The sequence below is a fragment of the Pelobates fuscus genome, chromosome 4 (assembly GCF_036172605.1).
Source record: "Pelobates fuscus isolate aPelFus1 chromosome 4, aPelFus1.pri, whole genome shotgun sequence".
In the NCBI taxonomy this organism is placed as follows: domain Eukaryota; kingdom Metazoa; phylum Chordata; class Amphibia; order Anura; family Pelobatidae; genus Pelobates; species Pelobates fuscus.
The window spans coordinates 49,661,635-49,733,723 of record NC_086320.1 but is presented as its reverse complement, the minus strand read 5'-3'; the positions used below and the strand labels follow the sequence as shown (position 1 = coordinate 49,733,723).

At 40.7% G+C, this 72,089-nt stretch overlaps 2 protein-coding genes across 2 annotated transcripts in view; both read right to left on the bottom strand.

Moving 5' to 3' along the window:
- CTHRC1 (collagen triple helix repeat containing 1) overlaps window positions 1–2,083 on the bottom strand; it is a 21,057-nt gene extending 18,974 nt beyond the window's left edge. The window contains exon 1 of the mRNA XM_063451150.1: window positions 1,825–2,083. Coding sequence (XP_063307220.1) covers window positions 1,825–1,950 — 126 coding nt within the window. The 5' untranslated portion in view covers window positions 1,951–2,083. The remainder of the gene's footprint in view (window positions 1–1,824) is intronic.
- A 31,196-nt stretch (window positions 2,084–33,279) lies between these two features.
- FZD6 (frizzled class receptor 6) lies at window positions 33,280–69,100 on the bottom strand. Its single transcript, XM_063451149.1, has 7 exons — window positions 68,912–69,100; window positions 59,234–59,605; window positions 42,299–42,495; window positions 40,245–41,259; window positions 39,487–39,635; window positions 35,957–36,382; window positions 33,280–34,018 (listed from the first exon to the last, which is right to left on the bottom strand). Exons 2-7 carry the CDS (start codon window positions 59,453–59,455, stop codon window positions 33,877–33,879), a joined length of 2,151 nt encoding a protein of 716 aa, XP_063307219.1. The 5' UTR covers window positions 59,456–59,605; window positions 68,912–69,100; the 3' UTR covers window positions 33,280–33,876.
- Between the last annotated feature and the right edge of the window lie 2,989 nt (window positions 69,101–72,089).

Here is a 72,089-nt window from a genome sequence, read left to right as displayed (position 1 = left end):
GTGTGTGCATGTGAGTATGTGTGTCTGTGTGGGTATGTGAGTGTGTGTGTGTTTGTCAATGAGTCTGTCAGTATTTGTGTGTCTGTCAGTGTGCGTGTGAGTGTCTGTCAATGAATGAGTGTGTCAGATAAGTGAGTCTGGCTGTCAGATACGTCTGTGTTTGTGATTGAGTGTGTGTGACTGTCAGTGTTTATACACCCCTGACTGTAGCGTGGCCAAGCGGAGTGTACCGTGGTACAGGAACTTCTGTTTCCTGTTCCTGGCAGGACTGACAGGAAAAGCTCACTGTACCGGGATTCGCTCCGCTCAGCCACGCTACAAGAAAGGTAGGAGGCACACCAGGAAGGGGAGGGGACCACTATGGGGGTGGGTGGCGCACCAAGGGACAGGGAGAGGAGGGGAGAGATACCCTTAGGCACAGGAAAAGGAGGGAGGGGGAGAGGAACACTAAACGACAGGGAACAGAGGGGGGAGGGGAGAGGAACACTAAGGGACAGGGAAAGGAGGAGAGAGGGGATAGGAACAGTAAGGGTCAGAGAAGGGAGGGGACCATTAAGGGACGGGGAGAGGGGCTGGATGTGAAAAACACACAGCGAGGCTTGAGAAGGAAAGAGACACACACAAAGGAGCTGGGAAGAGTAAAAGACACAAAGGGTCTGGGAGAAAAGGAGTCACACATAGGGTCTGGGAGGAGTAAGACACACAAAATGTGGGAGGATGTAAGAGTCATACAAAGAGGAGAGATAGGAGACACAGATATTTAAAGACGGGATAAGAAACACAAAAGGGAGGTTAAGAGGCACAGGTGAAGATGTTTTTTGGCAGGTCTGGTCACGTGATTCGCACCAGTGGCCCACCCTTTTACCCCGCCCATTGACTTCCTGCTTCACTGGACACTGCTGTTAGGGGTTATGGATTTACTTGAAAGATGAAAGCATAAATTAGAGAGAGAGATTAGTATAGAGTATGTGTTTTCGTATAGCTGCATCCTTTGAGTTTCCCTCCAGCACCATCTCCATCAGATACATGACGCTTGGGAGGTGTGACTGATTTAGTGTTTTTGGTTGATAAAATTCCGTAATTAGGCCCATCATAATTGTCAGCACCAGGCCCAGTGTGCTCTTAATCCGGCCCTGCCTAGAAGAAGCAGGAACAAATATCAGTCGCCGCCTAGAAATTAGATAACAGCACCGCACATATCTGCGGATCTAGTAGTGAATGAAATAGCTGTCTTCTTTGCTTTGCCATATAACTGTATTTGGTCACGAAAAGCAATGAGACATGGTGAACCTTTTATGCAAGAGATGGACAGACTACACAAAAATAAAAAGTTATATCAATAATACACAAAAATAAAATTCCAGGATCCTTTTTTTTTTTTTTTTAAATGCAGTATCCATAAGAGAAGAAAATAGGCATACATTGGGTTTTTGCTTCGTGCCAAAGACCTGTTTTACATTTTTACTCTTCCGATTAGACTCAAACGGTTAATGGGAGCAATCGTGTTATAACATATCAAAAAGAATATTGCAATTTTTGTGCAGGACACAGAATTATTGTTTCAAAAAAACTGTTTCTAGACAACAATTAGTGGTGAAAGCCACATCTGGTATTCATTTACGAAGAAAAAAAATATGCCTGCTTCTACACTGTGAATTTTAAATGAAAATCACGCCGTTTAAATGCACTTTCTAAACTTGGGATTTGCTATACATGCTATTCCACCAGATATATTTTGCTGCGGAATTTGATAAAGTTGTTTTATAATGCATTTAATAAAAAAATACTAATACACAAATGAAATATATTCTCGAATAAACTCACTTTATCTATGATGTCCAAGTCTTTTTGTCGAAGAGATCTTTGCTTCACTTTTTGGTTCTCGGGCTGAGAGTCTGAAGGTAACAGCAAACATCCAGCCAGAAGGAGAGTGGTCCAAATCGAAAACATCTTAGCAAAGAGGAGAATGGGCAATTGACTGATCTAATTCGAGAAGCAGACTACTGCCTTGCTCCCTGGAACTGTGCTACAGAGTTACTGGCTGGAGAGAACTGTAATACAGTGTCTGTTTCTAGTGAAGGGCTGTGTGTTATTACATCCTATGGCTGGCCAGCCTCAGGGGGATAGCGGAATTTCCAACCCCTTAAATCTTAACTCTTCACCGCAATAAACATGTGCTGAGCTGACATCACAACTGGTGAAGGGGTAATAAACCTTTAATTGTAATAGGCAGTTTTCAATCACTGGGTGAATGACATTCCAAATACAATATATCAAGATGAATGAAGGATGGCTGTTAAAATAACGATAGAGAAAATGTATTTCATTTTTAAGAGACTGTATCTTCTGCAGGACTGGACAAGAGGCACACACAGAGCTGAGAATTCACATACAGCATCAAAACATACTGACGGAAGGCAGACGCATACATCTGGGTTCTTCACAAAAGTGAGAATACAAATTTAAGATTTAAGTTCTAAATAGTTGGACTGGAACAATTATGACTGTCAGCTATGCTCGCAAGTCTGTTATTTTGGCATTAAATTTGAAATTCAAAAATTTGCAGTTTAGGACTTAACCATGTGTTTCATGAATGACAGAAATAGGGAACAAATTTAGATTTACTGAATGTTTCTTTTTGACAGTTCACTCACAGTCACGCTAGCATATAATATAGTATATGTACAGTATAGTAAATTTATTACCCATCACTTTTAATTACTCGTTTCACAATCAGTTTGTCAGTTTGTCATTTACATGTTAGGTAATTCAAAATTAATTCAAATTTTACGCCAACATAGCCAAACTGAAAGCACTGCTAATTTGAAAACTGTTTTCAGTTAAAGGGACTCTATAGTCACCATATAAAAGCAAGAAAGACAGGTCCCCCAGCCTTCCTTCTTGCTTTTATATGAACTTTCATTTATTAAAAATAATTTTTGGAGCGTTTTTATATTAAAAACTTACCTCCGTTCCAGCGCCGAGCTCCCAGCCAGGCCGCGCCCCCTTTTTCGTCAAAATGACGAAATCGCGGGGCCCAATAGGACGCTTCTCTGAGAGAAGCGTCAGGGCGATGTGGTGCGCATGCGCGGCTTCGCGCTGCACCAATCGCGTTCTTCATAGAGCGGCATTGACAGCCGCCCTATGAAGAACCTGAGCGCTTTACCGCGCATGTGCGCGGAATGCGCGTTCGCGAGCTGAGCTGTCTGACTGACAGCTCAGCTCGCTTTCTAAAATTATCAATAAGGGGGGACCTACTGTCCCCCCCCGGCCCCCACCCCTGAGCGGTGGGTGGGGGCCCTAAAATTCACAATAGGGGGGGACCTACTGTCCCCCCCCCCCCGGCCCCCATCCCTGAGCGGCGGGTGGGGGCCCTAAAATTCACAATAGGGGGGGGACCTACTGTCCCCCCCCGGCCCCCACCCCTGTGCGGCGGGTGGGGGCCCTAAAATTCACAATAAGGGGGGGGACCTACTGCCCCCCCCCGGCCCCCACCCCTGAGCGGTGGGTGGGGGCCCTAAAATTATCAATAGGGGGGGACCTATTGTCCCCCCCCGGCCCCCACCCCTGAGCGGTGGGTGGGGGCCCTAAAATTCACAATAGGGGGGGACCTACTGTCCCCCCCCGGCCCCCACCCCTGTGCGGCGGGTGGGGGCCCTAAAATTCACAATAAGGGGGGGGACCTACTGCCCCCCCCCGGCCCCCACCCCTGAGCGGTGGGTGGGGGCCCTAAAATTCACAATAGGGGGGGGACCTACTGTCCCCCCCCGGCCCCCACCCCTGTGAGGCGGGTGGGGGCCCTAAAATTCACAATAGGGGGGGACCTACTGTCCCCCCCCGGCCCCCACCCCTGTGCGGCGGGTGGGGGCCCTAAAATTCACAATAAGGGGGGGGACCTACTGCCCCCCCCCGGCCCCCACCCCTGAGCGGTGGGTGGGGGCCCTAAAATTCACAATAGGGGGGGGACCTACTGTCCCCCCCCGGCCCCCACCCCTGTGAGGCGGGTGGGGGCCCTAAAATTCACAATAAGGGGGGGGACCTACTGCCCCCCCCCGGCCCCCACCCCTGAGCGGTGGGTGGGGGCCCTAAAATTATCAATAGGGGGGGACCTATTGTCCCCCCCCGGCCCCCACCCCTGAGCGGTGGGTGGGGGCCCTAAATACAAAGGGGGTGGGGACCCTAGTTAACCTCCCCCCCCCCAAAAAAAAAAAAAAACTTATCTCCCTACCTACCCCCCTCACCCTAAAAATAATGAGGGGGGACCCTTTAACTAAAAACCTGTAAAGAGAAAAAAATAAGATAAAAACAACTTACCATTCGATGTTTTCTTTCTTCTAAAATCTTCTTTCTTCAGCCCCAAAAAAGGCCAAATAAAAATCCATAATAACTGACGCAATAAAAAAAAAAAAAAACCCGAGCGCAAAAAAAAATAATCCATCTTCACCCATGGAGGGCTCCGCGCAGACTGAGCTCCGCAGGGCGGGGGAAGGCTTATAAAGCCTTGCCCCGCCCTGCAATTAGGCTAAGAACACTCTGATTGGTGGGTTTAAGCCAATCAGAGTGCTCTTTGTCATTTTACAAGCGTGGGAAAATTCCTAAGAACTTTCCCACGCTTGTAAAATGACACAGAGCACTGTGATTGGATGGATTTCAAGCCATCCAATCACAGTGCTCTTTGTCATTTTACAAGCGTGGGAAAGTTCTTTGGAATTTTCCCACGCTTGTAAAATGACACAGAGCACTGTGATTGGATGGATTTCAAGCCATCCAATCACAGTGCTCTTTGTCATTTTACAAGCGTGGGAAAGTTCTTTGGAATTTTCCCACGCTTGTAAAATGACACAGAGCACTGTGATTGGATGGATTTCAAGCCATCCAATCACAGTGCTCTTTGTCATTTTACAAGCGTGGGAAAGTTCTTTGGAATTTTCCCACGCTTGTAAAATGACACAGAGCACTGTGATTGGATGGATTTCAAGCCATCCAATCACATTGCTCTGTGTCATTTTACAAGCGTGGGAAAATTCCAAAGAACTTTCCCACGCTTGTAAAATGACAAAGAGCACTCTGATTGGCTTAAACCCACCAATCAGAGTGTTCTTAGCCTAATTGCAGGGCGGGGCAAGGCTTTATAAGCCTTCCCCCGCCCTGCGGAGCTCAGTCTGCGCGGAGCCCTCCATGGGTGAAGATGGATTATTATTTTTTGCGCTCGGGTTTTTTTTTTTTTTTTTTTATTGCGTCGGTTATTATGGATTTTTATTTGGCCTTTTTTGGGGCTGAAGAAAGAAGATTTTAGAAGAAAGAAAACATCGAATGGTAAGTTGTTTTTATCTTATTTTTTTTTTCTTTACAGGTTTTTAGTTAAAGGGTCCCCCCTTATTATTTTTAGGGTGAGGGGGGTAGGTAGGGAGATAAGTTTTTTTTTGGGGGGGGGGGGGGGAGAGGGTTAACTAAGGTCCCCACCCCCTTTGTATTTAGGGCCCCCACCCACCGCTCAGGGGTGGGGGCCGGGGGGGGACAGTAGGTCCCCCCCTATTGTGAATTTTAGGGCCCCCACCCACCGCTCAGGGGTGGGGGCCGGGGGGGGGGACAGTAGGTCCCCCCCTATTGTGAATTTTAGGGCCCCCACCCACCGCTCAGGGGTGGGGGCCGGGGGGGGACAATAGGTCCCCCCCCTATTGATAATTTTAGGGCCCCCACCCACCGCTCAGGGGTGGGGGCCGGGGGGGGCAGTATGTCCCCCCCTTATTTTTTATTTTAAGGCCCCCACTGGCCGCACAGGGGTGGGGGCCGGGGGGGGGGACAATAGGTCCCCCCTTATTGATAATTTTAGGGCCCCCACCCGCCGCACAGGGGTGGGGGCCGGGGGGGGCAGTATGTCCCCCCCTTATTTTTTATTTTAAGGCCCCCACCCACCGCACAGGGGTGGGGGCCGGGGGGGGGACAATAGGTCCCCCTTATTGATAATTTTAGGGCCCCCACCCGCCGCACAGGGGTGGGGGCCGGGGGGGCAGTATGTGCCCCCCTTATTTTTAGGGCCCCCACCCACCGCTCAGGGGTGGGGGCCGGGGGGGGGGAGGAGAGTAGGTCCCCCCCCCCCCTTCAACCACTATTGTGGCCAGACAGCATCCCTGTGGGTTCGGGCTTCAGCTGTCAGCTGAAGCCACGCCCACAGCAGTGCTGACAGGCTGTCAGCACACAAAGCGCGTTCACAGTGCTTTGTGTGCTGATAGCCCGTCTGATGCATTCACCCAGAATGCATCGGACGAGAGGCCTTTTTAGGGCCTCTGAACTCGGAAGTCCCTCTGGTGGCCGTCTGATTGACTGCAACAAGAGGTGTTCCAAGCTTCCAATGTAAACACTGCATTTTCTCAGAAAATACAGTGCTTACAAGAAAAAGGCTCCGGGTAGCTGTAGCACTCACCTAAACAACCTCATTAAGCTGAAGTTGTTCAGGTGACTATAGTGTCCCTTTAAGCTATATTGGCCTAAAATTCTAAATTCACTTTGAATTCCCAACAATTGAAGGGACACTATAGTCACCAGAACAAGTACAGCTAATTGTAGTTGTTCTAATGAGTATAGTATGTCCATGCAGGATTTTTAATGCAAATGCTGTCTTTTCTGAGAAAAGGCAGTGTTTACATTACTGCCTAGGGACACCTCCAGTGGCCACTCCTATGGGAAAGCATTGTGATTGGCAGAGATCAGCAATTCTCATGATGTCAGCCAAGGAGGCGGATCAGGGTCGGGTCAGCACCAGCTGGCCCACGCATTGCTGGAAATAAGGTACATTTCTCATTATTTAAGGAAGGTAAGGGAGGATCAGGGACCCTACATATTTTTTTAACACTATAAGATTAGGAGTACACATTTGTGCTCCTGACCCTATCGTGTTCCTTTAACAATTTTATTTTAGGGTTTCAGAATATTACATTTATTATTAAATTATAAGCATTTAGTTTGTCTGTGGAAGATCCTGGATACTTTGTTTTCATGCAAACCTAAATTTGTTTAAATTAACTATGCTTTCTATATTAATAAATATGTTTGAATTTCTATTTATAAAGATCAAAAATTCCCACCCACTGACGATAAAAAAGAAAAAATGTTTCTGTCCTCATGTTTAGAGCATCCGATAGCTAGAGGGGAGGTGAAAGTGTTTGTTCATTAAACCCAGGCAAATTCTTGGGTCAGTATTGGAAATAGGGGCACAGGTAGGTTTGTATAGTTTTAATACATGTTGGCATTCATTATCCAAACAATACCTGCTTCAAATAATCTCAAATAGCAAATTTCTGTTGTAGAGTTGCATACCTAATTATATACCCCAAGCCATCCAATATACACTCACTTATGTTATCGACCAAACTGGTCTAGATTTCAAACTGGATAACTAATGTATTCTGTGACCAATAAGCATTCTGCTTCTGAAATATTAAACAATACAATGCAGTATTTCAGGGGAAGATTGACAGATTTTGTAGAACTACAACCCTTGTGATGCTTTACGGGTCTTTAAATGGCAAAGCATCATGGAACATGTAGTTTTAAAATATCGGGGGATCAACATTTTGTGTACCCGTGCTCTAGATTGTAAACATGTGTGCACAATGTGCTCTCTCTATTTCATGATCTTAACCTATCAACAACAGCATTCAAGAATGGCTGTTGTTTTAATACCATTATGAAAGTGTAATAAAAGATAGCGGTGCTTAGATTATTATACCTACTACTTAACTGATATGGCTCAAAAAGCTTACAAAACTAAAAATGAACTAAATGTTTTATATTCTGTATAGGAAGTGAAATGCAGGCAGCTTGTGGCAGCTAGTATTATAATAAAATGTTTTCCCTGCGCATGGATGACCAGTATCACATTTTAGAAATGTTCTTGCTTTGATCTCCTTTGAACATTTGCAATATATTTGAAAACGTATTACCTTTCCTGTACTCCGGAGTTCTCAATATCCTGCCTGTGCTGTGCGACAGCTGTTTGTGTCTCTGGGTTTGCAGAATTTAGGCAAATTAAGGAAATTCATGGCATCACGGCAAGCCTGCCTTTCATCAGGGAGAATGGAGGCACACGCTGCCAAGTCACAAAATAATTATAATAATGTGGTCTGGGAATTGTGGGGCCAGGAATGGGTACAGTTGGCTGCAAAATGATGAACATAGTTTAAAATATATTTTATTATGTTTCTTCATTCATTGACCCTCAATCTTCTCATTGTCTGGCACTCATATGGACGCCAAACAATTATAGCTGTTCTAGCAATAATGTAATTTAAGAAATAGTTAAATATATATATATATATATTTATAGTTGCAATCACAATTGTTCAACCCACATAAAAAATGACAGGTTCAAACAAAAGCAATTAAAATAGCTCAACACAAGAATGCTTCAAGTAGTTTCCTTTAAATCAACTGTTTTTTCTAGTCTCAAAAGTATTAAACCCCTTTATTATTATTATTATTATTATTATTATTATTGGTATTTATATAATGCCAACTAATTCCACAGCGCTTTACAATATTATGTGGGGGGGGGGGGGGAGGAGGGATTTACAATACATGAGACAATTACACAGTGACACAGGAACAATAGGTAGATGAGGACCCTGTTCAAACGAGCTTACAGTCTAGATGAGGTGGAGTACAAATACACAACAGGGCAGCAAGGGTGACAGCCACCAAACGAAGTGGAAAAGTAGCAGAGCTGGAGGTGAGAGTGGAGTGTCACTCTTTAGGAGAGCAAGAGACAGTATAGATAAGTAACTCTGGGAGTCCATAAGCATTTCTGAACAGATGTGTTTTGAGGGACTTCTTAAACAATTGAAGACTAGAGGAGAGTCAGGTATAGACAGGCTGTTCCCAGGGCCAGATTAAGAGCCCAGTGGGCCTGGTGCTGACAATTATGATGGGCCTATTTACAGAATCTTATCGACCAAAAACTCTAAAACAATCATACCTCCCAAGCATCATATATCTGATAGAGATGGTATTGGAGGGAAACTCAAAGGATGCAGCTATACGAAAACACATTCTATGCTAATCTCTCTCTAATTTATGCTTTCATCTTTCAAGTAAATCCATACCCCCTAACAGCAGTGTCCAGTGAAGCAGGAAGTCAATGGGCGGGGTAAAAGGGTGTGCCACTGGCATGCGAATCACATGGCCAGAACTGCCAAAAGGGGCGAAGATGCTCAAAAAGGGGACATGTCTGTCCAAAGAATTGGAAGGACAGCCTGGCATGAATGCATGTCCGGCTGCCCACCAATCATGCAGGCTGTCCAACTAAGGGCATACAATGCAGGCAGCAACCTGAGCTCTGAGCTTTACATAAATGCGTCTAATGATGTGTTCGCTCCACGCTTTCTAAGGACTGTCCCCTAGCACTCACATGTCCACTTGTCTCCTTACCTTCTTACTAGCAGGCAGAAGCTCCTGGTATAAAGTCTGGGACAGAGAAAAGGTGTATGTAGTGAGTGTAGAAGAAAGGGGACATGCCACAATGTTAGAGAGACAAAAGTCTGCATTATCTAAACTAATTTTATTGTCAGCCTGTCCACACAAGTCTTGTTCCCATGCATTTATCTTAAGCTTCCAAACTTAAAGGGACACTATAGTCACCAGAACAACTACAGCATTTGTATTTGTTCTGGTAAGTAGAATCCTTCCCTTCAGGCTTTTTGCAGTAAACACTGTCTTTTCAGAGAACATAACTCCCATGGCCACTCCTTAGATGGCTGCTAGAGGTGCTTCCTGGGAAAGTACTGCCTAGTGTGCAGCACTGCCATTCAGTGTCTCCACCCTCTGCATGCAGACACTGAACTTTCCTCATAAAGATGCATTGAATCAATGTTTCTTTATGAGGAGATGTTGCCTAGTTGACAATCTCAGTCAATCCTATATTTAGGGAGGCAAAACAGGGCCAGGGGGGCTAGAGGTTGGTTTAAACATAATACATAATTGTTTTCCTGACCCTATAGTGTTCCTTTAAGCAAGAGTATGTGAAGAGTAGTTAGGGTTGCCACCTTTCTTGGAAAAAAATACCAGCCTTAATCATTTGTATAATTAATTAGTTATGTGTGACATCACATGATGTAAATCACAAGGAGTGACACAAGAGAAAATTCTGTAAAATCACCAACAAACTACTTACAGTTTGTTTCTGCTGTATAGATGGATTGCTCCCAGTGTCTCCCTGTCTCCCAGTGTCTCAGTCTCGCAAGTCACACAGTCTCTCAGCGTCCCTATGTATCACAGCGTCAGTGTCCTTACGTCGCCCAGTCCCCCAGTCTCCCAGTGTTCCCATGTCTCAGTGTGTCCCCATGTCACTAGGATACTAGGGGACACAGTAAGACATGGGTACACTGAGAGACCCAGGTTCACTGAGACACTTGGGGACACTGGGAGACATGGGGCACTGAGACACTTGGGGACACTGGGAGACATGGGGACACTGAGTCATTAGGGACACTGAGACATGGGGACACAGACACTGGGAGACACAGTAAGACATGGGTACACTGAGAGACCCGGGGACACTGAGACACTTGGGGACACTGGGAGCCATGGTGACACTGAGACACTAGGGACACAGGCTGGGGGACATGGGAACATGGGGACACAGCACTGTGTCCCTAGTTTCTCCATTTCCCAATGTCTCAGTGTCTCCCAATGTCCCCATGTCTCACAGTGTCCCCTAGTGTCTCAGTGTCCCCATGTTTTCCAGTGTCCCCAAGTGTCTGTGTCCCCACATGTCATCCAGTGTCCCCATGTGTCCCCTAGTGCCTCAGTATCCCCATGTCTCCCTGCTGCCTTTCCCCCCATCCCTCACTTACCTGAGCTGTAGATCTGCTGTCTGGATTCTCTGTGCTGAGGCAGTGGGGCGGCAGGGGAGCGATATGCTGTAACTTCCTATTACTGCCTCTCTTCACACACAGTGACCCCTAGTGGCCGGTGTTGGTATTGCAGAATAATCTCTGTTTATATTGAGAAAAATACCTGCATTTGTATTGCCGGTATTACTGCAATACTGGCACGGCCAGGCAGCCTCAAATACCGGCTGTGCCAGTAAAATACCAGTCAGGGGGCAAACCTAAGAGTAGTGTGTAAAAAAAAAAAATAAATAAATAAATAAAAATCTTTTTTTTTTTTTTTTTTTTTAAATGGGCCTATTCCATGGGCCTGGGCCTGGAGCTGCAGCTCCATCAGCCCCTATGTTAATCCGGCCCTGGCTGTTCCAAAAGAAGGGAGCTGCCCGTGAGAATTCCTGCAAGCGCGAGTTAGCAGTAAGGGTGCGAGTAGTGGACAGGAGAAGATCACCGGCAGAGCAGAGAGACCGATAAGGGGCATATCTGTAGTGGAACGGATCCGCACCAACCACTTTTATTCCCTTCCTTGGCTGTCCGTACACCCCCTGTTACAGTTCGTGTGATTACACTTTGTCCATTCAGGACACTTCATGCGAATGAAATCCGTTCACCTTCCGAACGAGGACCACGACCTGTACCCCATTAGAACGTTGTCACCCACCACTTAAGTGTGAAACCGCAAAGGAAACAATTAATGAGCACTTCCCCCTGTGTGGCCGCCGTTCGTATAACCAAACATGTGGCAGAGAGGATGGCGGCCAGCTTGTGTCCCAAATGAGGGCAGCAGTACTTGGTCGTCGAGTGCCTGGAACCCTTTTTGGCAAAGGCACTCACACAAACACCAGTAAACTTTTTACCGCTTCCCTTTCCTGTTCCCAAACAGAGGCCGGCCAGGGCCTGGAACTATTTTGGGCTACCACCTCGTATCTGGCTGGTCAAATCTTCCACACGATGCCGTTCCCATTCTACCAAACCGATCTGAGTGATTCTTGGATATGTTGGTCACTCAGATCGGGGCTATAAGGGAATGTACTTTTTGTGGGGTTCCTATGTATGGTTAGGGGACATTTGGGGTACAGGATATTTGGGGGATTTTTTGTATCTGAGATAGAATTAAATTGGAGGAGTTTACTTGCATTTTCTGCCTGTGAGACCCCTTGCATGGGAGATGGCATAAAAGCCGTGTATGTGTGAATAAAATTCAGTTATACCCCCAGAGCTGAGTGTTGTCCAGTTGCTGGGGATGAGGTGGGAGATTCTTGGATTACATTGCTGTGCGTGATTGTTCCATTGGGTTGTTCCTGACTGTAATTTGGTGTAACCAGTGGAGGAAAGTCCCTGCTAGGTCTGCTAAGGTCTGCCTGGCGGCAGCATTCATTGCCGATTGTGGCAGGGCTGTTTGGCTTTTGGGGAGACCAACTAGGAGAGAATTACAGTAATCCATGCGAGAGATTACCAGAGCATGAACAAGCTCCTTAGCAGCATCTTGCGTGAGAAAGGGGCGGATGCGGGCGATATTTTTAAGGTGGAATCGTCAGGTTTTAGCAACATACTGGATATGTGGGGCAAAGGTGAGGCCAGGATCAAAGATAACACCAAGACAACGAGCTTGCAACGATGAACTGATGCAAGCACCATCAACTTGCAGGGAGAGCAAAGGAGAATGATCAGCATTATGAGGAGAAAAATTAGGAAACTCAGTTTTAGAGAGATTGAGTTTCAGATAGCGGTACGGACATCCAATCAGAAATAGAAAGGCAAGCAGTGACACGTTGCAGGACCGCTGGGGAGAGATCAGGGGAGGAGAGATATATCTGGGTGTCGTCGGCATACAAATGTTAGTCAATGAGTTTGCCAAGAGAGGCAGTATGAAGAGAGAACAGAAGGGAACCAAGAACAGAGGAGGTGTCATTGCAAAAGGAGACACTGAACGAACGTTGGGAGAGATATGAGGAGAACCACAAGAGGACAGTGCCACAGAGGCTGAGGGATTGAAGAGTTTGGAGGAGTTGGGTATGATCAACGGTGTCAAATGATGAATGAGAGTTTTGAATGGAGATCAGCTGAGAGCTGCTGTAGGTCAACAGAATTCAGGTCCCTTCTGAGTTGAGGGCGGTTAGGGTGAGGCTGTTGGGTGAGGGGTCTTTCAAGAACAAATGATAAGAGGTTGTGATCTAAGCTTAGAGCTTAGAGATAGAGATAGTGCATGCATTAGAAAAGATAAGATCTAGGGTATTGCCAGCTACATGTGTGGGAGTATTTACCCACTGTGATAGAGGAGGAGGTAATAGAAAGGAGTTCGGAAGCTACTGAGGTCAGGGTTAATAGGAATGTTGAAATCTCCAAGAATTAGAGAAATGATACTACTTGAAAGGAAGCCAAGCAGAAAAATAGTCAACAAACAGACTAGGGAAACCAGGGGTGCGATAGAACCTCTCTTACTCCAGAGAGTATAGCAGGAACAGCTCTTATAAGAGCTAGTGATTATACCCAGGGGAGTATTGTGATATAGCAATCCCCAGGGTGAATGTAGTTCTCCAATCCCCCAAACATGAGCCTAGGCTTCATGAAAGGTAAAACGAATCTCAGTTTAATGGTAGCCACAACAGGCCTTTTATGACAGTCCCCATGCAAGGGTCACTCTCCCCTGGACCTGAGAGTAAACCACAGTAGAAATAAATACACAATCACATTGGCTCTCAGGTCCAGGACACTACCATACAAAATCAGATAATCACTCCTCTGTACCTGGGAGATAATTGGATCAGGAACTGTATTAATCTAATCCAATTATCTCCAAGCACAGAAAAAACATAAATTTTTACAAACCCCCCCAAAATACCTTAAAACACACAAACCCCCTACAAAAGTTACATCCCCTGATAGCGCTGATCTGGGTGACCAACATATCCAAAAATCACCAAATAACAAGGACTGAAATAAGAGTTAGAAAGGGTGGGGAGAGTGAAGACAGTAGTAGTCCCAGTTGTAACAGGAGCACTTAGAGCTCCCGAGTTGGGGGAGTGAAGTTCTAGGAACAGCTAAGATACTACCCAGGGCCCTTAGACTCCCAGGCCTCTGGTAGTGGACCTGAGAATGTAGAATAAATATACATATACATTTTATATATGTTTGTTTATCAGATGTGCTTTGTAAACACAGAAGAACATATTCAAGAATCTGGATATTATTGAGAATTGACTTGTGAAGTGGATTATCCTGCTAAAAAGGCCACTGCCATCAGGGAATATCATTGTCATGAAGTGATGTACATGGTCTGCAACAATCTACTAGGTGGTATGTGTCAAAGTAACATCCACATGAATGCAAGGACCCAAGGTTTCCCAGCAGAATATTGCCCAGTGCATAACACTCCCCCCCCAGGCCTTCCTTCTTCCCATAGGGCATTCTGCTGCCATCTCTTCCCCAAGTAAACACATGGCCATCCACCTGATCTAAAAGAAAATATTATTCATCAGACCAGACAACCTTCTTGCATTGCTCCATGGTCCAGTTCTGATGTCCACGTCCCCACTGAAATCCTTTTTGGTGGTGGACAGGGGTTATCATGGGCATTCTGACCGACCTACAGCTACGCAGCCCCACACGCAGCAAACTGCGATGCACTCTGTGATATGCTTTTCTATCATGGCCAGCATTAAGTTTTTTTTTTTGCAATTTGAGCTAAATTTGAGTGTGATTGGAGCAGACAGGCTAGCCTTTGCTCCCCAAATGCATCAATGAACCTTGGGCACCCATTGCCTTGGCACTGGTTTACAAAAAATTGCTTCCTTTTGATAAGTACTAGCTACTGCATACTGGGAACACCCTACAAGAATTAACATTTGGAGATGCTCTGACCCAGTTGTCTAGCCATCACTATTTGGCCCTTGTCAAAATTACTCAGTTCTTTTTGCTTGCCTTTTGCAACACCTGAAATTCCAGAACTGACTGGTCACTTGCTGCCTAATATATCTCACACTTTGACTGCTAACATTATAACGATATAATCAGTGTTATTCACTTCACCTGTCAGTGGATTTAATGGTGTGCCTGATCAGCGTACTTTGTATGCAATATAGTTAACACTTGTAGGGCTGTACGCATGGTCCATAGTGATGTTCCAAACGGTTCGCTGGTGAATAGTTCCTGGCGAACATAGTGTGTTCGCGTACGCCACGGACGGCGAACATATGCGATGTTCAGTCCGCCCCCTATTCGTCATCATTGAGTAAACTTTGACCCTGTACCTCACAGTCAGCAGACACATTCCAGCCAATCAGCAGCAGACCCTCCCTCCCAGACCCTCCCACCTCCTAAACAGCATACAATTTAGATTAATTCTGAAGCTGCATTCATTTTTTTTTTGTATTATTCTTCTTATTATTTTTTGTGTTTGTGTTTACTATACATTATCCTCCATAGCCAGTAACCTGTGTTTATTATACATTATCCCCCCATAGCCAGTAACCTGTGTTTATTATACATTATATATTATACATTATCATAGCCAGTAACCTGTGTTTATTATACATTATACCCCCATAGCCAGTAACCTGTGTTTATTATACATTATCCCTCCCATAGCCAGTAACCTGTGTTTATTATGCATTATCCCCCCATAGCCAGTAACCTGTGTTTATTATACATAATCCTCCCCATAGCCAGTAACCTGTGTTTATTATACATTGTGACGAGAGCAATCTCGCCACATTGCATTGGAGAAGCCTGGTTGCCCGCCTGCTGCCTTTGGACTATGGACCAGACTTTAAAAGACTTTATTTTCCCTGCAGAAAGGCTTATTTGTGCCTTTCTGCTGGGGTGTTCGGTAGATTTTATCTACCGAACAAACTGCCGAAGGAGCGACCACCTGGGAGCTGGAGTGTGCCGCCAATATACCTCCCTGAAGCTGCAGTTAACCGCAGCTTAATTGATGAATACAGGGTCTTTGTTCGTTTACCGAACATGTGGCGGCGGCCATTTTAAAAGTCCCGTACAGCCAGCGGTGTTCGGCACTTAAACTATGGAACTAAAAACGGACACTTATTTGCACGAACACCGCTGAGCCGTCCGCCGCCTGGTTCCTGTTCACACAGTTTAACGAATACATGTCTATTCGGTATGTTATTTTATGTGAATGTGTTAACCCAGATAGCTATGCCATGGAGCCAATTCGTGTAGTTAAAGACTTTGGCTCCATGGCAATTGAACTGTGTGAATAGGATCTGAGCGCTATTCGGTAGTTTTGTGCGCTCAGATCCCAGCTATATGGGGATATGTGAAATGTCTGTGTTTTATGTAGACAAAGTGACTTTATGTATTTTAAAGTGTTTTAATGTCTTTGTGTCCCCACGTGTATAATGGAGTCTTGCCTCTGTCCTGGGAGATAATTGAATTACTTCTCAATTATCTCCAGGATAGAGGGAGGGAATTAGGATGCATTGTGGGGATGTTTTACTGCTGTGTGTCGGTAATTGGTGTATGTCTGTCCCTTGTCACAGTCTTCCATCTGGTCCCCTAGGGGAGTGTCCACCAGGTGGGAGACTTGCATAAATACTGGGCGGGTAGCCCATAATAAATCAGACCACTGCTTGACCCACAACACGGAGCTCTGTCTCATCTTTGGGGGGATTAACTGTATGCTGTTAGAGACTGATTGCCAGGAGTGTAAGCTGCTTGGGAGCTTTTCCTGTTCGTCTGCTAGCAGCTATTCGTGAGGTTCCGGTTCGGGAGTTTGGAGTGCTACCTTATTCCCTTGTATGCAGTTCGGGAGTTTGGTGCATTCACTTGTATTCAATTCGGGAGTTTGGTGTTATACAGTAGCTGCCTTTATATCTGAAAGGGGAAGATCGCCTAAACGGATTTTAACCCCTTGTCTTCTGAAACGGTCCGTTACATACACTATCCCCCCATAGCCAGTAACCTGTGTTTATTATACATTATACTCCCATAGCCAGTAACCTGTGTTTATTATACATTATCCTCTCATAGCCAGTAACCTGTGTTTATTATCCATTATCCCTCCCATAGCCAGTAACCTGTGTTTATTATACATTATCCTCCCATAGCCAGTAACCTGTGCTTATTATACATTATCCCCCCATAGCCAGTAACCTGTGTTTATTATACATTATCCTCCCATAGCCAGTAACCTGTGCTTATTATACATTATCCCCCCCCATAGCCAGTAACCTGTGTTTATTATACATTATCCTCCCATAGCCAGTAGCCTGTGTTTATTATACATTATCCTCCCATAGCCAGTAACCTGTGTTTATTATACATTATCCTCCCCATAGCCAGTAACCTGTGTTTATTATACATTATCCCCCATAGTCATTTATCGTTGGACCTAGGCAGCATGATGTCTTAGGCCGGCCCAGAGAGTGAGTGAGTGAGTGAATAATATAATATATATGTTCAGAAACATATTAGTAATATATGTAAATCGGGTTCATGCAAAGAGGGTGAAAAGGTATTAAAGAAAAACACACTTATTGCATCAAATTTACAAAGCCAAACTTTTAAAAGCTTTCCTCATTTCTTTCTCGGGATGAGGAATATATCGGTTGTAGACTGAGGATTTCCATCTGCCCAATCTTTTAATAATATGCACTGGAGTGTCAGTGTTGAAGGGGACCGAAGCTGCCCCTATTCTAAATGAAATATTATTCATATTATTATGAGATTTATTACAGCAGAGCTCTCTCATACAAAATGCAAACTGTAGCTGTCCTCCGAGCTCCGGCCAATCAGAACGTTGCCATGGATTACTACAGGAAAGCTCTGACACTATAAGTGCCTGAGCACACAAGACAGTTACGACTGAGGCGCCGACCAGATTCCCAGCATACTGGATCACCAGAGTTCAGCATGCCCACCTCCCTGCAAGGTAATAAAGGGAAGGACAAGACAGTTGTGCAATAAACTTCTTTAGATACTGTGCCGCAAGACTTAGTCCCAGCAGTAATTTTCAGAATAATTAATACTTAAAGAGAAGTTATTGTCTAAAACAATTTTAGGAAAAAAACGTGATTATTCACACTTTTGCCCATCGTTTCATTGGACAAAGTAACAGCTTTGGGATGATAACACACCTTTGGGTGTTTCAGCTTGTTTCATACGAATTATTACTAATTACACTACAACTGGCTCGGCGACTTACAATTTAGCCTAAAATCTCTCCCTTTAGCTAGGATTATACAAACACACCTTGTGAAAAGGACAGTCATTTTTATTTTACCATATTTTTTTATTACAATGCACAGATCATGATTTAAAATCAAGTTAGTTAAATATTCACGTTTAACTTCAAACGGAAATATGCATCGTTCAAAAACTGAAGAAGAAAGAATGTAGCAGAGCCAGTAATACAGGGTAAGGTCAGGTATACACTAACAACTTAAAAGGGACACAAAGTATGATAAATCTAAAGCAGATCTGTGAGTATATCAATGACAATATGATGAAAGCAACAAATTCTTGAAGTCTAAAAATAGACATGGTTGATTAGTAAAAGTAGTTAACAACTTCACCATCAATATCATTATTTGAAATATGTGCTAGCGCTAGCTCCCTGGGTATAGAATGCTACTCAGGCATATTTTAAAAAATGTACATATTTTTCATTTATTTGTTCTTTTACATGAATATTTAGATGATGAGGAATATTGTACCTGTGTATAGTATTTCTTGTCTTGCAATATTGCAGATGTGAGTGGAAATATTAGCATAGAAATTGATATATCATCATGGATATACCATTTCGTCACATACAGCAGGTGGGACAGAAATAAAAGAAATAACCCCAATCAGATGCAGTGACTACTTTTGGGAAATCATAAAAATTACACCAGAATACCATATGTCCATCCAGATGCATACCTTCTTTGTATCTCAATATGTGTCCCCCCTATCCCCTTATGTTTGGGAAATTATATGCACATAGTCATAATCATATACACACTGGTATACATAGACATTCATATGCACACATACTTACATTAATAATCACACACATGGACAAATACACAGACTCATAAACACACACACACACCTAACACACACACACACACACCTAACACACACACAGCTAACACACACACACACACACACTCACTCTCTCTCTCCTATTTCTATTTCTTCTTTGGGGTGAGGTTTTCCACAGTGAGATCCATCCAGCCTACTTGTTCTTACATTGACATTGAAAGCTGGAGTGTATGCTCATCCATGGAGTTCAATCTGGAGCAACTGGGATCAGTCTCTTGCACTGATTTCCCAGCTCCTTGCTGCTCCCAGGGCTGGGTGGTCACATCCCGTCTCCAGCATGAGGAAGCTGGGAGATCAGTGCAGAGCGATTCCAGCAGCCCCTTTGGCACCTGCTCTACATGCAGATTTAAGACAGAGACAGAGCAGGCCACAGTCACACAGCACCTCCCAACAGCAATGCACCTGGTGGATTAAAGTCAGAAGTGATATATTGAATAATGTTGACAGATCCAATTGGTGAAGAGGGCCCTCAAATAAACAGAAGGGTCAGGAACATGCCATGTCCCCCACAAATTTGGGGATATGAAATCGTCACTGGAGGTGGAGGCCTGCATTTGGTACGTGTCCATGGCATAAAAGCTGGTGATGTGTGGTGGCTGGTATAGGGACATGTGTACTGCTTTCAATGACATATTCAAATCCGTTTGAAATCAGGACTGTCGCACTAGATTCTGGCCATTTAAAGGAAAACACCAAGCACCATAAAAACTATAGCATCTTAACCCCTTAAGGACACATGACATGTCTGACACGTCATGATTCCCTTTTATTCCAGAAGTTTGGTCCTTAAGGGGTTTAAGCAGGATATTCTGTTAGCTATCCTGAACTAAGCCCTACATTACTTTTGATCACTCTCAGCCAATGAGCTAAGGCCTAACTGCAGGTGGGCTAGCCCATTATAAAACAGTTTGACTCCTTACAGTGGGGAGAAATCAGGGCACTCCTGGCACCATAACCACTAAAGCGTGGTGTAGTGGCTATGGTGCTTGGAGTGTTTCTTTAAGAGGTATATGAGTGAGTCGGCATATTTTCTCACAAAATGACTGCAAAGAGCATAGAACACCATTAAGGAACAATGACGAGTCATGCCACGCGGTCTGTACAAAAGCATGACAAAAGGTATCTCCGCAAAGTGGCAGCAAAGACCTAACCTGTGTCACAGAAAATGGTATGTCACTGGAATAACTCAAAGAGCAGCTATTCAAGATCTGTGTACGCTGCACAGACTGAACTATTTCTTCCTTTATACGAATAAACAATAAATCACCTTAACATAAAAGGGCTCTTACCTTTCCAGAGATTGTGTCTTAAATTCCAAAGAAGAATTCACAAACACTTTTTCATGGGGCATTACCTAACAATAAACGTCTGCCCTTGAAACTATTTCTTGAACTAAAGAAAAAAAGGGAGGACATTGTTCACTGACGACATCCTCTGTACTTTTTAGAACTAATTTCGGTGAGGCATACATTAGATTTCTTTAAAGGACCACTCTAGTGCCAGGAAAGCATACTCGTTTTCCTGGCACTAGAGTGCCCTGAGGGTGCCCCCACCCTCAGGGACCCCCTCCCGCCCGGATCTGGAAAGGGGAAAGGGGTTAAATCTTACCTTTTTCCAGCGCTGGGCGGAGAGCTCTCCTCCTGCTCTCCTCCTCCGATCCTCCTCTTCTCCTCCCCGTCGGCTGAATGCGCACGCGCGGCAAGAGCTGCGCGCGCATTCAGCCGGTCACATAGGAAAGCATTCATAATGCTTTCCTATGGACGCTTGCGTGCTCTCACTGTGATTTTCACAGTGAGAATCACGCAAGCGCCTCTAGTGGCTGTCAGTGAGACAGCCACTAGAGGAAAAAGGGGAAGGCTTAACTAATTGATAAACATAGCAGTTTCTCTGAAACTGCTATGTTTATAAAACAATTAGTTAACCCTAGCTGGACCTGGCACCCAGACCACTTCATTAAGCTGAAGTGGTCTGGGTGCCTAGAGTGGTCCTTTAAGCTCTGAAATCAATCTGCGCTAAAGAATATTTTTATTTCAAATATAATTATACATCACTTTCCTGTAAAGAGACATTGTGCTTAATTTTCTAAAGCTAGAATTAGTATGAAATGTTGATAGAATTGGATATATAGTATATCATATAATGCTAGTTTTTTTAATGATGTGGCACAATTGGCAATAACAAAATACAAAACAAGACATTATCTCATTACAAACGTGTAAGGGAAAAATAACTACATACACACAAATATATTTCAGCATTATTTTGTTTTGTTGATTTTCCCAGCATAAGCGACAAAAACAACAACAGCAAAAAGCATGCACAATAGGTGCAGTACTGTGTTTGCTTGTATGGTTTCCATAAACTTAGTTTCCTGGTCCCTATCTCTGCTCTCCCCAACCGGTGTTGTCACTCAAGCTCAAATGATCTAATTTCCAAAATTCACCAATCTCCCATAACATGCATTGTTGTTCTCCCCATCCCTTAAAGATCCTGGTTCCTACCATGTATCCCCCCTCCCCCTCCCCCTCCCCCCCTTGTACCTCCCACTCTCCCTTTTATTTTCCTAATCAGGACAGATGGGAAGCAAGCATTGAGGTTCTTTAGCACTATGTGTAGTTTAGTTTTAAATTTAAAAGGACACTATAGTCACCAGAACAACTACAGCTTAGTTGTTCTGGTGAGCATAATAGCTCCCTTCAGGCTTTTTTCATACAAACACTGTCTTTTCAGAGAAAAGGCAGTGTTTACATTGCCCCTAGGGACACCTCCAAGTTGGCCACTCCTTGGATGGCCACTGGAGGGGCTTCCTGGCTCAGTGCTGCACAGTAACCAGCCCTGCCATTCAGCGTCCCCACGCTCTGCATGGAGACACTGAATTTCCCTCATAGAGATACACTGATTCAGGAGGTCCTGACTGGCCAAAACGGCATTTGGCCCCGCCCCTGTGCTGATTTTAGCCAATCCAATGTTTTTCCCTATGGCCATTTTGATGACATCACAAAGGGTGTGGAGCTAGGGCTGGCGGACTTGCGCGACGCTGGAAATAATTTGAATATTAAACTTTTATAGAGAGCATAAGGGGGGGAAGCCACCTATATGGTGGGTTTAGCACTATAGGGTCAGGAATACATGTTTGTGTTCCTGACCCTATAGTGATCCTTTAATTGCAGACTAGTAACAATAAAACACAAACACTAATCATATGACTAAGGCTCAAAATTTCAAATGTAATGCTAGTAAACAGGTCTAAACTTTACTCTCCATTGTAAGACTGGAATATCCATGGCACACTCACCAGGGGTCAATTTCTACTCGCCAGGGATACATTTTTACTCATCAGTGTCTAACGGCAACTGGAAATTTTGAGCCTTGTTATGAGAGCAGTATTTTGTTTTGAAGTAATTACATTGAAATTTGAAAACTAATAAATGTTACAGTAACATCTAGCAATCCAGACGCAGAGTTAGGTTGACTAATGCTTTCAGAGGTGGGAGGTGGGACATTGGTGGGACCTGCGTTAGGCTGATAATAGTGTATGTAAAAAAACTAAAACAAAATAGTAAAACAGATAAAACTTTGAAATTTGATAAAAAAAGAAGTACAAGTATTTTTTTGATGTCTATGTCCCTTTAAGACATGTATTGCAATGGAAAGATGTGCTAATTCACACAGCAGTGAAAAAAGTTAAGCAGCTACTAAATACTTTACCCAGATGCACCGTATAGCTGCGTTAACACAGATCTGTTACTAGGAAGGCATATGGAAACAGTATATTAATATGGAAAAAGGCTGAGCTTTAGATCACTTGCCAGCTGTATACAGTGCGCCTGCCTCACCCAGTAGCAAAAGGTTATCAAATTATATATATAAATAACAGGGCTTGAAATATGACTAATGGAAATACGATTATCATGATAGGAAGGCTGGTACATACTCTTTGTTTCATTTGTTATGTTTCCACAGTTTGACTTTTTGCTCTTAATTTCTCTATTAAATCTTTAAATCCTTCTATCCCCAGACTGGAGTTGACCCACTTCGTAATTAAACATATATGTAAAAGCAATAATTTATAAATAAAAAGTTCCTGCATTTGCTCATCAAACCAAGAAGTGAATCAGCTAACCATTTAGACAGGTACATTCCTTGCACTCTTCCTTAACCCCTTAAGGACACATGACATGTGTGACATGTCATGATTCCCTTTTATTCCAGAAGTTTGGTCCTTAAGGGGTTAAAGGCAGGGCCAGATTAAGAGCCCAGTGGGCCTGGTGCTGACAATTATGATGGGCCTATTTACAGAATCTTATCGACCAAAAACACTAAAACAATCATACCTCCCAAGCATCATATATCTGATGGAGATGGCGTTGGAGGGAAACTCAAAGGATGCAGCTATACGAAAACACATTCTATGCTAATCTCTCTCTAATTTATGCTTTCATCTTTCAAGTAAATCCATACCCCCTAACAGCAGTGTCCAGTGAAGCAGGAAGTCAATGGGCGGGGTAAAAGGGTGTGCCACTGGCATGCGAATCACATGGCCAGAACTGCCAAAAGGGGCGAAGATGCTCAAAAAGGGGACATGTCTGTCCAAAGAATTGGAAGGACAGCCTGGCATGAATGCATGTCCGGCTGCCCACCAATCATGCAGGCTGTCCAACTAAGGGCATACAATGCAGGCAGCAACCTGAGCTCTGAGCTTTACATAAATGCGTCTAATGATGTGTTCGCTCCACGCTTTCTAAGGACTGTCCCCTAGCACTCACATGTCCACTTGTCTCCTTACCTTCTTACTAGCAGGCAGAAGCTCCTGGTATAAAGTCTGGGACAGAGAAAAGGTGTATGTAGTGAGTGTAGAAGAAAGGGGACATGCCACAATGTTAGAGAGACAAAAGTCTGCATTATCTAAACTAATTTTATTGTCAGCCTGTCCACACAAGTCTTGTTCCCATGCATCTATCTTAAGCTTCCAAACTTAAAGGGACACTATAGTCACCAGAACAACTACAGCATTTGTATTTGTTCTGGTAAGTAGAATCCTTCCCTTCAGGCTTTTTGCAGTAAACACTGTCTTTTCAGAGAACATAACTCCCATGGCCACTCCTTAGATGGCTGCTAGAGGTGCTTCCTGGGAAAGTACTGCCTAGTGTGCAGCACTGCCATTCAGTGTCTCCACCCTCTGCATGCAGACACTGAACTTTCCTCATAAAGATGCATTGAATCAATGTTTCTTTATGATGAGATGTTGCCTAGTTGACAGTCTCAGTCAATCCTATGGGGAAGCATTGTCATTTGCTCAGACCACCACTTCTGATGATGTCAGCAGACAGTGTCAGTTCAGAGGCAGAGCCTGCAGCTGCAGACTTGAATACAAGTAAGATTTTACTATATTTAGGGAGGCAAATGAGGGCCAGGGGGGCTAGAGGTTGGTTTAACCCCTTAAGGACCAAACTTCTGGAATAAAAGGGAATCATGACATGTCACACATGTCATGTGTCCTTAAGGGGTTAAACATAATACATAATTGTGTTCCTGACCCTATAGTGTTCCTTTAACCCCTTAAGGACCAATCTTCTGGAATAAAATGGAATCATGACGTGTCAGACATGTCATGTGTCCTTAAGGGGTTAAGCAAGAGTATGTGAAGAGTAGTTAGGGTTGCCACCTTTCTTGGAAAAAAATACCAGCCTTAATCATTTGTATAATTAATTAGTTATGTGTGACATCACATGATGTAAATCACAAGGAGTGACACAAGAGAAAATTCTGTAAAATCACCAACAAACTACTTACAGTTTGATTCTGCTGTATAGATGGATTGCTCCCAGTGTCTCCCTGTCTCCCAGTGTCTCAGTCTCGCAAGTCACACAGTCTCTCAGCGTCCCTATGTATCACAGCGTCAGTGTCCTTACGTCGCCCAGTCCCCCAGTCTCCCAGTGTTCCCATGTCTCAGTGTGTCCCCATGTCACTAGGATACTAGGGGACACATTAAGACATTGGTACACTGAGAGACCCAGGTTCACTGAGACACTTGGGGACACTGGGAGACATGGGGCACTGAGACACTTGGGGACACTGGGAGACATAGGGACACTGAGTCACTAGGGACACTGAGACATGGGGACACAGACACTGGGAGACACAGTAAGACATGGGTACACTGAGAGACCCGGGGACACTGAGACACTCGGGGACACTGGGAGCCATGGTGACACTGAGACACTAGGGACACAGGCTGGGGGACATGGGAACATGGGGGCACAGCACTGTGTCCCTAGTTTCTCCATTTCCCAATGTCTCAGTGTCTCCCAATGTCCCCATGTCTCACAGTGTCCCCTAGTGTCTCAGTGTCCCCATGTTTTCCAGTGTCCCCAAGTGTCTGTGTCCCCACATGTCATCCAGTGTCCCCATGTGTCCCCTAGTGCCTCAGTATCCCCATGTCTCCCTGCTGCCTTTCCCCCCATCCCTCACTTACCTGAGCTGTAGATCTGCTGTCTGGATTCTCTGTGCTGAGGCAGTGGGGCGGCAGGGGAGCGATATGCTGTAACTTCCTATTACTGCCTCTCTTCACACACAGTGACCCCTAGTGGCCGGTGCTGGTATTGCAGAATAATCTCTGTTTATATTGAGAAAAATACCTGCATTTGTATTGCCGGTATTACTGCAATACTGGCACGGCCAGGCAGCCTCAAATACCGGCTGTGCCAGTAAAATACCAGTCAGGTGGCAAACCTAAGAGTAGTGTGTAAAAAAAAAAAAAAAAAAAAAAAAAAAAATCTTTTTTTTTTTTTAAATGGGCCTATTCCATGGGCCTGGGCCTGGAGCTGCAGCTCCATCAGCCCCTATGTTAATCCGGCCCTGCTTAAAGGGGACCGGACACCCTCCAAAACAGTATGTAGCAACAAAGAGAGAGTGTGTTTGAACCCACAAAGAATTAACTTATCGTTATAATATAACAGCTTCCTCTCGGGATGTTCCAGACCTTATCCCATAGAAATAGAGTGTGTATATATGGATAACAGAGGAGTATAGCTGATAATCTACAGAAAGAAAAACAGTACAATAGGGTAATACTGTAAATAAACAATAAAACTGCGCCAATATGAATTGAACTCACAAGATGTAGATAGTAAGATCGCCTCAGGGTGCCTCCCCTCAGATGTTTGGAGGGTATATACAGAACTCCCTCTCAGATGTTTGGTGGTGTCGCCACAATATGGAAGTCCGGACTCAGGAAATGGTAAAAATAATCTCCTTTATTTGTATAAGTATAAAAAAAACAAATCTGGTCCTACGCGTTTCGTCTTACATAAGACTTCCTCAGGGACCCAGTAATAAAAAACTAATTTGTAAATATAAAATATGCTAACAAAATAGCAGCATAACTCTTCTCTCCCCAGTCCTTCCTTATATATGGCTGTCATCTCTTCCCATTGGTTGTCCAGGGGGCGTCTTCCACACTGTCCAGCTGTTTCAGAGGATTCCCCAGTTGATTTTCACTGGTGCTGTACCTGTATGACGTCACTTCTGCTATGTCACTTCCGTATTTCACTTCCGTGTGACGCATGCGTTCCAAATGGAGGCATAGAGAATGAATATTAATAAGAATCCAAAGATATATTACTTATATGGTCTATTTTGATATATTTTGATTATCATATTTTGTGATACTAAGGAGTATTACCACATAATTGTATAAAAAAAATTTAGAACATGCAAACACATAAAAAAAAAACATACCGTATATACTCGAGTATAAGCCGACCCGAATATAAGCCGAGGCCCCTAATTTTACCCCAAAAAACTGGGAAAACTTATTGACTCGAGTATAAGACTAGGGTGGAAAATGCAGCAGCTACTGGTAAATTTCTAAATAAAATTAGATCCTAAAAAAATTATATTAATTTAATATTTATTTACAGTGTGTGTATATAATGAATGCAGTGTGTGTGTGTATGAATGCTGTGTGTGTATGCAGTGTGTGTATGAATGCAGTGTGTATATAATGAATGGAGTGCAGTGCGTGTATATGAGTGCAGTGTGTGTATATGAGTGCAGTGTGTGTATGAGTGCAGTGTGTGTATAATGAATGCAGTGCAGTTTGTGTATGAGTGCAGTGTGTATGCAGTGTGTATATAATGAATGCAGTGCAGTGTGTGTATATGAGTGCAGTGTGTGAGTGCAGTGTGTATATAATGAATGCAGTGTGTATGTATGAGTGCAGTGTGTATGTATGAATGCAGTGTGTGTATATAATGAATGGAGTGCAGTGTGTGTATATGAGTGCAGTGTGTATGCAGTGTGTATATAATGAATGCAGTGCAGTGTGTGTATGAATGCAGTGTGTATATAATGAATGGAGTGCAGTGTGTGTATATGAGTGCAGTGTGTATATGAGTGCAGTGTGTGTGCAGTGTGTATATGAGTGCAGTGTGTATATAATGAATGCAGTGCAGTGTGTGAGTGCAGTGTGTATATAATGAATGCAGTGCAGTGTGTGTATGAGTGCAGTGTGAATGCAGTGTGTGTATGTGTGTATGTATGAATGCAGTGTGTATATGAATGCAGTGTGTATGCAGTGTGTGTATGTGTGTATGTATGAATGCAGTGTGTATATGAATGCAGTGTGTATGTATGAATGCAGTGTGTATGCAGTGTGTGTATGAATGCAGTGTGTGTATATAATGAATGCAGTGCAGTGTGTGTGAGTGCAGTGTGTGTGTGTGTGTGTGAGTGCAGAGCATTGGTAGGGGTGGGCATTTTATTAATAATTATTATTTAATTATTATTGTAATATATATTTTTTTTAATGTTATTTTTTTATTATTATTATTTTTTTTTTTCGTCCCCCCTCCTATGCTTGTTAGCTGGCCAGGGAGGGGGGCTCTCACTCCCTGGTGGTCCAGTGGATGGGCTGTAGGAGGGGGGCTGTCAGGAAGCTGTAACTTACCTTCACCGCAGCTCCTGTCAGCTCCCTTCTCTCTCCTCCGTCCGTGCAGCTCCCAGGTCAGCTTCCTCTGCAACTCTCGCGGCCGCGCGGAGCGTTGCCACGGTAACCCGTGGCAACGCTCTGACCCCGCGGCTCTCGCGAGAGTTGCAGAGGAAGCTGACCTGGGAGCTGCACGGACGGAGGAGATAGAAGGGAGCTGACAGGAGCTGCGGTGAAGGTAAGTTACAGCTTCCTGACAGCCCCCAGTCCTTGTCTGTATTATGGCAATGAAAATTGCCATAATACAGACAACTGACTCGAGTATAAGACGAGTGAGTGTTTTTCGGCACAAAAAATGTGCTGAAAAACTCGTCTTATACTCGAGTATATACGGTATATATCCACAGAACCTGAACCCCTTACATGGGTGGATGTACTAAGGGAATAAATATCCCATCCAAGAAATCTATATAAAAAAAACAAAAAACCCTTAAAGGTCCATTGTAACGGGATATAGATCTCTTAAAAAGAATAGGCCAATATTTCTATATCGCTCTTTTGATTTTAAAGTGGTCAGTGTTGTACCTTTTTCATACATGGGAGGTGCTGCCACATAGTTGCCTGTCTTTTTGCCTTTTTTCTGGTTCATATCTTTTTTGATATATATTATGTTTTGATATTAGGCATGTGCATGGGGAAAAATTTCGGTTTGGCATTCCGAAATTCAGAATTTTCGCAATTCGGGACTTCGGCAATTCGGCACTTCAACACTTTGGAACTTCGGCAACTTCGGAACTTCGGCACTTCGGAAATTTGGCAACTTCGGGACTTCGGCACTTCTATTGCAGTTGCTTAGTAGATAACTCCCTAATTCCCATGGTATTAGGGAGTTATCTACCAAAAGGCTGAAAGACCTAAATTGGTCTTTCAGACAAACTTACTAATACTAAGTAAAAATGACTTAGTATTAGTAAATTTTGCCCCTACTCGCTATACCGCGAGTAGGGGCATGTCTAGTAAACAGTTTTAAAAAAAAAAATTTACCTGTCACAGCACTCTGATTGGTTGGTTTGAAACCCACCAATCAGAGTGCTCTGTGTCATTTTACACAGCGTGGGAAAGTTCTTTGGAATTTTCCCACGCTGTGTAATTTGACTCATAACTCTCTGATTGGTTACTTAATCTACCAATCAGAGAGTTATGAGTCAAAGTTATGAGTCAAACATTTTATATGAATGTATGTTACTTGATTGTTGTAAGTGTTGCAAATGCTTACAGGTGAATCCTGGCTATGTTTGTATACTTTTTATTTAAAATTGTATACAATGTAACATTCTTCTTCTTTCACTGGGTAAGTATATTAGTACTTAGGCAATACTGTGCTTCGGAACTTCGGCACTTTGACACTTCGGAACTTCGGAAATTCGGTAATTTCGGCAATGCGGACATTCGGATGTACCGAAATTGCCCGAAATTCGTCCGAATACAAATTCGGACCGAAACGAATTGCACATGTCTATTTGATATTAAGTGTGCTGTACGTATATTTATATGCACTAATTTTGAGCCTTGCAGGCTTGCTTTCGACTTACTAAGGAATCAATCACGTTTATATCAACATATGACTGGTAAAACACATTACCGAAAGTAGAACGCATAATGGCCGCCATTTGGAACGCATGCGTCACGCGGGAGTGAAATACGGAAGTGACATAGCGGAAGTGATGTCATACGGGTACAGTACCCACGAAAATCAACTGGGGAATCCTCTGAAACAGCTGGACAGTGTGGAAGACGCCCCCTGGATCACTAATAGGAAGAAATGACAGCCACGTATAAGGAAGGACTGGGGAGGGAAGGGTTATGCTGCTATGTCAAAATTTGTTTTTTTATTACTGGGTCCCTGAGGAAGTCTTATGTAACACAAAATGCGTAGGACCAGATTTGTTTTTTATACTTATATAAAAAAAGCTGATTGTTTTTTTACCATTTCCTGAATCCGGACTTCCATAGTGTGGCGACACCACCAACCAGCTGAGAGGGAGTTCTGGATATACCCTCCAAACATCTAAGGGGAGGCACTCTAAGGCGATCTTACTATCTACATCTTGTGAGTTCAATTGATATTGGTGCAGTTTTATTGCTTATTTACAGTATTACACTATTGTACTGTTTTTCTTTCTGTAGATTATAAACTATACTCCTCTGCTATCCATATACACACTCTCCAAACCACTCATGCTCTTTGGAAAAAGCATGATATTTTGTCTATACATTGTGATAGCAGTTGTGCTAGCAAATGTATAGATTAGGATTAGGAGAAAGACATATTTAAAAATAGGTCTTTCTCCCACTTCCCAATCAAATCTTCTCTACAACGAGGTAACGGACATGGGAGCATAGCAACCACCATCGGCGTAACTACCAATGGTGCACACACGCAATAAGAGTAATTGAGTGGCCCATGCACTTAGGGCTCGAAGAGCATGTGTCAGCAGGGGCCCGGTTGTGCTTTGCGGTCCTTAACAGCACAACCGGGCCCCTCTCATAACTGCAGCGCTGTAAGTGAGAGCCAGTCACTTCCTCCCAGCTACAGACACTAAGACACATGGGAGAGGGGAGAAAGCTGGAAGGAGGGGAGGTGCGGACCAGGAGAGTCGGCCCCTAATTCCCAACAGCCTCAGTCAGCAGACTGGACCCCAAGGAAACCACCCTCCTGCATCCAAAAGATAGGAAATTAGAGGGTGGCTAAAAATGTGTACATTTTGAACAGCATGTGTGTTAGTGTGTGTATCTGAATGTCTGTATCTGCATGTGTGTGTGTGTATCTAAAATTTCAGTTTTTAAAGAGGTGGGCAAACTTGCTGATGAGAGATTATTCAAAAGTGGAAAAAACACATTCAAAACAGTTGCCAATCTTCCCAGGAGTGGACATCCCAGCAATTTCACCCCAACGTCAGACCGTGCAATGCTCAGAGAAATTGCAAAAAAAACAAGAGTTACATCTCAGACTCTACAGCCCCAGTTAGTAAATTACATTGTAAATATGTAAAGTTCCTGACAGTACAATTAGAAATAAACTGAACAAGTATAGTTTGTTTGGAAGGGTTGCCATGAGAAAGACTCTTTTAAAGTGTTTTAGGTATGTGGAGTGTTCCTTTTAATAGACTGCTCTAAATAATCAACTTTGCACAGGCTTAAATATTCTGTATTTATTTTTGTACTATTTATTAAATCTTGACTCGTATTTTCTACAAGGAGGGGTCATTACATTTAAGAATCAATTATTCTCTTTTTTATTTTAGTCAAAACTAAGGTTATTCTATGTATAAATATTTTTCTATGCAATTAAAAAAAAACAACCACAACAACATGGAAATGAGCCATAAGGTACCGCATAGAGCCATAAGCTACTCCCTATCAGATATAAAGTGTCTAATCGCTGGTCTGTGGTGTGTTTGTGGAATTGATTCATGCTCTGCAGACCCAAATTCATGATTTCAGGGCAAGAATTTAAGAACTTAACTTTAAACAAACTCGACAATAGGCGCATCTTAACATACTTAGCTAGGAGGAATCAAATAAATAAGTGCAGTGTCGATGAGGTATTGCTAAGTCTCATTTTTGCAACTGGGAAAAGACTATACTATCACAGAAGATTATCCATCCCTACTTATCCCTCTCCAGGGTTTATTTAAAGCACTTAGTGAATTTTCATCTTGATTGGCTGTTTGTGTTTTTTCTTCGACTATTTCACACTTGGATATGCTCTGACCTGCTTCAGATATCATATAAGCAGACGTTCCTCCTCTGCATCAGTAATATCAGTTTTGTTTGACTTCCATTGGCTGAAGAATGTTTGTTGACGCGCTTAGACAATAAATGCCTTCCAAAGATGGGTAGAGAAAGTCCAGAGAAACCAAAAAAGTTCTAATCCGGTTGTCTCTCAACAGTGAGATGGCACTAGGGTACTCCTGGCACAGTGATTCCTACAGTGGGCTCTAGTGGTTGTGGTGTTTACAGTGACTTTTTTGCTGGCAAGACCTCAATGGGAGCTGTAGTGCTACGGCAGCTGGAGGTTCATCATCGTTTAGCAGTATCCATTTGGGATTTCGGTTAAACAGAGAGGACTATATTAAACTTGCCATTGAAAATATGAAACAGTTGACCAGCCAGAACTGTTGGGTGATAGGCTTACTTCATCCCATTATGCAGGGAAGAGGAAATGCAGAGTTTGAATTGTCTGATAATGCAGAAATTCCGTGGTACTCCTAGAAGACTACGGTATTTTATTTTATATTTAAAAAAAAGAAAAAGTAAATATGACAAATAAATTAAAACTGTATAAACTATTGCACATCCCACATGCTCCAGGATAGTAGTGCTGACACACGGTCTAAACATCTGTTAGCTAGCACAATGTTCTAATCAAATTGTACCATCTAGATTCTAGAACAAGTGATCATGTGACGTCCAAGACATGAGCCCTACAAATACATAGAGTGCACGGGTAGGGTTAATGAGTATTTAGAATATCCTCATACATACGGTATTTGATTTTAGACATGAACACTCTATTGCAATTGGAAAAAAAGAATACAATGTGTATTACTAAGTGGTTTTTCAGCCCACTGTGGTGGAAAATAGCACAAATGGAGTTGAAGTAATCTAGAACAGGTTTTGGCTTGTGTTTGGGATTATTTTATATTAGGAGCTAAGCTAACAAGCCAGACATTAAAATTTAAAAACAGCTTTCCGCATACGCCAGACACCATGAATCATGAAATCAGGTTTCTATTTTGACGCTTCAGAAAATTTTTCGCAGTATTTATGTGTAAAATATATTTTCTAGCAGGGCACCTCATGTAGAGGTACTATTAAAAATCATTGTACAATGTTGACTGAAATTATTTTGTCACTTTGAAATAGTTATTTTTCCATTTTTCTGCTCTAAGTGTATTTTTTTTTTCAACAAGGATACTTCTTGTTTCTAAATGTTGTGTTGAGTACATGAGTGTTTAGAGACTTCAATACAATTATTAGCTGGATTTAAACATTAATATGTAAAGTGTCACTGGGACATTCCAAGTCATATGGCCACTTATCTTCATGAGCAGATCATGGTGACGTTTATCTCTCTTTCATCTATTCAGCAGCTACAACTCACCCCCTTCCTTTGTGATTTGTTGAAAAGCCACATTACTTTTTATTGAATTTATATTATTTGCGCAGGCTCCTTTTAATGTCTTAACTCAATGTTCAGCTACATCCTGGATTTCCACTTTAAGAGCTGAAGATGCATCATGATTTTAACTAAAAGGAAGGCGCCAACTGCGATTCAAAAGAATTAGTCATAGCATCAATTTGCAAGTTCATTACAAAATGGAACAGTTAAATGATTGGAGCAGACTGAACGCCTAAGAAGGAAAAGTAGCAAATTTATTATTAAATAATTCCAGTGTAAAAACTACCAATACCTTTACAAATATCAGATAGCAGTATGAAATGCACATAATAAAAAAAAGGTACAAAAAGTACTGTATTTGAATGGTCAGACTGTTAGTGTTAACTTGAAAAAGTCATTAGTCAAACATTTCCAAATGCTCTTTGTGCTGTATAATATTGAAAGACATTCTATGGCAGCCTTGCTGTTGGAACTTGCAACTCTCATCTCAATCAAATGTCCAGAACTGGTTGAGAATGGTAGCTGAAGAACGCGATAATGTCCATGTTTCATGTCTTTGTATAATGACCAGTGATTAAAAGTGTACTCCATGTCACAAAGACATACTCCCAGTCACAAGTTGGGACTATTATGTAAAAATGTAACAGCCCAGTAAAAGGAAAAATAATAATAATAAAAATAATAATAAAATGATGCTGTGTGTAGTTTGAGGTTTGTATTGCTAAGTGCACATCTCCAAGTCTGTGTTCACTAGTAAAATACTATAGAACAAGAGCATAAAAAGGGTACAAAACAGATCAGAGAGCTTGGGAAAAACCAAGTCTGACTTCTCATGAACTTTGCATTAGGTTCATTATTTCCTTTTCTTTGTTGGAGATAGGGTGACCCAAGTTGTCGGGCTGTCCAACGTTTTGATGAGATATTATTTCAGGATTTGGGGATGTTTCTGTAAAGTCCTTCAGGGGATACAAGCTGTATGAAAAAGAAAAAAATTGTTTTGAAAAAAAAAAAATACTTTCAAAGACTGGACACATATTATATAGTACATGCATTTGAATCAACATTCCCAAGACTCCAACTTAGAAAACCTCTGTTGCATGAATGAACAGTATACGAGTATGGCAGGTCTGAGAGCTTGCCAGGGCAACAAAGTCAAGGTGACAAGTCACATAACCTTGCCTCCAGTTTATGGAGTATAGAAAAAATTTGGCTAATTTATTATTGCTTTTATTATTTCTAATTGTTTCAGAAAGGTTAGATATTTGTATCTCGTGTTACTACTTTATTCCAACACTTTCTGCAATACGTTGTAAAGCACCCACACATTAACCCCAAAATGTCATACAGTCAGGGCTGGATTTACCCATGCACGCAAAAGTTATGAGTAATCGATAGGATGCATTAATAAGACTTTAAAGTATGATTAAAGGACCACTATAGTGCCAGGAAAACAAACTCGTTTTCCTGGCACTGTAGGGTTATTAGGTCGTCCCCCACCCTCATGGCCCCTCTCCCTTTAGGCTGAAAGGGTTAAAACCCCTTCAGCCATTTACCTTTCTCCAGCACTGGGCTTGCTTGGAGCTGGGGAACTCTCCTCCTCCTGCCGACGTCAGCGCTGAATGTGCATGCGCGGCAATAGGCGCGCGCATTGAAAACGCCCATAGGAAAGCATTACTCAATGCTTTCATATGGACGTCCAGCGTCTTCTCACTGTTATTTTCACAGTGAGAATCGCGGAAGCGGCCTCTAGAGGCTGGACTAACCCTCAGTGTAAACATAGCAGTTTCATTGAAACTGCTATGTTTTCAGCTGCAGGGTTAAAACTAAAGGGACCTGGCACCCAGACCACTTCATTGAGCTGAAGTTGGCGCTATATAAATTGCAATAATAATAATAATAATAATAATAAGTGGTCTGGGTGCCTATAGTGGTCCTTTAAATGGTGAATGTAACTAGGTGGGTGGTTGGATGATAAGTGCTGGGAGAGGGTGTGCGTGTGTGTGTGTGTGTGTGTGTGTATTGCATTTCTGAGGGTAGGATACTTGCATTGTTGCTTGTTTCCAGAGAAGCTGCTTGTGGGGTTGTGTGAATATTGTGGGCTGCTGTTTGTGAGGTTGCGTATGTGGCAGTGTTGATTTTGGTGGCAAATTATAATTCAGTTTTAGTCATAGTCTTGGCTAAAATGCCATTTTAGTTTTAGTCGTATTTTAGTCATCTGAATGGCTTTAATTTTAGTGTAGTTTTAGTCGACTAAATCTCAAAAAGTTTAGTCGACTAAAATTGTTAGTGGACACAATTAACACTGGTATGTGGGGGAGGCTGCTTGTGTGGTTGCGGGTGTGGAGGGAATAATGCTTGTAGGGTTGCATGTGTGGGAGGAAGGCTGTTCTAGGGTTGTGTCTTTAGGTGTGCAAACCAGAAGAAAAAATATTGTTTTAAGGAAAAACTGTCACTTCCCAGGTCTTGTATTAAATTTATATTTACGTATTCCTACATTTAACAGATATATGTTATTTGTAAGGTATGAAAAATATAATTAAATGTAAAAATTCGCACCTCTTCATCTAGCAACTGGGTGCCCAAATCGTAACGCTCTGTCAATCATTGTCACGTGAACTGTGTCTTTGCACCTGTCAGTCAGCATAGAGAAAACATACAGAGAAAGAGGAGAAATTAAACAGCGTTTCTATTTCTCCTCTTCATTTGCAGCATTTGCCCTGGCTTTGCCTGCTCTGAACTGGATTGTATAATTTGCTAAATCTTTAATACAAATAACACGAGTTAGAAGTGATTTTCAGTGCTTTATTCAATAGTGTGAGGTTTTTGAAAGCAACCCTTCCCCCTCCCCCCCCCCAAAAAAAAAAAAACAACAACATAAAAAAACAGCAGTAAGTGGCACAGATTTCCTACCTTTCCTCAATCATGTTGTGCACACTCCCAGACAAGCTGTTTCCTTTCCTACTTCCTAGCTTATTGTTACAGTCTGCTGGCTGCATGGGAACTTCTAACAGCGTTTGGGTGGTTATTTCTCCTTTGTTGTCCTCTCTTCCTTTTACAGGAACGTTCCCATGGTCTTGTTCAATTTTTGGTGACAGGTCCGAGGTACTTCTGATGTCCACGGTGGTATTCTGACTCAGAAAATCGTGACTTGTGATTGCCACTGCGGACATTCCATGATTGGCTTTAGCTCCTGTACTAGTTCCCATTGACTTTGAAATAACCTTGAGTTTGTGGGAGTTGGACTTGGGGTGTCTCCTCTTATGCTTTTCTTTTGCATTCTGCTTGAGAAAGAACTCACAGGACTCCTGAAGGACCCTCCGACTCTCACTCACTGGGCTAGAAAACAAAAACCAGAAAGCTTGACACAGAACACACATGCCATTAGAACTTAGGAAACAACACAAAATAGTTTGCCTGTGTTTTAATAACAATATTGGCTTTTTTCCCAAGAGCATCACCTACACACACAAAAAAAACATTTTAAATAATACGTTTATTCGATAATTTGGTTGCACTCATATAGTAATAAGTACGGTAAGTAAGAAAAACTAAAATTAAGCACAGATTAAAAAGACAGATTTCTTACAAAGCCTGAATGATTTGATTTTAGGAGACTACCATATTGAAATTGCCACTCTCTCATTATCTAGTATTCTAGAGCACCAACATTTATACAAACAAATTAATGTGAAGAGAAATAAAAAAAATATATAAATGAGGGTCCTGCTGAAGCAAGTAAACCATCCTCCTAATGCTCCAATCAAAGGCAATAAGTAAGCGATGAACTATATCAGGCAATCAGGGATCTCCCACAAAGACCTGTGTGTACAGCAAGGAGTATGATGTGTGTGGGATTCCCGTTCCATCACATGCATTCATACATGGCCCCATGAAGTCACGTGTGCATGTGTGTGCTACATTTAAATTCTTACCTAAAGAAAATACTTGGGCAAGCACAATAATGCTCTGTTTTCACTTAACATTCATAGTAACAGTTTTGCAAGTGACATAACAATCCAGTGTTAGTCACGGCACAGTCATGGCACAAAATGCAAATGAGAAGGAGGACAGAAGTGTCCTGCCCTAAATAGTGGTGCAAAAATGGAATGTGCCTGCTGGTTCGTTTGATTTCCATGCCAACTGCCCCACTTTTTAGCACTTTAAACAACTTTTTAAAATATAACATATTGATAATTTACTCTCATTTTTTGGAATTTCTCATCTGCCATTAAATTGGAACTGTCACCATCTGGGGACTTTGCATAATTTGCAAAGACCCCCTGACAGTGACATCGCCACTAGGAGTCCTATGGCCAGGGGGCAGGCTAAGGGTACTTTTACTTAGCTGAACCTGTCCTTCGCGGGTGCCACCATCATTTTCCTGATGGTCTTCTTCTGCTCCTGGTGCTTCAGCGACAAGCCAACATCACTGCTGTATGGATAGAAACAATTCCCTGCAGCCATCACTGGTGAGGGCTGGAGGGGATTGACACTTCTAGACAGCCTAGTGTCAAAAAGTGAAATTCCAAAACAGTCAATATGAGTGTCACAGGGGGTGTCAATGGACATGACAGTGGGGGTGACAGTTCTACTATTGAACATAGTTAAAGCAGCAAAGGGCCACATTTAAAATGATGATTCCAAGATGGAAGTGTCCATGTACATTTAAATTACCATATAAATTTTGACCTCACAATATATTTGGTTAATAGAGGGGATAAATACCCTGAGAAGTAACCCTTTCTCTTTAAGTAATCTTACGTTAGGCTTTCATGTGCATGGAGGCTGTCCAGGTGTTGGCCTGCTCCTGCATGTAACTCATTACAAAGACAATAAACTTTCCAGGCTCCGAGCAAAACACATATAACTTTTTTTTGGTTTAGACCTGCCTTGATTTCTATATTGCAAATAAAGTATCAAGCTTCAGTACGTTGAATGCAGACTTTCTATAAAATACAGTTACTGAGAATTTGATTGCCAACCGAGAATAAGTAAGTACTGCCATTTGGAGAGTGTCCGGCAACACAATGAACAAAATGAAAAATTGGTAACATTTAATTCCTTAACAATCCAAGGGCTGGGATAGAACTTTCAGCTCAAATTAAAAATACAGCTCAGATTGCAAGGGAATACAAACTGCTCACTGAAACGTGTTAGATGTACAAAATATTGCACAGCGTGAATTTATTTTATGTTAACAAGTGAGCAATAAAACTCCTGAAACATCATTTGGAAATCAATTTTCTTTATGAATTCCCATAAATTCCAGCCTCAGAGGCACAATGCAACACAAATAACGTGAGAGTTTTATAAAACCCTTCTGGTATTTGGATAAAGTATAAAAGCACAAAGCAAATAAAAAGTTAAAAAAGCAAACGTGATGTCCAAAGACCATAAAATCACGCTACCACGCAGGCCTGGCCTAACCTTTATGTATGAAGAAGCAGCAGCTGCTAAGCCTTTGCTCGGCCAATGTCAACAGGACCCAGATGTGTCTACAAAGCCACATATATTACCACCCACATGTAACGATACCATGAACCAGAGACAAACAAGATGTGGTGGCTTTTTGTTACTGGTTACTGTAACATTCCGTCACGATTTGCAGAGATGCAAATGAGAGATGTTGAAGGATAAGTTGGAAGTTATACAAGAATCACACAGAGCCAAATTAAAACTTAGAGTCTGCACCACCTGGGCAGCACACACACACACACACACACACATTTACTTTTAGCTCAATAGGAGAAAAACAACTAAACAAACTGGCACATAATCAGAATAAATTACATTTATTTTTTAGCAGTTAACCCCTTAAGGACCAAACTTCTGGAATAAAAGGGAATCATGACATGTCACACGTCATGTGTCCTTAAGGGGTTAAATTTGCAATGCAACCTGACATATTAAAAAAAAAAAAAAAAAAAAAAAACTTTAAAAGAGTATTGTGATCCTTCAAAAAACAAACAAAAAAAATTAAAAACAAAAAAACAGATTCATTCTTAGTCTTTCCAAAATCACAACAAATAACTAAATCTGTTAAGGTATTTTTCTTTAGCTGTACATGTTTTTCGAATGAATCTAGACAACGCTGTGACATAATGAAGCTTTTTTTTTCTCTCTTTCTTGCATTTTCTAAAATTTATTATGAAAAGGAAGCCCTGTCCTTTAAAAACAATAAATAACATGTATGGGAGCATCGCAAGTGAAATGATTTAGGAATATGGAGCAAAAAATGCCAGATTTCCTATAGTCCTTCAATGGAAAATAGCTTTGGTCATATCTGATCAGTGAGTTGCTAATTAAAATTGCATTGCAGGATAACTAAGAAATATAAACAACATAAAAATGTTTTATTTTTTTTAAATGGTATTTTTTTAAACATTTAATTTAATCTATGTAAAAAAAAAAAAAAAAAAAAGCATTAAAAAATTACTTACTCTTGTTTTTTACTGCGGTGGAAGAAATTGGACCACTCTGAGCAGGTTTTCTTGCTTCCTACCCAGAAGATAGCAGAGATCCCAACAATCAAAGTCATCACATATTTAGTAAGAAACAAGGCAAAGTTGGGTCGGGACAAATTTTTTAGCTATAGTAGACAGAAATAAATAGATAAATAAATAAAAAAATATTTGCAATCCAACAACTACAATTCCAACAGCTGGATAAATAAGTTTTTTTTGTAAATGTAAGCATACCCACATAGTATAAACTGCTCTCTTCGAGCTAAATCATTATTCTTGGATATACCGACAGTTCAAAATAGATCACAGCCTACGAAGAACATTTTTATCTGTTTCCCAAAAAAATATTTCAATTTAGGTTGCTGGCTGCCATGACATTGTGAGGACTGTATGCTTTATAAAGAAACTGACTTAAATAATGCACAACAAACCCGCAACATTTTGGCTACAATAACCACATCAGAAAAACAAATATTCAATTCTTTTAGTTTGGCATTAGTTTTACAAAATAAAATCATGGTCTATTTTTTAAAAATGAGGACGTTTTTGTGAATAGACGAGGCAATTGCTAATTTTAGGCCAACATTTTCTTGACCAACTTTTTACAGTCTTGTAATATTGGTCTAAAACGTAACATTTCCGTTGCTAGTTCTCCATGTTGAATTTTATTTTTTAGTGAACAAACCCCTTTGTGTTACTTGTAGAACCATATTTGGTTGGCAGGAGGTACTTACATGGAGCGGACATGGAATATGGTACTCCTGGCAATGATCGGCTACCCATGTCATTTCCCAATTAGTCCTAGACAATTGTTCATAGCCATAGCATCCAAGTAATATCACCAAAGGTACTAAATATGCACCACTGAATACTCCAATACGAATCATGAATTTTTTCAGTTTTTCTTGGTTCCTTTCATCGTGTTGTATTACCTGGCGGACATTATTTAAAGAAATAATTCCAGCCAGTAGTAGAGAGAGCCCGATGAAAACACACAGGGACAGTGGTATGAGCACAAAATAAGTAGAGACGGATTTGTCGTACAGACCGACAAAACAAACACCACTAATGTTGTCCCCTTCAACTTTATTCATAGCCAGAAGAACCACGGTGAGAACACCAGGAAGGCCCCATGCCACTGTATGGAACCACATGGATTTCTGCTCTATGGCTTCACAACTCCACTTCTGTCCAGCAGCCAAATACCAAGTTATGGTAAGCATTACCCACCATATTGTGCCTGCCATGGTGCAAAAATATAGAAGCATAAAAATGACGGTGCAGGCTTTGTTTTGGGAACCAAGGACAACAGTGTCTCCTTCTGCAAAGTTTTCATCAGCTTCGCTGCAAGAAATGGAGTTTCCCATGAGAAACCCTATAAAGTACATGAGTGATACGATGCTGTAACAGACCGAGTAGAAAATGATGGGCCGTTCCGGGTATCTGAACCTTTTTACATCAATCAGGAAAGTTAGAAATGTGAAGAGTGTAGCACACAAGCATATGATCGAAATTATGCCAATGAAATTCTTGGCAAAGTCCAAGTCTGCTTTCTCGAAGTACATGTTGGGACATGGTGGAGCGCAGTGGTTGACGCCCAAAAACTGATACCCTGTTCCTTGTGAGGTTTTCAAGTGACGGGGGCACCAGAATCCATAGTCTCTGTGAATTTTCTCTGGAGGTTTAGGAGTTCCCAGATCCATATTTTCTCCAGTGGAGATGGAATCTGCACTCTCACACTCGTCAAGCCTGAAAATAAAAAGACAGAGTTATGAAATACTTGGCTTCACAACACACATGGTTAAAGGTGGGATACTTTTTGTTGATCTATAAATTCCATCACAGATGCGGAGAGTTATAGCTATAGTTTGCACTTGTCAACTTTTGTGCAACAGATTGTTATATTCAAAGAACCCAGTACTAATGGGCAGGTTTATTTCTCTTCCGTTCATGAATTGTTCTTTGTTACTTGGGTAAGTGTTTTAATGTGCAGGATGCAGCTAATAGGCTGTCTTCCTGTAACTTTGTTCAAATGTATTAAATTCTTTGTTTATAGCTGGGTTATACTGTGAAGTTAAAGAGTAAAACCCATGGATGTGACACATCCTGCTTCTATCAATGTGCTTTTGGTGTTAAGAGACAGAAGCAACACTATCCTGTGATGGATCAACTCCAACACCCAAAGGGGAAATTAAATCATGCAGATAAACAAAAAGGCACTAAATTCAACAATGCATTAGTGAATTGATCTGCCCTTAAATAGACATTGCTTCTAGTGACATTTTGCTCTGGTAGATGGCCAACTAAAAGTTGGTTAATGGATGTGTTAACTTTTTATTTTATTTTTTATTAATGTCAGTTTGGAGATTTGTTTTAATTGAAATGGCAAACTTGGCACTCTGGGCACAGCTAGTAAATTAGTTAAGCTCTGCAAAGATCCATGAATGTTGCATGAGCGAGAAATGCAATGCTTAAGAAAACGAGCATGTATGCGACTACATGGAATTTCATGAGAGTGCCAGAGGCGTCATGGGGCAACTTTGTCGACCACTAAAGGCATGTTTTAGGTAAAATGTACGCACATATACACATAATCTTCAATATATGTAACAATTTATGGAAGATATTAATCTTTCATTCCTGTCCTTTTGTAAACTTGACACTTTTTTAGTTCTTTTTCCAGTGTCTAAAATTCTAATAAAGCGATGAAGAGCAGAACTGATGGTATTCCTTGGTGAAAATCATTGACAAATTTTTCGGTAATATCAGATATGAATATACGGCCTACCTGTCACACTCCAATTCGTCAGGCCAGGTAATGTCAAACGTGTCAATCATCGGTTTACAGTCTGAATAAACAGTCTTGCAGAGGCTACGGCAAGGCACGGCTACATTTTTCGGCTCAGTGCAGGCCGGAACAAATGCTTGGCACAAAAAGGCATGCACCTCTGGAGAACAATGAAGATTCAAGAGAGGCAGGAATGGCTAAGGAAAGAAAACAGAAAAAGCAAGATTATCTCAAACTGGGCGAGTACAACTTCAAATATCACTCGAGTTTTTAGTCATGTGACCACTTTTTAATTTTTTTTAATTTTTTTACTATGACTGGTACAACAATTCCTTACACATAGATAAGCTCATCAAATGGTCCACAGTTAACCCACAGTTAACCCATACTTACCTCGAATTCCAAGGTCTAAAACTCAAGTCCTCTTTCCGGTATATGCAATGGTATTCTCATGGAATGTATTCCTATCAACTGCTCGGTTGCATTGGAAACCTTCATAAACCCACCAAGAGGGCGGTGACGCAATCATGCAATTGACTCTGCCCCAAAGGGGACGAGCCTAAATGAAAAAGGGACAGGTCAGCCCAAATTACTGGCACGCCAACCCACTGAGGGCAGACCATGCAGGGAACACCGTTTCAGTGCTCTCTGCATGGTCCCAGAGCTCTAAAGGTAGCGTAAGTGTGTCTAATGATGCACTTACACTATGCTTTCTGAGGACAGTTCCCCGATGTTCCAAAAAGTGGGACACCAGGGAATAAAGCCGGCACAGAACAAGAAAATCTGAACCATCCCACCAAAATTGGGATGATTGGGAGGCATTCCACCTGAAAAAAAAAGTAACTAAGATGAGAATTAAAAGATGAATTTCAAACTTATTGCCAAAATAAGAAAGGTTTTCTAAGTCAGCTGTGCACCTACTTTGGCCTAACATTTGAAAGTCATTGACTTTGATTTCTCACTTCAGTAACCAGCCCTGCAAGTGATGCTTGTTTAGTGCTCATGTAGTGATTACAACATATAAACAAATATTTCACATAATGACAGGTCTATTGTATTGGAGGCAGGCGGTTTCTATTTATCATAGTGTGACTAGTAGCCAATCATAACATTTTTTTATTTTTTTTATCAAGTTATTACAGTGTGGGGATTAAAAGAGGCAAGTTACCAAACTCTGTGTTTACTGTTAAATTCTTCGCCCTTCGATCATTCTATGGATTTACAGGAGGCATAAACAGAGCAAGCCCTGCTTTTTGTTTAATTTTTTGTTTTTTAAATCTTCTGTGACATCATCTTTCGATGACCAATATCAAACAGATAATCTTTGACATCATAAAAGGATGGCTTCAAATGGAAAACAGTCAACTCTCCTAACATAATTTATGCTTCCTGCATACCTCTAAATAGTTCAAAAAGGCAAAGAGGGACACTTTACATTTTCGGTGTGTGAGTAGGGGTACAGCCAGGGGCAAGGTGACTTACTGATAAATGTATGCATGCAACTGAAATTTAATTTATCCTTTTTTCACAGACTGATTTCTAACACATTTATAGTAGGTTAAAGACACATCATTCTGAGTATTATTGCTGTGGAGCTCTGCTATACACAATTCAGACATACCAGGGGTCAAGTCCTGGGGAAAAAAGTGTGGGAACTCACCCAAGATTCCGCCTCCCCCCCCTAAAAAAAAAAAATTACACTCCTATGCATATAGTGCAGTGCAGGATGTGTATTATTAATGTAGTGTGTTTGTAGTGAATGCAGAGTATGGATAATGAATGTAGTGTGTTTGTAGTCAGTGCAGTGTGTATAATGAATGTAGTGTGTTTGTAGTGAATGCAGAGTATGGATAATGAATGTAGTGTGTTTGTATTCAGTGCAGTGTGTATAATGAATGTAGTGTGTTTGTAGTGAGTGCAGTGTGTATAATAAATTTAGTGTGTTTGTAGTGAGTGCAGAGTGTGTATAATGAATGTAATGTGTTTGTTGTGAGTGCAGTGTGTGTATAATGAATGTAGTGTGTTTGTAGTAAGTGTAGAGTGTGTATAATGAATGTAGTGTGTTTGTAGTAAGTGTAGAGTGTGTATAATGAATGTAGTGTGTTTGTAGTAAGTGTAGAGTGTGTATAATGAATGTAGTGTGTTTGTAGTAAGTGTAGAGTGTGTATAATGAATGTAGTGTGTTTGTAGTGAGTGTAGAGTGTTTTTTTAGTGATTGCAGTGTGAATAATAAATCTAGTGTGTTTGTAGTGAGTGCAGAGTGTGTATAATGAATGTAGTGTGTGTAGTGTATGCAGTGTGTATAATGAATGTAGTGTGTAGTGAGTGCAAAGTGTGTATAGTGAATGTAGTGTGTTTGTAGTGAGTGCAAAGTGTGTATAGTGAATGTAGTGTGTTTGTAGTGAGTGCAGAGTGTGTATAATGAATGTAGTGTGTTTGTAGTGAGTGCAGAGTGTGTATAATGAATGTAGTGTGTTTGTAGTGAGTGCAGTGTGTATAATGAATGTAGTGTGTTTGTAGTGAGTGCAGAGTGTGTATAATGAATGCAGTGTGTTTGTAGTGAGTGCAGAGTGTGTTTAATGAATGCAGTGTGTTTCTAGTGAGTACAGAGTGTGTATAATGAATGCAGTGTGTTTGTAGTGAGTGTAGAGTGTTTTTTTTAGTGATTGCAGTGTGAATAATAAATGTAGTGTGTTTGTAGTGAGTGCAGAGTGTGTATAATGAATGCAGTGTATTTGTAGTGAGTGCAAAGTGTGTATAATGAATGCAGTGTGTTTGTAGTGAGTGCAGAGTGCGTATAATGAATGCAGTGTATGTAGTGTGTTTGTAGTGAATGCAGAGTGTGTATAGTGAATGCAGAGTGTGTATAGTGAATGTAGTGTGTAGTGAATGCAGAGTGTGTATAGTGAATGCAGTGTATGTAGTTTGTTTGTAGCGAATGCAGAGTGTGTATAGTGAATGTAGTGTGCAGTGAGTGCAGAGTGTGTATAATGAATGCAGAGTCTATATAATGAATGCAGAGTGTGTATAGTGAATGTAGTGTGTTTGTAGTGAGTGCAGAGTGTGTATAATGAATGCAGTGTGTATAATGAATGCAGTGTATGTAGTGTGTGTGTGGTGAATGCAGAGTGTGTATAATGAATGCAGAGTGTGTATAGTGAATGTAGTGTGTGTAGTGAGTGCAGTGTGTACAGTGAATTTAGTGTGTTTGTAATGAGTGTAGAGTGTGTATAATGAATGTAGTGTGTTTGTAGTAAGTGCAGTGTGTGTGTGTGCTGGATTATGTGTGTGTGTGTGCTGGATTATGTGTGTGTGTGTGTGTGTGCTGGATTATGTGTGTGTGTGCTGGATTATGTGTGTGTGTGCTGGATTATGTGTGTGCTGGATTATGTGTGTGCTGGATTATGTGTGTGTGTGTGCTGGATTATGTGTGTGCTGGATTATGTGTGTGTGTGTGTGTGTGCTGGATTATGTGTGTGTGTGCGTGCTGGATGATGCGTGTGTGTGCTGGATGATGCGTGTGTGTGCTGGATGATGCGTGTGTGTGCTGGATTATGTGTGTGTGTGTGCTGGATTATGTGTGTGTGTGTGCTGGATTATGTGTGTGTGTGCTGGATTATGTGTGTGTGTGTGTGCTGGATTATGTGTGTGTGTGTGTGCTGGATTATGTGTGTGTGTGTGCTGGATTATGTGTGTGTGTGTGTGTGCTGGATTGTGTGTGTGTGTGTGTGTGCTGGATTATGTGTGTGTGTGTGTGTGTGCTGGATTATGTGTGTGTGTGTGTGTGTGCTGGATTGTGTGTGTGTGTGCTGGATTATGTGTGTGTGTGTGCTGGATTGTGTGTGTGTGTGTGTGTGTGTGTGCTGGATTATGTGTGTGTGTGCTGGATTATGTGTGTGTGCTGGATTATGTGTGTGTGTACTGGATTATGTGTGTGTGTGTGTGTACTGGATTATGTGTGTGTGTGTGCTGGATTATGTGTGTGTACTGGATTATGTGTGTGTGTGTGTGTACTGGATTATGTGTGTGTGTGCTGGATTATGTGTGTGTGTGTGCTGGATTATGTGTGTGCTGGATTGTGTGTGTGTGTGTGTGCTGGATTATGTGTGTGTGTGTGTGTGTGTGTGTGCTGGATTGTGTGTGTGTGTACTGGATTATGTGTGTGTGTACTGGATTATGTGTGTGTGTGTGTACTGGATTATGTGTGTGTGTGTGCTGGATTATGTGTGTGTGTGTGTACTGGATTATGTGTGTGTGTGTGTACTGGATTATGTGTGTGTGTGCTGGATTATGTGTGTGTGTGTGCTGGATGATGGGGAGGGGATGCATTTGCTTTTTAACCTTTGTTTTTATGTTTTTTTTACTTTACTCTCCCCCCTCCCTGCTTCTTACCTTGTCAGGGAGGGGGAGATCGCCTGGTGGTCCGGTGGAGGGTAGCAGCCGCTGCATACAGGGGCCATCACACGCGGCGTTCTTCTCCAGCTCTCTCAGCTTCAACTCTCGCGAGACTCGCCTGTGCGGAGCGTTGCCATGGTAACCCGTGGCAACGCTCTCACAGCCGCGGGTCTCGCGAGAGTTAGAGCTGGAGAAGAACGCCGCGTGTGATGGTCCCTGTGTTCAGTTAGCAGGGCAGCGGGCAGGTACTGCAGGACTGGGAACGGCGTTCCTGCTTTGGAAAAAGTGCAGGAACGCCGTTCCCATGCGTTCCTGCAGGACTCGAGCCCTGAGACATACCAACAATATGGTGCTCCTAGAAAAAAGAAACGTTAGGGCAGAAAGAGGTGCAGAGGGATGTACAAGTGTATATGTGTGTTTGGCAGGGGGGAGGGTGGGTGAATATATTGACTCTTCAGGATCAGTAGCTGTGTTTTTGTTTTTTCATTCTGGACCAAGTCCTTATGTCTTAGAATCCTTTGCTAAACTGTAAACAAGGTGGAGAACTAGGTCTCTTTCTGGCAAATTCCCAGGTATTTCTGGTGGTGGGGAATTGATAGCACTAATTTTCTGAAGATATTTTTGAACTGAAGTAGAGCTGATAGTGCCTCTGACAACATTTTATTAACCCCTTAAGGACCAAACTTCTGGAATAAAATGGAATCATGACATGTCACACATGTCATGTGTCCTTAAGGGGTTAAAGGGACACTATAGTCACCTGAACAACTTTAGCTTAATGAAGCAGTGTTGGTGTATAGAACATGCCCCTGCTGCCTCACTGCTCAATCCTCTGCCATTTAGGAGTTAAATCCCTTTGTTTATGAACCCTAGTCACACCTCCCTGCATGTGACTTGCACAGCCTTCCATAAACACTTCCTGTAAAGAGAGCCCTATTTAGGCTTTCTTTATTGCACGTTCTGTTTAATTAAGATTTTCTTATCCCCTGCTATGTTATTAGCTTGCTAGACCCTGCAAGAGCCTCCTGTATGTGATTAAAGTTCAATTTAGAGATTGAGATACAATTATTTAAGGTAAATTACATCTGTTTAAAAGTGAAACCAGTTTTTTCATGCAGGCTCTGTCAATCATAGCCAGGGGAGGTGTGGCTAGGGCTGCATAAACAGAAACAAAGTGATTTAACTCCTAAATGACAGTGAATTGAGCAGTGAAATTGCAGGGGGTGATCTAAACACTGAAACTGCTTTATTTAGCTAAAGTAATTTAGGTGACTATAGTGTTCCTTTAAACACATTTTTGGGTTCATGACCATCAGATTCATTTTTAAATCACCAACACAATGGACAACAAGATAAGAGATGATGAACAAACAATGACCTTGGCTGGTCAATTGAAATGCACTAGTAAGCCATGGGGAAGGATATACATGTCCTTCACCATTTTATAGGTCGTTGTAAGTAAGTGTGACTGTAAGGTAAAGGGATAGAACTGTTCCATAATCATGTTAATTCATTACTAAAGTCTGGTCACTATATGTAAAAATAACAGGAGATATATATATCCCCCAGTTGGGAGATCACTATGGGTGTTAAATGTGAGACTTGGGTATTTGTATTAACTAACCACAAAAACCTGACTCAAAGTTTGCTACAATACATTTCTTAAAATAATATAGAATGCAGAAAAACTGTGCTTTATATTAAAAACCCCTTCATATGAATTTAATGAAAGACTAGCTAGCCCTATTTAATCTAAAATGTTGAAATGTATTGCCTGTTTATAGGAATTGCAGATTTGGCATTACACACCTAAAACGCACAGTCCATTCTTGAATTCTCCAATTCCATGGTGCTTTGAAAATAAGGATCTCGACATTTAATGTGTGACCAGCCTTCCTGGCTCAGTGTACATTTTCTAAAGAGTTGTTTACTAGCTCAGAGAAAGTCATATATAACCATCATCTGCTTTACACCTGGGGCTAAAAAACACTTTCTGTTTGTTCTCCGTATGTCTTTATATTAGTGGAGACCTACGATGCAAAATGGGAGCAATATTACCATTAAAACTATTTTATTTTCCCTTAATATCGAAAAAAAAACCAAAAAAAAAAAAAACTAACAAGCAACCAACAAAACACAACAGATAAATTAAATTAAATTTTGCTATCAGTATTTCAGTATTTTGCTATCAGTATTAGCTTTCTTGTGTTGCTCCCTTAATCTAAAGCCTCAGACTGGATAAAGGGGGCTACTCCCTAAAGCTTTTTGTTCCAAAATAACGGCTGCCCAATAAAACAGGTATTACAAGATACTGTGATAACACTGCATTATTCTGCGTCTCCATTACTGGGCTAATACAGCTTCCAGAAATTACACTTTCAGGGACATGACATTAGACTGGCTAATTGTTTATTATCTGTCATCGTAATCAATTACTATATTATTGTTATGTCATTTGAATTTTACTTATTTACCTTTATATATTGGTTTACACGTGTGGCTAGGTAACAGCCAAGATTTATTAAAAAGAAACCGGTAACAACAGGCTAATTTAAACAATGAATATATAAATTTACTTTTTTATATTTATAAATTATGTATATTTATAATTCTACATTACATTTATAATTCAGCTACTATTTGGAAATACTATTGCAGCTAATAAGCCTGCCCTACGCAGCGTAAAGAACTAAAAAGGGGAAGCTTTATTTCCTCGTTGGCAGAATCAAATCTGTCCAACCTGTGAGTGTGGTGTGAACAAATCGTCCTCTGGAGGATTCATGGCTGCGTACATTGCTCAACACAACCTGGATCACAAAACTGTAAACCAGGCTGTAGAAAAAGAGATAATGGCTAGTGTACAAGGCTTTACTGGCCAAGAAAAAAAAATCCACAGAATGGACTCGGAATTGATTGATTGAGCCGCTTAGTAAGGGAGAAGAACTGACACTTTTCCCCCACACTTTTTAATATGTTTCAGTAACTCCCTATTGTGTTTTAAAGATTGCAACTCAAATAGTTTGTGTCAGCCTTCATTGCCCTCTATAATGAGACTGAAAATATGCAACTCTTTCCTCTTCATGGGATGTAATAAAACATAATCATATAAGGAGATTTGACAGCTTATGGGAGTCTATGTTTCTGTCCCCCTACTTTCCTGTAGGACTAGTGTTAATGGTCTGGGGCTGGGATAGGTCAGCATTTCTAATAAAAGGAGCCTTTATTTAAGCTGGAAAGTGGTCCAAACACAACACCCTTTTCATAGATCTTAAAAACACAACTTTCAAGATTCTAGACAGATTATGTAGCAGGTTTCAAAGCACAAGTGTGGTTGAATGCATATTTACTTTTACATGTCATTATACACACACTGGGCCATACAGTGTCAGTATTAGATTAATTTATCTTAGAGTCATTGTATACCTTCAATGAAATTCAAAATGGTAGGCAGTCTGCAAACGGAAGTACCTGCGCTGCACTACAACTCCTATAATCCTCAATGCATTTAAGCCCTGGATTTGACTTTCAGGCTCCTGGTATGAGATGCATCTGTCAGACAGTGGTGGAAAAAAGGGAAGGTTTCCTGACCCAGATACTTTTCCCCAAATCATATCTTACAGAATTGGTCAAGGCCCAATTACTTGTGCCCCAATATCCCAAAAGTCTCATGAACAGAACATATACATACAAAATAAAAAAAAAAAATCGACATCTACTTCTCCCCTTGCCTCTATATATTAGAAGTCGACATACCCACTTGGTTTAAATGGATGATTTTTGTATTTGGCTAGCACTCACTTTGTAAGGATGGAGGTGTGAAAAGCGACCATATATAGGTCCTTGTTGGTTGTCATACTGGGCCTAAGATTTATTAAATAAAACCAGGAATTGTGGAAGGGTAAAACAGAATACTGAAAACTATGGAAGATGTTTTCCACTTCATCTATTATGACCCGACGTTTGCAATTCTTCAAAGTTCCTGGTTGAGTTGGTGAAGTCCTCTCAGTGCTGTGAGTCAGAGGGCACCTTATAGTTAAACAAATTGGCACTGGCTGAATTATTGAACCAAATCAGATTAACTGTCCAGCTGCATGCGAAGATTACATAAAACCAATGACACCATCAATTAATGATAGACCCCACCGGGGAGATGTGAACAACTTTAAAAACAAGGTAGGATTCATTTTAAATGAAGTTCCCATTGGACTTGAGCTTTCCAACTTTATTTGACTTTGTTGGTAAAGGCACAGCTCCATTTGCTCTGGAATGTCTCATGAAGCTCAGCAAGCATCGCTTTCTTTGCAAAGAATAAAGAGACTTGTAGTTCCACCCGAGCTGGAGAGAGAGCTGTAGGTTAACCCCTTAAGGACACATGACGGAAATATTCCGTTATAATTCCATGTTATTCCAGAAGTTGTGTCCTTAAGGGGTTAAGTAATTAATCATACTTTTATTGCATGTGACTTCCAAAAACAAGGAGCCCAATGAGTCAGAAGTATAATGTCTCTTAAATAAACTAGCTCGTGGATTAACAGAAAACCTGGCACCCATACCACTTCTTATCTGAATCAACACTTAACTCTTCCAAACCCTTCACATTTCAATGTGGCTTTAACTAACCAGCCTCACACCACATCTGCACAGATCGTTACCTGGGATGCGCTAAAAGTAGGGAATTCTTTGGTTACCAAAACTATAGTCTACCCCATATTATATACTTAAAGGGACACTCTAAGCACTACAAATAAAGTGGTTCATGTGAAAATAGCCTGACTCTGCAGTCTCACTAATGTAAACAATGCCTTTTTAGAGAAAAAGCAGTGTTTAAATCTGTCCCCAACGGCACCTCTGCTAAAAAAAAAGTGCTTATTGCAATATAAACTGCATGAAGATGCCGAAAGCTCCACATGGAGATGCAATTAGGTAGCTGAATTCTACTGCAGACGTATTTGGACACACACACACACACGCGCGCACACACACACGTATCGCCTGACTGATGAACCAATAGATTTCTAGCTTTAAAAAGGTTTGTCACGCAAGGAGTGTGGTAGGATTTATCTGCAAACACAATTTGACTGTTCTGCGATCCCAGAGATAGGAGTTTCCATTATATCTGACAACAATGCGTCAGGTTCACACTTTCAAAGACTATTCAAATAAAACATGAATCATTCTTTCACATTGAAATGGGTGGGACGCAGCTTTGCAGCATAGTAACCACAGTTTACCTTTTATTACAATTAAACTGCACGTTCGTTAATTTATTCTCTGTTCTATGAAAAGCAGCTGTAACGCAAACAAACAATATCAAAACAAACCCCCAAAAAAAAAAAAAGTATTAAAGGGGAACTGACACTTTGGAGGTAATGGCAAATTCTAACCGGCAATTACTCATATTTAAGAATATCCCTCGGGTTCTTTTACATTTGCATTTTAAAAGGTGAGTCATTTCTGATACAGTCTGGCATCCAATGCAAATTCTAAATATCCCGTAATTCAATAATTTTCCCGATAGCCTGATGACAGGAGGGGCTGTCCCCACCAAAGAGGGATACTTATAAGGAGATTATGCCAACTCATCAGAAATAGCTTTAGGTCTAGTTACGTTTAGCGTTTCTACAAAAGTTCTGTTTAATTGTGGATTAATTTAATGCGTAAACAAATTAGGCCCTGCTTCTACAGGCTTAAAAAATGCAAAATAAATATAAAAACAAAATCACACAACACAAAAAATAAGACCAGCAAAGAAATGTATGTGTCTGTGACTGGAATATGGCAGGGGCACACTGCCAATGCATGTCCCCCATAATCAGGGTCATCCCTGAATTCCTTTGCACTTAGCAGCTGCCAATGACATATAAAATGTGAACCAATATGACAGCCTTAGGTTCCGTTATTCAGGAACTAGGCAAAAACAGATATACTATTAAATTTCCAGGCCCTTAATTTCAATATATATATAAAAAAAAACAAAAAAAAAAAAACAAGCATTATTTCAAATTATATCCCCAGAAGCATAGAGCATTTTGCAATTTTCCCATGTTTTTTTTAAGCAAAAGAAATGAAATCTCAAGAGATTGATTACAAAATGCCAAAGCAGTATAATGTAACTCATACCAAAGTGCTACCTGCAGCAACAGCGCCTACTGTAAATAAAAAAAAAAAAAAAAAAGAGAAAAAGATCCCAACGCTATTCAGTTACTTGAAGAACTGGTTCAGCGTGTATATGTAAAGTATCAACTATAAAATTCTAATCTTTTCCATTACTTTCTTCTAACTTTGCGAGGAGGGGCTATTCAATGTGTCCATTTAATAACAAAATAAGGATTTGGAGCTACTGCCGATAAATTGCGCAGAAAAATTACTACTAATTGTTTAGTGTGTTGACAAAGGATTAGCTCTTTAGTGTGCTTTGGTGTTCATATCCTATGACGTGGTGCTGTGTTAGTTGCTTTATGTAGGTTAAAGGCATATAGTTTGTGGTTACAGCAACAGTGTTTTCTACTTTGTATTTTTGTCATGCCATTTAGTCATCTCCAGAACAATACCTCGGACGCTCATCTCAAAGTTACATTACGCTCTGATACCAGCAGAATTTGCTTTCAATTTGTAGTCAAAGAAATCTGTAAATACAGTATTAGTTTAAGTGTAATTCTAATCCCAGAGTCCTTGTTAACACCAGTTGTGCAGGAAACCACCACCCCCTAAGTTCTTCGCAAAATTATCTTATAGGACAGAGTATCCAGTCTGGGTGGGTTGGATTAGGCCAAAAGGAAAGTAAGAGAGAGAGAAGGGAGCGGTCAGGTTGACACGCGAGCCCCTTGTCAGGATTAGAAAGGCAATGACCTAAAGATCTGTCAAACCTGGAGCCTTTAGGGCAAAACCTGTAAATTTGGCAGATATAGATCCAAGTATAGCTTGTGTGTTTCCCATTACCCTCAGTTTACAGCAAACAGCAACGGTGAAAATGAATGGAGAGGTGCAGAAGAAATACAAATTGCAGTCATCACATGGAGAAATGGATCCCATAACTAAAATAGTAAATGAAAACATACACTACAATAATAATAATAATAATAGGAAATACATATTTGATTACACTATAACTTGAGAGTTGAATTTTGTTTTGGTTTTAATGTACTAAAGATTCTAGAACATCAGGCAATTTCTTATGGACGTGCAGACCACATACAAAAGGCAATATTTCGTTCACATGACCTCCGATGAAGAAGCCTTACGAAGGTCATATGACTGAAACGTTGCTCAGACTTTTTGGCCTTGATTCTGAACTAATAAATCTTGCATGCCATTCTGGAAAAGCTTGTAGTGTTGGCGTCTTTATTACTTTTGGTTCAATTGGGGGACAGACTGTTGATCTTTTCTTGCACTGGATACATTACAATATGTTTGTGAAGGATTGTATACCACAACACTGATACATTTATTGACTATGAATAGCATATCATTTCATTATGTAAAATGTTTAAATCCCTCGACATGTGCAATTTCCATACATTCACATGTTAGGGCTCATTTTCATGCCGGCCGATTATGGTTAGGGGTTAATTTGAGGGCTATAATTAGGTAAGAGGTAAGTGTAAGTGTGAAGATTGTAAGTTGCTTATTAAATCTAAGAAGTTGAGATCTACTTCACTAAAAAAAAATTAAAGAAAAGAAAATAACTATTTAATCAATATTTCAGTACGGTGTTGCAAAGCTCTTTTTATGCAATAAATGGATGAGGAAAATTAACAGGAAGCTTTGATTGTATGTTTATTGGTTTATAATCAACAAGTACACTTTTACACAGTTACCAGACTTTCATAATGGCAGGCAGCCAGATTCTGGGACACATAATTAATCAATAGTTATCTGCTGGCACAGTAACGGATGGCTAGTAAAATGGGAGTTGGACCCCGCAGCTGCAATCTGTGTCTGAAACAAGATCTTAAAATATTTTTTTTTTGTGGCATGGGAAAAAAACTTCAGTGTCCTAACCCATCCTGAGCAGAGCGGCCAACGCCAGGCAACCAGCGCTTGGACATCTTCCATAGTTCATTGCCAGCTGAAGGCAATAGGACACCCATGACCTAGATAAATAATGGGTAATTTGGCACCCAATCCAATGATGTGTTTTAAGAGAATTGTGGGAAATGTAGTTTTAAAAAAAAAAATGGAGACTGCAAAGGTGAGCTAAAATAAAAAACTTTGAAAAAGGGGCAACATCCCACAGAACTGAATTATGGGCACCTTTGAAGTTTTACAGACGGTTTGTGTTTTTTGGTGTAGTGAAAAAACACGTACAAGCATGACAGTCTTTCCAAGTTAACCAAATTAAATATTATTAATAATAACAAACTGTTACCTGTTGCAATAAAGTACTGTAATTTGACTCTATAAAATACACAAGGGGGAGTGTGGGGGGAGTAAAAAGCTCAGTACATGAACAAACATCAATGCATTCCTGGGCAGCCTGATGAAAGCATGCGATGTGCATTACGCTTTCCGTTTGGAGTCCCTTAGCTACAGCCCAAGCAAAGAATGACTGGGTGGTTGATGTTTAACCGATTGTCTTTGTGCACAAGCTGAATAGTAAATGTAAAGACTTGCCTTGTGAGGCAGAAAGTCTCATGGAAACCTTTCTAGTAGGGACACAGGCATGGGACATTCTGATCACAGTTAACCCTTTCACTGTGGCCACCACTGTCTATTTCATAAGCTTTCCAAATGATTCAATACTGCTAGAAGATTTTCCAAGTGATTTTTCTACAGAAGTCACAATTAATGTCTATGGGATTTTTTGTAGATACATTTAGAATTTTTTTTTTTAAATATTGAATCATTTGGAAAGCTTATTAAATCGATGCCTTCGTGTCTTTCTGTATAAACTGATAGCAGTTATATCGATTCTATCAGGTTATAGACAGGGGAGTTCAGACTCACTTTGTTTGTGAACCAGGCTGTGGGTAGTGGCTTCCTCTCCAGGTGTGAGAGGGAGAATTGTTTTCATTGTGCATGGGCACACCATATATAACAAACTGGACAAAATTCATATAGCAAACCCGGAATGTAATATTCCGGCTGGCCGTAAAACTGCTTGGGAGGGGGGTTGTAATATAACTGTAGCAGTTTTTGTTTTATGTGTGTGTTTTTTTACATATCACTCACAGTAAGGCTGGCAAGAAGGGTAATTTTTTTCTTCTAAAAATGTGAATGTTGGGAAGTCTGTTTGCACATCTAAGCACCAGTAAGGCTCCAGGCAGGGGTTGTGTAGAGCCTTTGCTAGCATGGCATTATGTGTGTTAGTGCTTGAGCCGGTGGCATGTGCGGTTAATGCTCTCCAGGCCTGGATCAGGATACTTCCTGGAGGACTGTTATCTGACCAGGCTGCTAGAGTACAGTGGACATGCATTGGGCCTGTAGGTGTTTCCCCGGTGATCGCAGGGTAAAATCAGACCACGATCATGACATTCAAAACACACCTGTTGTCATTAGCAGAAATAAAGCTGCAGGAAGTCTGCGTCTCTTGGGCATGCACAAATCTCTGTGAATGGTCCCTCTTACAGTGCAGGTCATACTGATGGAGGTTGCACAGATATAGTGCTCTATGGCACCAGCATAGCATAACATGATTGACATGTGTGACCTACGGTGCTAAACCTTTGGCTAACTTTTAGCTTGCTACCGGACTGTGATAGCGATAGTTCCCCTTTAAGGAACAGCTACTGTGAAAACCTCTAATTTTCTTTTTGGATAATTACATACAGTTTTATTTACTTTGGTTTTGTAACTGCCAATATCCATGTATTTAGCACATTTGTAATTTCAAACATGTCTAGGCCTGTTGACTGGTTGTATATAACTTTTTGGGAATGGTGGCGTAAAAGGGGCCACCTGAATATTGTTTGCTTGCTGGTGTCTCACATGTAACTCTGGCACTTCTCCCGAAGGAGTTAAATAGTAATTGCGATCCCTCTGACAGACAGAGGCATAGAGATAAAATATCCATTCATTTCACTGGTGTGGCAACTGATACATTGACTCCAAAGATCCAGAGCCTGATCAAACCTGCAAGACGTGCATGGGACATGCCATTGTGTTCTGTGGCTCTGCGCCAGATACAAAGCACTGTTTCGTCTTGCATGACACAAAACAAAGCTTCAGTCTGCACAGGCAAACATTCCAATGAAACAGAGCATTATACAAAGGAAGAAAGAGGCAGTCTGTACTGAGAGAGCAGGAATAAAAATGGTTTTCATCGACCTTGCGAGCTGCAGGTCAAAATATTGACAGTAAGAAAATTGAAAGAGAAGTAGACTTCATTCTATTCAGAGCAGGACATAGCAGTAGATAAGGGCGAGATGTAAATCTGGAAGTAACCCGAAAACAGCTCCACTTCACATGTGTGGGATTTAATGAATTAATTCTTTTTAGTCATTACTTGTTTGAAAAACGAAATCTTAAAAACTCTCTCTAAATGCATGGAAGGGAATTATGAATCATTTTATGTTTAGCAGTAAAAGTGTCAGTACTATAGCCGGAGGGCTTCATTCATTAAAATCCAAATTGTACTTAATTAAAAACTTTGTTGCCAAATTCAAAACTAAAACGGCAAAGTTGCAATGGTTTTGAACTGAATTGGGGAATTTCCCAAATCAGCTTTTTAGACGCAAGTTTTGCAATTTGGTGTTTAGGGAATAAAAGTGAGACAAGGGGAAGAAGCACAGGCTGGCCAAATATTTCCACAGCTCTGGATGAGTAAAACGGATGGACAGTCATTTCCAAAGTAATTCTTACAGTGTGGTGTTTCTGTGATTTGGTCGAGTCATTAAACACACAAAATTCCAAAAGGAATGTCCGACTCATTCAGCACGTTCTACTTACTGAAAATCACCACCTTTGTATAATTTTTGAGATGTCATAAACACGTTATCAGATGCGAACTTTGCATAATATTTGGAAAAAAATCAGAAATGTAATCATCCGTTTTTGTGGATTTGCAAAATCATAAAAACATGACTATGGTAAAATCATAGTAAATCCAGTTTGAAAGCAAAGCTTGTGCTATTTAGGATTACAGAGAATACATTGAATTTAGACTTCATTAAGGTTTTATCACAATTGAATCAACCTAAAGTCCTGAGGAAATAGAGCACACGAGCAGAGCAGTGAACATAAGGGTCAGTAGTATTTCATGAAAAAGTCTGTGGATGTACTGGTTTCCTAAATTCTGCACATTAAATTCAGATCTGCTCCTAACTTATTTTCCCCAAAAATATGCCACTGAATTTTTGGGAGTACAGAATAAAACAGCGGTGTAATTTATTGTATGAATTTGCTCCATGGTCAATTTCAACGATTATTCTAAAGTAATTGATCTCGCCCTAGGAGAGAGCTGAACCTGTCAATCAGTGTACATGGTCGTGTTTACTAATGTCTGCTTGAAAGAAGTTTATTGGATAAGAATTGACCTCATATAGCAGAATGAGACACTTCTGATTGGAGGTCTCAATGGTTAGGTAGTTGCAAATGGATATGGAAACGTTTGCATCAAAGGATACTTAACAAAAAAAAAAAATTAAGTATATGTTGCTTTAGACTCTTTGCATTGGTTTTTTATGCATTACCTATAGAAGTAATTACTCCCCACCCTGATAGTTTCCTTTCAATCTGTTTTTGAAATGGCCCCACATTATGTACATGGCAATAGCTTGTAGACTCAATCCCTAATTGCAAACTTGGTTCAGCGAGCCATTCTAAACTTTATATATATATAAACCACACAATAAACTCAACAAAACACCTTTATCAGAATCCTCCTAGTAGTAAATGAGTCTCCATCACCCTGCAGAGAGAGAACTGTTACAGTAACACATTTTTGTGGGCTGTTGTCTGTGGTCTGATTAAGATGATATGCCTGTTCCCGTCAATGAGGACCAACTAAAACAGTGCGCTGACCCAATTTTTCTACCATTGCTCTGAGAAATTGGAATTGGGTACTTATTGGAATAGGGTACTTTCGGTATTCCAATTGTACTTATCCCAAGACTTATCCATTAAAATCCACAGATATTTTCATGTGAATCTGTTTACAGGGTTGTTCTAGTGTGCTGGAAATAGATGACAACTATGAGGGTTAACTACTTGGGCATGCACATATTTCAAAATTCAAAACAGAGCCACTGATACCAACTCATTTCAGAATAGGCCATCTCCAACTTAATGGATGCAAGGAGCTTTTCCTGGTCACCCAAAATTGTTAATTAGGGTCTACATTTCTCAGAGAAGGCAGTGGAGATGGATCATCGTATCCTGAAGAAAGTCCCTGTCAGAGTAGGTCATCCTAGACCAGTGGTGCCCGACAGATAGGTCCCCAGATGTTTTAAAACTACAGCTTCCATGATGCTTTGTCATTGCAAAGCATCATGGGAGTTGTAGTTTTACAACATCTACCTTTTAAGCAGCCCTGTTGTAGAGATTAGAACCTGGTGCTTTGTACCATTCAAGTCTCACTAAAGATTAAAATACATCTCTTACCTCCATTTTACTGGCAGCGATATCTTGATCATAGTGTTCCATCATATTTGGAAAAAAAGTCATGTTGTAGGTCATTCCGATACATCTGGGAACAGTGATGGGCTCACAAGTGAAAAGACTGTGGCTTTCCACAATGGGTAGAAGTAAAGTGCCAAACAATATAATCCAAGAACAAACAGTCATCCTGATCATGTTCACTTTCAGTGCGAGCACGTAAGACATTTGGCAAAGCCTCTTCAAAGTGCTAGTGGATGTGAAACATTCAGATTCAGTTAGGCAATAAAGAATGGTGAGGAGGTTCTACATCCAATGTCATCAGGAGGTAAAAATGCACCGAGCATCGGAATCCGTAGATTATATTTAGTAGACATCCTGTTAAAAAACAAACACAAATTAAGGTATTGAGCAGCATCCTGTTGATGCCAAGTAGGCAAACAATAACGCAATTATAATACAATTATTATTATTTTTTTTTATGTAGAGCTGCACTCCACAATGATGTCTGGACTGGGTGCCTGATGTTTAGAAGACAAAATAACAAACAAAAAAACAATCTAACCATTGGTATTTACGTGGGGAAAAAAATAATATAAAACTAAATTTATTTGGAATAAAGAACAATATTTTGTCTGCGCGCTACAGAAGGAGTACAGATAAAAAGACCTTGAGCTTTTCTCAGGAAAGGGACCCTTCGGTGGGAGAAATCCTGAACTCATTATGATGGATAATATAAAGTGATTCTGGTAACCCTCTGCCTTTAAGGAGTGAAAACAGTTACGAACGCATCTAAACAGGGAGCATTGCAGCAAACAGATGCATTATTACTGCCATTTATATAGCGCCAACAGATTCCGTAGCGCTTTACAATATTATGAGAGGATGGATTTAACTATAAAATAGGACAATTACAAGAAAACTTACAGGAACGATAGGGTGAATAGGTTCTTATTCATAAAATAAAAAATAAAAAATAAAAAAACACACACACAGCCCTATAAACACAATTTAACATACCCAATAACGGTTAATGGCACGTTTACTTTGCATAGAGAAACATATTAAATTGGTAGAAACATTTTTTATAAGGTTGATATAAAGATTTATACACAAGTTATTATATTAAAAGCAAAAAAAAAATGTATTCAGTAATTTGGAATGACTTAAAAAGACTAAACAGTGATTTTCATATCTCCAATACATATTTTAGGATTCTGGTTCTGTTTTTGGTTCTCTGTGTGAGATTTTATTTTTACTTAAAAAAAAAAAAAACAATTCTATATTTTTAATGTTAACAAAAGAACCATTGCACACATGTTTAAAAATATCAGTATAATTTTTTTTTATAAAGTTACAGTACTCCCATAGAATGACATGAAGGAGACATTTGTATTAGAATGGAATGGTGACATGGTAGGGTGTTCCTGGGAAAGCAGTTAGGCCTCCTGGGTAAATGGGAGTGTGAGCCAGCCGTCTGCCATCAAGGTTAGGTAGCCTTTGTCAATGACTCTTTACTATACTATGCATGCTAATTAAACACATACACAAGATTAAGTCAACACAGGCCTCAGGGAAAAAGATACGATCTTCCTTACTATTGACAGAAACTTAATATCAGTTATTGGAATCCTGTGTGTGTTCAAAGGTTTGGTGTAGGACTCGTTTTTTGTTATATTCCAAGGGATAGGAAATGGAGACAAGGCTCTCAGGGTCAGTTTATAAAAGTACTTGGCAGCTTCAGCCTGACTTGGGAGTCTCCACATTGTCAGTTGTCTCTCAGAGATTCTGTTTGGCTGTCTGTAAATTCCCCAAAACATCAGACAAACAAGTCGTAATTATCTCCACCACAAGGACTTTGTGACCAAAATGCAGACAAAAAACACATATCTGAAAGGCTGTGGTTTGTAAACAAGATATTAAATCTTCTCTCTCGGAGCCAAGATAAGGCTTCCAAAAATTAGCTTTTCTAGGCTTACGTTTATTTTGGATGAAATAAATTCACTTTAAAAAGAAAATGCACAAAGAAAGACCCCAACAAGCAAACAAAAACACAAATATATAAAGTTTTAGTTAATACAAGAAATTAACAACTTGTTCAATGTTAAAAAAAAAAAAACTTAACTATGCTGTTTATTTCACTTAATACAGAAGAAAAAAAAATAAACTACAGTATGAAACCCAACAGCTCCTGATGGCACGCTGTGATCACCTGACAAGAGCCTACCGGCCCCATAAGCCATAGTGATCAAATGTCCGCTGGAACTGGGGCCACGTATAGACAGTGTTTATTACAGAGTTGTATTAATATCCCTGCTGCCTTGAATGATGCAGATTTATAATCGCCTCCAGTTAAGGGGAAACTTGATCACCCCATCATAAGGAGGTATCTCCAAGCAGATTATGGATTGAGTTACAGACTCCTCCGGCGCACAAGCTGTGACTGGGAAAGGCACGTCCCAAATATTCAATTTAATAGGTATATGGATATAGATATAGGTATTTATAATTTCATAGTTCCCTCTTTTGCTTTATTTTTGTTTAACTAGCAAAATGTGTAGATTTTTTTTATATAGGTATTAGTATAGCCACCGCATGAACACAGTAGAGACGTACTGGATATCGCACTCACCAAATAATCCAGGTGCTCTTAAGCCAGGGCTGGCAAAGCTTCCCTTCCAAGATATGCAGAATAAATAATGATTGAGGCACTCCGGGATAAAAAAATAAATAAATTGCAGTATTGGGGCAAAAGCAGCAACGCTTCGACCCAATCAGCTTGATAAAGACCCGGTAGTGCCTGAACCGTTATTTATACCGCATTAACACAAACGGCCTCAAAATCTGTGCTCATCATATCATTCTATTACGTTTTGGGAGTGAGCGTAAAATGAAAACCCTTAGCCACACAGTGTTAAGTGTTTTCAATTGACTGTTGACTGTACATTCCGTAAATCAGGGGTAGTCCACGCTCCAGCCAACACCTACCGCATAGGAAACACCACTGTACCTCAGAGCACCAGGTTCCCGGCTCTGTAACGCAACTTGGCATTATAAGTAGAGCTCAACAAATCCTGGGTGCCTGAGCAACTTGGCTGCACATAAAGGCATCATCATGGTGCCCAGGTAGATCGTAATCTCCAGTCTGTTTATGAAAACAGCTTCTAGCATTCCTTTGTTCTTCCACATGGCATCCTAACTGGGGTCAAATTGGATGGATCAATTGGTTTAATCCAACACCTCAATCTATCTACATCAGGGATACCCAAAAGGTAGATCCCCAGATGTTTTAAAACTACAGCTTCCATGATGCTTTGTCATTCCCTAAATACATATAGGGAATCGACGCAGTAAAGGAGGAGACTATATTTAAAAGAAGAAAAACTACCACAACCAGAGGACATAGTCTAAAATTAGAGGGACAAAGGTTTAAAAATAATATCAGGAAGTATTACTTTACTGAGAGGGTAGTGGATGCATGGAATAGCCTTCCAGCTGAAGTGGTAGAGGTTAACACAGTAAAGGAGTTTAAGCATGCGTGGGATAGGCATAAGGCTATCCTAACTATAAGATAAGGCCAGGGACTGATGAAAGTATTTAGAAAACTGGGCAGACTAGATGGACCGAATGGTTCTCATCTGCCGTCACATTCTATGTTTCTATATTCTAAAGGCATGCAAAGCATCATGGGAGTTGTGGTGCTAAAATATCTACCTTTTGGGCACCCCTAATCTACAAGTACAGCAAACACACTCCCTTCTTGCTCCATATGAATTCTACTCACATTTCACATGCTCACCATCAGCATGTTGAAGTGATGTGTTGGGAGGGATGGGGGGGATGTAAAAAAAAAAAAAAAACCTAAAAAAGAAATAATAAAAATGGGCCTGACAAGCCTGTTTTAGAAGATTTAATTACTCTTAAGAATTGAGAGAATTTGAGTTAACCCCTGGTCCAGATGTTAGAAGTAACCAAAGGACTGTAAGTTTTAGACCCAAAATAACCAAGTCTGTAAAATAGCTGCATTTGAGAAATTTGACAAAAAAATTAGCAATTCTTAGGTAAATTCCCAGTTTAGTCAGTTTATGTGCAACCTGGTCACATCTGAAAACTACTTTTGAGTTGTATTGCTTATGGTGCATAGGATGCTTCTTCCAAGGCTAGAATCGATTCAGTATATCCTGTCTTGTTAAAATGAAAGGAAATAACGCAGAGATATGACCACGCTGGCTTTCCCCCCCAGAGTTTCTTTGAAATCCCCCCTCCCTTTCTGAAAGAAGATACTAATGCAAGATAATCACCCAGCTCAGCAAAATGGGTCCAAGTGAAAGGTACAGAAAAACAACCACCACTTGAGTGTGTGAATGCACCCATCACGCAATTAGTGTGAGTGATAGGTATTCACTCAAGGCGAAAATGATTAGCCATTTCACAGCTTGAGAGACCTGTCAGATTCTGACAGCTTAATACATTGGGGGGGAGGAGGGGGAATTTAGAAAAGTGTTGTAAACAAGAAGGTGGCGCAATGTTCCAAATGTGAAACAATCACCATCAAAATCAATGGCAAGATTCTCTGAATTCTACTGGCTTCCATGGAAATTGCTCTACCCCAAGAACATTGCCCACATTTCTATTGGCAACACTTTTAAGTCTCCCTGATGGAGTTTGCAGCACAGGATCCACACACAGGCCTGTAAAACAAAGGTAGACTTCAAAGAAATGTTAGATGGGTTGTGGTGCAATGCCTGCCTATTTACACCTTCCCTTTAATACAATAAAACATGCTCCTCACATAGTTGACTTTGTGCCACATACCATTTGAAACCACTTAAATACCCAGTGAGAGGAGACCCAGACTGCACCTTAATTTGAACTGATCACGTGTAATGTGCATTGATACAATAACAATAGCAGGGGGGAAAAAAGAATGAAATACAGGTTAACCAATTACCAGCATGTGCAGTGTTAATGCAAATAGGGCTTATTCACTAAAAAAAAAAAAAAAAAAAGGAGTACACTTTGGCATCACATTTAAAGGCAGAAACAAAACAAAAAATAACACACATAAGTCCACCACACACTATATTCCCATCCTGGCTATTTCAAGATACATTTTGGAAATATGATTTCCATGTCATGGCAATGCACCAGTTTCAGACTTATTAACGCAAGTGAGAATTCAAAGTGAACTTTAAATTCAAGGTAAAATAGCTGGACTGGAAACATTCTCCAAGTCAGCTGTGCTTCCGGTTCAGCTACTCTGACCAACGACCGTCACCAGAACTTAACCATTGTACAGCGCTACGGAATTTGTTGGCGCTATATAAATAATAAAATAATAATAATAATAATAATAATAATAATAATAATAATATGGCAAGTGATTTATAATTTGCGATTGCTGTAAACTGGTTCACGTGAGTTCGGCAAAACAATGATTTCCTCTCCAATGTTACAGAATTCTGGCCGTATTCGGCATTAGTAAATACGTATGAGAATTGCCAATGTGGTTGGAATTCGGACCATGCAGACCACACAGGGCGATGGCTGATGACATCGCCGCTCTCTGCAGGGAGTGAAGCAGGAGCCCAATGCTCAGATTCTACCTCAATCCGACCGAAGGTGTATGAATATGGCAGAGGGATCTAGTGTTCTGTTAAAGTAGGGGCCATAATGTCAGGTATTTTTAAACATATTTACGGTATTTTAAAATATGTTCATTACATGCTGCAAGGATTCTTATAATAAAAAAAATACATTTCAGGTGACAGTTGTCCTTTAAGTTTGAAATTCACATTAGTGAATAATCCTGAGGATGTATGGACCCACGGAGAGAATAACTGACATTGTTTTTAGAAAGTATGCGCAATTTCTAACAACAGCAAAAATAAATAAATTAATGCCACTGGCTGACAGAAACTGCTATGAGAACATTTCTTTATTTTTTTCACTTTTTGTTTTTCTTTGTTGCTAAGCCCCATATTTCCCTTTGACTCGGTATGCAAACTTGGCATTTATAATAGCACATTGTACCCAATTGTACAGCGCTGCGGAATTTGTTGGTGCTTTATAAATAATAATAATAATATAGCCTAAATTCATCAATATTATTTAGATCTACCACTGGGCAATCATCACATAGACCTGAAAATATACCTGATATGTTAAATAATAAAAAAAAAATAATAATAATAAATTAAAAAAAAAACAAATAACATTCTCAATAAACGTGTGGGCCAGTTATATAATATTTGCAGTGGATTATCAATGAAAAATACCACTAAGGGTTGTGTGGTTATTGGTTACCTACCACCAATCATACATTGACACTAGGGATTAGTCCAAAAGTAAAGTGAGTAAATATTCAGTCCCATCCCCCACCAGCTGTTACAGTGGACCTGTTACTTGTGTGTTATTTCCAGTTTCTGCCAACAAACACACAGTCCATATCTCAGCAAAAAAGTAAAATCCTCAGACAAAAATAAATCAATGTCACCTTCTCTGCGCAACCCCTGGTAACCCACCTTATAGGGCTGCTAGATCCACCACGTCAGATTCTCTGCGCAACCCCTGGTAACCCACCTTATAGGGCTGCTAGATCCACCACGTCAGATTCTCTGCTTAACCCCTGGTAACCCACCTTATAGGGCTGCTAGATCCACCACGTCAGATTCTCAGGGCAACCCCTGGTAACCCACCTTATAGGGCTGCTAGATCCACCACGTCAGATTCTCAGGGCAACCCCTGGTAACCCACCTTATAGGGCTGCTAGATCCACCACGTCAGAAAGTGGACTGAATGGAATTCTATGGAACATCCCATGACACCAGAGGTGTGCCATCAGCTGGACCTTCACACCAATGCATGTAAAGTCTTCAATGGTAGCTAATTTCTATGCCGTCAACTATAACTTAATTAAAGGCTCTTCTTAATGGAAGTGGTTACCAGCAGAAAAGCAGATAGAATAGGAGTAGTCCCTAAATTTCTAATGTAGTGTAATTAAAAAAATTAATAATTAATTCGCTAAGCTCTGTTATTAAAATAACCAATAGAAAACAAACCCTAAAACACTGCTTTTTTCTCAGCCGGTTTTCTACTGTTAATTATCTTGTTCTTAACTAACACTTTGTTTTGTATTGTACATTAACATTTATAGTATACTATTGTGTTTTTTTATTTCATTCACTCAAGCAAAGGCTGAATGAATAAAATAAATACTACTAAAAAAGTCAAACCAGCCCAGTACTAGATTTCTGCCCCTGAGTGTTTGGAGACCAGAATGAAGAAAGATACTGCTGTGTTTGAGCTTCACTGATCTGAACGGGATTGTAATGACACCAATGTAATGACACCAACCGACAAGACAATTCTTACTACTAATCTATGGTTTTAGGAACTAAATGCTAAGAGCTACAACGTTTATATTTTTCATCTTAGGTTTTGCCAGTTAGAATGGCGAATAAAAAGATACTTCCTAAGTTTAAAATAAATAAGTAAGCCTCCCATGCCAAATGTATTATATATATATATTTATAAACAATTAACATAACATACTGGAAGAGACAAATTATACACACACACACACACAACTATAATGTATACATACCAAGCTTTCTAAATAAGAAAGATTATCTGGCTATCTCTATTGCAGTTGTTTCTCCCCCCCCCCCCCCCCCCCCCCCCCAAGGGATTTGAAAAGAGATGTCTTGGGTAATTCCAAGTTATCTATAAATTCCTGTAAAAGCATTAGTTGGCATATGTGTGTGTACAATGCGGCATTGCCAATGCCACACATTATCAGAAATTCTAAATACAATCAACAACTAAAGGACCTGGGGCCATTCAGTTTACTCAGTAAAGTGTCCACTCGATGTAAGGGATACAAAGCAGACAAGGCTAGTTGACTTAACCATCTAGAACCAATGTTTCATTTACTGTATACTGACTGGGTATACATCAGCTGTAAACAGGAGCTAGTCAGCATAGAAAAATAAGTAAAAAAAATAAAAATAAAGGTTCAATGCACAATAATAAACACAATTGTTGGGGTCCAAAACAACTGTGAGGCTGCTCTTAGACTGCCATCAATAAAACTGTGTATGCTGCTGCGAGAACAAGGAAAATGATTTGGGCACACACCACCTTCAATAGCTTTTACTGAGCAAGGGAAAGGGAACCAACAACAAATGGAAACAAACAGTACCTTTATAATGCAAGTGATATAGAACAATAAACAGCGTTACGGCAACCTGGTGTACAAAGCTTTTCTATCACAGAAAAGTGCATTATATAACATATATACACCCACACACACATATGGTATAGACATAAACACACAACTGGAAATGGGTCAGACATTTGGTTGATAAAATTCTAGAAGTCAGTCTGTGTTACATTCTGTGATTTCCAATGTACTGTGTAAAATACTATTTCTTCTCTGTTTGTTTTTGTTATTTGTTTGTTTTTTGATTATCCATTTTAAATGTCAGATTTGTTCTGGAACATTCTGCCATTAAAAAGGTTAAATACTAGAATATGCGGTTCTGAGACTTACAAAAAAAAAAAAAAAGTTTTATAACATCCTCTTTTTCAAACAAACTATTTTTGTCTATCTTCACACATTTCTTTATCAGAGGTTTGTAAACTACATTTCCCAGGGTTCCTAGGTTAATCTACAGATGGAATCTCTTCCCTGACAAACGCTGGCTGAAACTACACATCCACAGCTTAAAACATGGATATCCCACCATATGCATACTGCACCATCTGGGGACCTGTCCAAGCAAAGCAATTATTAGTAGAAGTGATTTATTGGTGCAATAAAAAATACAGATTGCAAGTGCATTAAACACGTTGGAACTCATTTAAAGTTCACTTTTTTTTTTAAATCTCCAGTCGCCTCTGTTTTCGGTCACTGTTGCACCTGCTTTCAACAATACTTCTCCAGAGCAGTTTCATTGCTCCAGTGTAAATAATGTCCTTTTCATGACAAACCCCAGGGGTTTCTTTATTCTAACTCCCCTGCATGAACTACAGAGTCTGCTGAGTTCCTCCAATAATATTTACCCCCCCCCCCCCCCCCCCCAGCCAATTGTAACAGAGTGCCCCCACCCTACAGATAGTTCCCCCTGAACATAAAGAGAGGCCCTCATCATACAGAGAGTGCTCCCCCCCCCCCCCCAGTACAGTGTCCCCAACTGTCCCATTGTCCGCTGCCTGCCAAGCCCCTTCTTCCCTTGTCAAACTATTATTCTTACCTATACACATGGCATTCCATGCAGTATACATTGTATTCTACACATGGAATTCTATACTGTATACACGGTTTTCTATGTACACATTACACTATATATATACACACACACATTGTATTCTGTACATGGGATCCCAGATATACACATTGTATTCTATACATGGGATCCCAGATATACACATTGTATTCTATACATGGAATCCTAGATATACACATTGTATTCTATACATGGAATCCTAGATATACACATTGTATTCTATACATGGAATCCTAGATATACACATTGTATTGTATACATGGGATCCCAGATATACACATTGTATTCTATACATGGAATCCTAGATATACGCATTGTATTCTATACATGGAATCCTAGATATACACATTGTATTCTATATTTGGAATCCTAGATATACACATTGTATCCTTACCTCTGAACACTTGGATCCAGTTGCTACATTCAGGGCAGACACTTCTTGGTGGCTGGTGTCCCGGGGTAAATCACACCCAGCCCTGCTGTAACGCACACCCTACTTGGATAACTCACTCCCACTCCGGGTCACCCACTGGCCGCTGTCCTGTCCCCGAGTCCCAGCCAGGCTGACTGCTCACAGCGTGCGGTAACAGAACTTTACATGTAAAGCCGTCTCTGATTGGCCCCCGGGGTTGTGTACACCCCCCGCTGATTGGTTGGTGGAGCCAACGTTCCATCCAGTATTGGTTTATTACTGTTAGTATATAGTCTGGGAGTGAGCTGTGTGTAATAAACAAGTGTGAGCTCTCTGTATTACACTCAGTGCTAGACACATGTACACCATCTCTCTGTATTACACTCAGTGCTAGACACATGTACACAATCTTTCTGTATTACACTCAGTGCTAGACACATGTACACAATCTCTCTGTATTACACTCAGTGCTAGACACATGTACACAATCTATCTGTATTACACTCAGTGCAAGACACATGTACATAATCTCTCTGTATTACACTCAGTGCAAGACACATGTACACAATCTCTCTGTATTACACTCAGTACAAGACACATGTACACAATCTCTCTGTAGTACTCTCAGTGCAAGACACATGTACACACACTCTCTCTGTATTACACTCAGTGCTAGACACATGCACACAATCTCTATATTACACTCAGTGCTAGACACATGTACACAATCTCTCTGTATTACACTCAGTGCTAGACACATGTACACAATCTTTCTGTATTACACTCAGTGCTAGACACATGTACACAATCTATCTGTATTACACTCAGTGCAAGACACATGTACATAATCTCTCTGTATTACACTCAGTGCAAGACACATGTACACAATCTCTCTGTATTACACTCAGTACAAGACACATGTACACAATCTCTCTGTAGTACTCTCAGTGCAAGACACATGTACACACACTCTCTCTGTATTACACTCAGTGCTAGACACATGCACACAATCTCTATATTACACTCAGTGCTAGACACATGTACACAATCTCTCTGTAGTACTCTCAGTGCAAGACACATGTACACACACTCTCTCTGTATTACACTCAGTGCTAGACACATGCACACAATCTCTGTATTACACTCAGTGCTAGACACATGTACACAATCTCTGTATTACACTCAGTGCTAGACACATGTACACAATCTCTCTGTATTACACTCAGTGCTAGACACATGTACACAATCTATCTGTATTACACTCAGTGCAAGACACATGTACATAATCTCTCTGTATTACACTCAGTGCAAGACACATGTACACAATCTCTCTGTATTACACTCAGTACAAGACACATGTACACAATCTCTCTGTAGTACTCTCAGTGCAAGACACATGTACACACACTCTCTCTGTATTACACTCAGTGCTAGACACATGCACACAATCTCTATATTACACTCAGTGCTAGACACATGTACACAATCTCTCTGTATTACACTCAGTGCTAGACACATGTACACAATCTTTCTGTATTACACTCAGTGCTAGACACATGTACACAATCTATCTGTATTACACTCAGTGCAAGACACATGTACATAATCTCTCTGTATTACACTCAGTGCAAGACACATGTACACAATCTCTCTGTATTACACTCAGTACAAGACACATGTACACAATCTCTCTGTAGTACTCTCAGTGCAAGACACATGTACACACACTCTCTCTGTATTACACTCAGTGCTAGACACATGCACACAATCTCTATATTACACTCAGTGCTAGACACATGTACACAATCTCTCTGTAGTACTCTCAGTGCAAGACACATGTACACACACTCTCTCTGTATTACACTCAGTGCTAGACACATGCACACAATCTCTGTATTACACTCAGTGCTAGACACATGTACACAATCTCTGTATTACACTCAGTGCAATACACATGTACACAATCTCTTGTATTACACTCAGTGCAAGACACATGTACACAATCTCTGTATTACACTCAGTGCAATACACATGTACACAATCTCTTGTATTACACTCAGTGCAAGACACATGTACACAATCTTTGTATTACACTCAGTGCAAGACACAGGTACATACTCTCTCTGTATTACACTCAGTGCAAGACACATGTACACACTCTCTCTGTATTACACTCAGCGCTAGACACATGTACACAATCTCTCTATATTACACTTAGCGCAAGACACATGTACACAATCTCTCTGTATTACACTCGGTGCTAGACACATGTACACACTCTCTGTATTACACTCAGTGCAAGACACATGTACACAATCTCTGTATTACACTCAGTGCAAGACACAGGTACACACACTCTCTGTATTACACTTAGTGCAAGACACATGTACACTCTCTTTATTACACTCAGTGCTAGACACATGTACACACTCTCTGTATTACACTCAGGGCTAGACACAGGTACACAATCTCTCTGTATTACACTCAGTGCAAGACACATGTATACACTCTCTGTATTACACTCAGTGCTAGACACAGGTACACACACTCTTTATTACACTCAGTGCTAGACACATGTACACACTCTTTATTATACCCAGTGCAAGACACATGTACACACTCTCTCTGTATTACACTCAGCGCCATACACATTTACACAATCTCTCTGTATTACACTCAGCGCAAGACACATGTACACAATCTCTCTGTATTACACTCAGTGCAAGAGACATGTACACAATCACTCTATATTACACTCAGCGCCATACACATGTACACAATCTCTCTGTATTACACTCAGCGCCATACACATGTACACAATCTCTCTGTATTACACTCAGCGCAAGACACATGTACACAATCTCTTTTTATTACACTCAGTGCTAGACACATGTACACACTCTCTGTATTACACTTAGTGCTAGACACATGTACACTCTCTTTATTACACTCAGTGCTAGACACATGTACACAATCTCTCTGTATTACACTCAGTGCAAGACACGTGCACAATCTCTCTGTATTACACTCAGTGCAAGACACAGGCACACAATAACATTGTAACAATTCAATATAACAACTATACTATAAACCCTCACACAATCAAACAATCATCTGAACATAAACAAAAAACGACAAATGGTAAAAGGAACGGAATCAT

Bases quoted from the DNA above. Each gene is read 5' to 3' on its own strand.
- FZD6 (XM_063451149.1), bottom strand. From the start codon at position 59,455: ATGTCTTACGTGCTCGCACTGAAAGTGAACATGATCAGGATGACTGTT. The intron at 42,496-59,233 runs GTAAGAGATGTA...TTCTTTCCTTAG, and splicing joins TCGCTGCCAGTAAAATGGAG to CCATTCCTGCCTCTCTTGAA. The intron at 34,019-35,956 runs GTAGGAAATCTG...TTTTTCATACAG, and splicing joins CACAACATGATTGAGGAAAG to CTTGTATCCCCTGAAGGACT.